At 41.3% G+C, this 69,060-nt stretch overlaps 1 protein-coding gene, 1 long non-coding RNA gene and 1 other non-coding gene across 6 annotated transcripts; 1 reads left to right on the top strand and 2 right to left on the bottom strand.

Moving 5' to 3' along the window:
* Positions 1–12,616: 12,616 nt before the first annotated feature.
* On the bottom strand, positions 12,617–56,954 carry Akap11 (A-kinase anchoring protein 11). Of its 4 annotated transcripts, none has more exons than XM_005370874.2 (12): positions 56,827–56,954; positions 42,992–43,101; positions 39,913–40,029; positions 36,440–36,487; positions 34,624–34,758; positions 33,006–33,273; positions 28,011–32,430; positions 25,209–25,364; positions 23,305–23,391; positions 22,558–22,604; positions 19,173–19,333; positions 12,617–16,231 (listed from the first exon to the last, which is right to left on the bottom strand). In XM_005370874.2, the coding sequence occupies exons 2-12, from the start codon at positions 43,049–43,051 to the stop codon at positions 16,091–16,093; spliced, it is 5,640 nt and encodes a 1,879-aa protein (XP_005370931.1). In that variant the 5' UTR covers positions 43,052–43,101; positions 56,827–56,954; the 3' UTR covers positions 12,617–16,090. The 4 variants fall into 4 exon arrangements, with proteins under 4 accessions (XP_005370931.1, XP_005370932.1, XP_013210514.1 ...); XM_005370875.3 differs by having other exon boundaries at positions 15,724–16,231; positions 23,305–23,388; XM_013355060.2 differs by lacking the exon at positions 56,827–56,954 and adding an exon at positions 56,538–56,627 and having other exon boundaries at positions 15,724–16,231.
* A 303-nt stretch (positions 56,955–57,257) lies between these two features.
* LOC113455697 lies at positions 57,258–62,403 on the top strand. The gene is made up of 3 exons (XR_003376684.1): positions 57,258–57,538; positions 58,676–58,954; positions 61,428–62,403. It is a non-coding gene; the product is annotated as an uncharacterized LOC113455697 (long non-coding RNA).
* Positions 62,404–68,089: 5,686 nt separating this feature from the next.
* On the bottom strand, positions 68,090–68,197 carry LOC113455699. Its single transcript, XR_003376685.1, has one exon. It is a non-coding gene; the product is annotated as a U6 spliceosomal RNA (small nuclear RNA).
* Between the last annotated feature and the right edge of the window lie 863 nt (positions 68,198–69,060).

The raw sequence follows: 69,060 nt of genomic DNA, 5'->3' as shown, positions 1-69,060 counted from the left end.
CTGTTGGTGTGAGCAGCCTGGCCAGGCTTGGACTGTTGGTGATCATTGCTCATGCCAGGGTATGAGACAGAAGCACACAATCCTCACACATGAAGTTGTTAGCTACCAAAGGATGTGTTTTTTTATGAAAATAAGAGGTGATGGAGGTGGAGGTATGTATTTCTGTCATGGTGAGATCTATGTGATGCTGGATGGACCAGGCATCCTCAGGCTCCCTAGAAAACTGCTAATAGCAAAGGGTGCATTTGTCCACAGCCTCATCCTTTATATACCTGCTGTGTGTGTTTACAGTGGGAAGAGGCCTCCAGCATCTGCATCTAAATTCTGTAATTAGCAAGAGTGGGGTTGAGTTCTGAAATATTTTGCGAGGGCCCGGGGTGGGGGCCCAGTATCAGGACTGATCTTGGGGGTCGTGTATTTGAAGCATGTTAAGGCTCTTGAGTCAACGGAGCTTGTCCCTATTTATTTGGACCAGAATTGTTCTTGTTGGATGGGATGGAACCCAGAAGGACAGAGGGAGAAAGGAAAGGTACGAGAAGGGTCAGGAGGAAAAGGGATTCTAAACTCAGGCAAGGGTAATCTTGTCTCATCCAAATGGAATCCTTAAGGGGCCTAGAAGGAGTCCCTGCCCCATCCTGCGGCCCTGGGTGTTTCCAACTAACCTTCAAGGAAGAGGGTCCTATCTGCTAATGGCTAGTCGACCCTTGGGTGCCACTGCAAGGAAAGCCCCTACAGCCTGGTCACGTGTGAAAGTGGGAGCCAGACTTGAATGGAACCTGCCTGCCATGAAGGCCTCTGTGAATTGGGGAAGAAAAACTGGGTGATGAGTTAGGGTTCAGTCACACTGAGCCTCCCATAGGAAGGGAATAAAGGTAATGGCAGGGTCAGAGCTGATTGGCCAGGAGCCAAAGTTCTTGGGAAAGGGACAGGAAAGTACCTCCTCAGTGGAGGCCTGAAAAGGGATCGGCAAGGGAAAAGGCAGGTCAAGCAGTGAGGCCACAGAGGACACCCTGGAGAGACAGGAGTTCTGGAGCTCTGGGGCCTGCACTAGTCCCGGCGGCTGGACTGCTGGTTCTGCCCAGTGCTTTGTTCAGACACAAAGGTGCGCAAGGACCTGCCCTCTTTCAATTCTCCAGCCACTTCAACGCTGCTCCCTTAAGGTTTGGCTGCTTTGTTTTATTGACCCAGCAAGGCTTCCAGCCCAATTCTCGTTCTCCGCCTTTAGAAGCTTTATGAATATGGAGGGAGAAATCACTTGCACGGAAACCACAGCCTTCTCGTGACGGTCCCGGTCCCACACAGACAGATAATCTCACGAGCTGCCGGAACAGCTCTCCGAGAGTCTCGGGAATTGCTCGGTGTAGATTTGTATTAGATTATGTCAAATGCTTCTCTTCCCCCCCCCCTTTAGGAACAAAATGACAAATTCTTCCCAGGTGGCAGCAAGAAAATTAAAAGCACAGCCCATCTGTACTCTTGCCTGAAATGGGGGGAAAAAGGAGAAAAGACAAAATTCACATTTTATATGAACCTCTGCCATAAATTTAAGCCCGTCAGCATTGGTGGAAAAGCCCAGTGAGTCACTTCGGCACCGGGTCCCCTGGGGGAAAAAACAATAATTCCAGCCACATGCTAAGAGGATCCATGCTTCCGGAGCAGCACAAAGTGTGGCAGGAAGCACACCTGGAGGCCAGGTGCTGTTGGTATGTAGAAAGTTCTTACATTTCCTCTGCAGGAGTGGGAGAGAGTATACGAAGACGGAGAAATGGCACTGGGCAAGAAGGGAAAGATAAATCGAACTGGTGACTGGGAATCTCCATTGCAAGGACCGACGGCTGAGACTCAGCCACAAGAGCAGATGTCCAGGGCTTTAAGAACGTCTGAAGAGCTAAGACGCCCTCTGAGTGGTTGTGCCACTGGTAGCAGCACTGCCAGATGCATTCTGAAAGGCGAACAGCTATTGGGCTATGGCAGAGAAGCCAAGGCAAACCTGGGACCCAGGAGGAGCCATGATGAGCTGATAAGCAACACCCTTCATGCTGCAGGGTATGACGGACATGTTCAACACCACATAAGGTGATCAATAAAGAGTTCAAAAATGGGTTCCAAATGTACCTTCGCCATTCACCGTCAATCACAATCTGTCGATCTAATTTGGCCGTTTCCAGGGTAGACAGAAGTATTCATCTATGTATAAGTCTCCATGAACACACACACTCAACATCCTATGCAAACATGGAGTCCCATCTTGTTGAAATAAGAGCGGCGGGGCTGCGTCCCCGGCACCCGGCCGCCCACATGGCTAGCTTAGCTTATGACCCGAAATAATTACACGGAAACTGTATTCTTTTAATCACTGCCTGGCCCCAATAGTTCCAGCCTCTTATTGGCTAGCTCTTACATATTAATCTAACCCATTTCTATTAATCTTTGTAGCACACAAGCTGGCTTACCAGGAATGATCTTAACCTGCGTCTGTCTGGAGTGGGACACATGGCGACTCACTGACTCAGCTTCTTTCTCCCAGCATCCTGTTCTGTTTTCTCCGCCTACCTAAGGGTTGGCCTATGAAATGGGCCTAGGCAGTTTCTTTATTAATAAGAAATCACTCCCACATCACCATCTTATGACCTAGGTACTCCTACAACCTGGCCTTCCCCCTTATCTAGTCCTTGCTGAGTGCTCTCCAGTCCCAATCCACAGCTAATCACCTTCTTACACCTGTACCAGCCTTGCTTTTGGGCCACCAACCAGCTCCCAAATCATGACACAGAGACTCAATATTAGTTTTGATTGTCCAGCTTTATCTTATGCTTGTCCCACTAGCTCTTGTAACTTAAATTAACCTGTTTCAACTGTTTTGTCTCGGGGCTGTTTACCTTTCTTCGTTCTGAATGTCCTGGTCTGTGTCTAGCTGGCTGGCCCTGAATGTCTCCCTCTCTTTCTCCCTTCTTCCCCTCTCTCTCTCCTCCTCCCAATCCTAGATTCCTCATCCTACTTATTCTCTCTGTCCACCAGCCAGCCCTGCCCATTCCTCATCTGCCTAGCTATTGGTCATTCAGCTATTTATAGACCAATCAGGTGCCTTAGGCAGGCAAGGTGAAACGGCCACACATCTTTACATCATTAAACAAAAGCAGCATAAACAAATGTAACACATCTTTATATAATTTAACAAATATCCCACAACACAGACCTACGTCTTTTCTTTGTAGATCTGAGAGAAGTCTCTAGAAAGTCCTGGGGAGCCGCTGTTATGATTCAGCGTCTGCTTTGAAAGAGGCTGGATTAGTGCAAAGAAACCAACTAAGAGGATCCATGCTTCTGGAGCACCACAAAAATAGTAATAGGTCAACCTGCTCCCACTTCAGTGGTGCGTCTGTGACCCCAAACCCCAAGATGCCTAGAAACCCCTTCACTGGTGATTATTTTGAGTCCTTATTCTCTCTGTTCTTTAAAAATAAAGATATTTTAAAAAAGATATTTTGGGTCTTAAAGGTCATTCATCTGGTAAAGTTCTTGCTACACCAGATTAAACCCGAGTTTAACCTCCAGAATCCACAGAAAGGTAGGAGGGGAGAATCCACCCCAAAGGGTTGTCCTCTGATCTCTGTGCTCCATGGTAAACATACACATGTGGGACATGCACACACACAATAACAATTTCATTTTTTAATTGATAAAAATCATATATCTATGGTATAAAACATGACGCTTTAAAATATGTATACATATGGAATGACTAAGTCAGCTAACTAGCGTGTGCTTTGCCTAACATTTTTTTCTGGTCATCATGTTGTAAAACAGTCCTATTGAACTTCATAAGGACCTGATTAGATTTGAGCAGCTGCCTCTTAGTATATATGACCAAGTGTCTCGGAGAGTTTTAACTGTCAACTACACACAGTCCAGAGTCACCTGAGAGGAAACTGCCTCCATCAGATTGGTCTGTAGCCTGTCTGTCTGGGATTGTCTTGATTATCAATTGGTATTGAATGGCCCAGGTCACTGTGGGTGACACTAGCCCTGTACCGTAGTCATGGGGTGGATAAAGCCAGAAGTCGAGCCAGAGAGTGAGTGAGTAGTGTCCTCCCATCGCTCCTGCCTCCAGCTTCCTTCCTTGAGTTCCCTCGAGGATGAATTGTAACCTGGAAATATAAGTCAAATAAAGGTGGCACACACCTTTAGCCCAGCACTCAGGATGCAGAGCAGGTGAGTCTCTAAGTTCGAGTCTAGCCTGGTCTATAAAGAAAGTCCAAAGACAGCCAAGGCTACCCAGAAAAACCCTGTCTTGAAAAAAAAAACCAAAATAAAAATAGTAATAGGTCAAATAAACCCTTTCCACCCAAAGTCGCTTTTGGTCTGTGTTTTGTCATGGCAACAGAAAAGGAACTAGAATACTAAGTAAACTGGGAATTTCAAGATACATACAAATTCTTTGACGGCATTTCAAGAAATGTATTTAATTCCTGTCTCTGACAATGCGCAGCACATTTGGAAAATTCCAGGCTGAACTGATTGAACATGACAAACCTTGAACTTTAGCTTGTGATGAAGCCTGCTTAAATGTTTGTTCCTAGAGTCTCTAGTGGCAGCAGAATGATCCAGAAATGCTCCCAGAACCCTAAGAAGGGGGTGACAGAGAAACAGCAGGAGAGGGAACCTGGAAGTGACAGCAGTCACGGTCAGCCCACAGACCTTCAACCCCGGTGCTGAGAACACACTGTCCAGAAAAGCAAAGCTTCCCAATAAAGGGCGCTATCAGAGAGACACACAAAAGAATGTCACCACACACACTAGGTACAAAAACCAACTCGAAGCAGATTAAAGATGTACATGTAAGACCTAAAGTCACGGAACTGTCAGAAGAACACGTGAAAAATGTTCCAACACTGGACCACAAGTGGGGTCCTAGACAAGACCCCTTAAAGCGTAGAAAGTAGATGCCGCAGAACACGAATCTGCCACACTAAAAAGCTGCTCACAGAGGGGAGCGAGCAGCAGGGCGGAGAGACAGCCTACACAATGAGCAAATGTGTTTTTCTTTTTACAAACTTCAGCTGATATATCAAGGATCCATAAGGAACTTGAAAAGCTCTATTACAAAAATAACTAAGCTGGTTTTTAAGTGGGTAAGTCTTTTTGTTTGTTTGTTTGTTTGTTTGTTTTTATTATTTCTTTTATTTTCGATATTATAATATTTTTTCCCTTTTATTTATTTTTATTTTTTAAATTTATTTATTTATTAAAGATTTCTGTCTCTTCCCCGCCACCGCCTCCCATTTCCCTCTCCTTCCCCCAATTAAGTCCCCCCCTCCTCAGCCGGAAGAGCAATCAGGGTTCCCTGCCCTGTGGGAAGTCCAAGGACCCCCCACCTCCGTCCAGGTTTAGTAAGGTGAGCATCCAAACTGCCTAGGCTCCCACAAATGTACTCACTCTTATTTGGTTTCTAGCCATAAATAAAGGACATTGAGCTTATAATTCGCGATCCTAGAGAAGCTAAATAAGAAGGTGAATCCAAAGTGGGTAAGTCTTAAGTAGACATTTTTCAAAAAGAAAAAAAAAAACAACACACAAAACGGTGATGAAACATGTTGAGTATCACAAACCTCACGGCTGAAGCTGGACGGAAAAGGAAACCCTGCCTCGCTGCTGGTGGGAACTGAGTTCACTGTGGCATTGCTGTAAACAGCATGGAAATTCCTCAGAAAAATTAAAACAAGAGCTAGCATATGATTCAGGAATCCCTCTCTTGCGTGTATACCCAAAGCGCATGAAATCTGTATGCTGAAGACACATCTACTCGCCTGAGTCCACGCGGCACCACCGAGGGCCGAGAAATGGCAACAGCCCAAGTGACCTTCAAATGATGAATGAAGAAAGTGAAGTTTATACAGCAAACAACAGCCTAGACCAAGAAAGAAGGAAATCCTGTCATTTCTCACAACAGGCATGGAACTATGGGACCCCGTTCTAAAAGAAATATGCCGGAGACAGAAAGACAAGCGCCACGTGATCTCACTCATGTGTGCAATCTAAAATAAGTTCTCAGAGTCGAAAGCCAAAGGGTGGCTGGCAGGGTCTGAGGTAAGCGTGACCGAGTAAGTGGGAGCGAGGAGCTGTGGTGTGCTATGACATGATACAGTGACTCCAGACAACACGTGTGCGCCGTGTCTCAGAAAGCTAGAAGAAAGGACTTTGAGTGTTCTAACCATAAAAATGATAGATGTTTGGGGAGGCAGAAAGAGATAACCTGACTGAAATACTCTACAATGCGCACGTGTATCGAAATATCATATGATGCCTTGTAAGTGTATACAGCGTGTTTCTGTGTCTAGATTAAGAACGAAGTTGCGTGTCAGTGAGAAAGTTGAGCTGGTAAAGGCGCTCTCTCAGCCAATGGACTAAAATCTCCTGAAGTCACAAACAAATAAATCTTTCCTCTCTAAATGTGTCCCATAGCCATACAGAGGTGACGGAGCGCCACACATCCCTCACATGCAGACAGCCGCCTGGAGGCACATGGAAATGCTCTGTGTCTTTTATTTTATCTCGTTATTTTCTTTGAGTTAACCACTGTGGGTTGTAAGAGGTGAGGTCTTTAAAAAGGTTACAATCCAACCTGTGGTGTGGGTGAGGTGTGGATGTGGTATGGCGTGTGTGTGTGTGTGTGTGTGTGTGTGTGGTGTGTGCATGCGTGTGAGTGTGTGTGTGAGCATGTGGGGGGTGGGGGTGTAGTGTGTGGGTATGGGGTGGGTGTGTGGTGTGTGGGGGGTGTGGTATGTGTGTGTGTTTGTGGTGTATGTGGTATGTGTGTGTGTTTGTGGTGTGTGTGGTATGTGTGTGTGTGATGTGTGTGGGGGGGAGGTGATGTGTGGTGTGTGTTTGTATACTGTCTCCATTGGCAATGCTTTCATTCCCAAGTCTCTTTCTTGCTTCTGGGTTTACACTGTAACACTCTGCTTTTGACCAAAAGCAATGACTGTACAGCTTAACCAACACCAGGGAGCATTTACTGTAATGTCTAGGTTAGCAACCTTTTAGAGGGGTCGTGAGCAGGTTTGGTGATTGGAGAGCAGCCTGTGTTTGGAGATTTTTGTTCTGAGGTGAAGAAACACAGAAAAAAAATATTGAAGAAATTCAGCCAAAATCCATATTGCCAACCTCAAATGATTAGTTTCCATACCGAAAACAAAATAAAGATGAAGACAAGATAAAGCTGGGTTCCAGGCTGTTCCACTCCGTGAATCATCCCAACCCAGTAACCAGGATATTTCCGTCCACAATACCTCAAAGCAGACTCAAATGGCAATGAAATAAACTGTACTTCCCCGTTTTTAATGGCACAAAGTTCATTTGAGTTAAGCAGTGACCTCATACAGGAACGGGGGAGCAACATTTAGCTGTCTATTACTATGGCGGACACATTTCAAACGGTATATTTTGGACCTAGGATGCATATGGAATCCCCCACAGATACACACATCAGTGTTGGGGCTGTAGTAAATCAACTGGCAATCTTCTCAAACTCTGTTCAAGGACAACTCATTACTGGAGCAAATTATTTCTGATATTTTAAAATCTTTCTAAGCAGATCCATGAACTAACTGCCACAGCCTCAATGAACGTAAACATTAGCAGCTGTGATAATAGGATTAAGGGATGCTAAACTGATCATGAAGCAGATCAGAGGAGAATCAAAATTTCAAAGGCAAAGTTGGTCCCTTGATTTTGAGCTTGGGGCATTTTTCTCTGCACCTGCCGGGAAGCGGTCACAGACATAAGTCGGAGGCTGTGCGTGGCTATGGCTTGGTATTTGGGCTGCAAGGCAGCCTTCTGGTTTCTCTGCTTGACATTTCTGCTGAAAATGGTAAATGACCCCAGCCTGGAAGGGAAAGACAGAACAATAAACGCTGGTCACAACGGGAAAAACCCTGTTTGCTGCATCCCCTTAGACCACGGCTCCCAGCTCCTCCAGGGCGACTGTGTCTGAATGAACTTGCCAGCTTTTGTCACATCAGGACTTCGAGAGTTTGCTAACACTGATACCTCATGCTCTTTGCATTTCTGCGCATGTGCTAGACATTCTTTGGGGTGCTGAGGACGTAGAGACCCATATAGCATTCCACCTGTGATCCAGTCCCAGAGGACACGGGAAGCCTGGCTTTCTCTAAGAACCCAGCCTGGATCTGAACACTATCACTACTCCGCACTAAGAGAACAGCCAGTCATCAGGACGACTGCTTCTTACCTCTCAGGGATCCGGCACTGCTGCTCTGCCCAGGAGAAGTATCCTGCGGGCCAGGAATGCAAGCCATAGCTGCGCTTTCAATTTTTATCAGTTGCATCTTTAAATGCATTTTTAATGAAAAAAATAATGTGTTTCATTTCAGCTAAAAAAAACCAATTCAAGATAGTGCCGTTTTGACATATAATCAATAGGAATAAAATATTAGAGACTTTTTTTTGTTGTTTTTACTTTTTCCCACTAAAGCTTTGAAATTGATCTGCATGTGACACAGTACAGTTTGAATTAGTCACAATTCAGGCAGTCACCTGCACATGGCTAGTGGCTACCACACTGGATCAGCTGTTCTAACACATTGCACAAACATGGAGCCTTAATATGTAGCTCCGGCCATTTCAAAGTTTCGGAGATCAGACATCTAACACGGGTGTTCTTGGGGCGCCCTCTGTCTCCACAGGCTCCCAGAATCCATTTTCACCCTTGCTCCGGTTAACAACGACAGCCTGCACTTGTTGGCTCGGGGCCTTTCTCGGCCTTCACAGCAAGGATAGCACATCTGTCTCAGCCCCTCGCTCTGCAGCCACACTCTCTCCCAATGGAGACTCATGGAACCCTCATAGATAGTTACGGTTAATCTCCCCATCTCAGGGTCATGTCGTTTGGAGGCAGAACAATCGGGAGCTCAAAACCATTGTCATCTCCAGAGTCAGCTGGAGGCCAACCTGGGCAGTACAGAACTCTGTCTCAAGAGAAATAAATAAATGAAAGTGGGCCGTGATAGTGCACCCCGACACTTTTAATCCCCAGCACTCAGGATGCAGCGGCTGTGAGTTCAAGGCCAGCCTGATCTACAAAGCAAGTTCCAGGTTAGCCAGGGCTACACAGAGAAACCCTGTCTTGGGAAAAGGGATAAATAAATGAGTACTAAGTGAAGAAATAAATCTCTCTTTACCATGTAAGGTAACAGATTCAAGGATTCCAGGGTTCTATATCTGGACGTATTAGGGGCAGGCATTATTTTTGCCAACTAAAAGTAATGTTCTGTCTTGATTTATTTGAAGACTAAAGAGAGATGACTGGGGAGCGGGCTCAGTGTGGGTGAAGATGTTTGTCACCAAACCTGATGACCTGAACCCAATCCCCAGGTCCCACATGGGAGAAAAAGAGAACAGTTACTGGAACTTGTCCTCTGACTTCCATGGGCATGTCGTGGTATGCAGGTACACACACACACACACACAAATAATAAAAATGCAGTAAAATGATAATAAAAACCCATAAGAGATAAAATCAAGAACTTGAAGTTGGGGAGCCCTTGGAGCTACATGGATAGGTAGTCTCTTCAGCTTGGCTGTCAGCAACAGCCACTTCCAGGAAGTTTTAACTATATCCCAGCAGACAATTTTCCCCTCCTGCATGCTTCTGACCAGTCAGTCAAACAATACATTAGTATGTTCTAGATTCCAGTGTGAATCGATCCTATAGTAAGGGGATCCTTTCGCTACAAGTTTATTTTGAATCCTTTATCATACTTGGGAGTGAGAGTGTGTCTATCATCTTTCAGGAAATAATGGCGCTGACTCAAAGAAATAACACAAGAGCCAAAATGAAGCGTATTTTTTAAAAAAAATCTTTGTCAGAAAAAAAAATAAGATCAGTGTTATCTGGGTCAGAGAGTAACTCATAAAATCATTTAAAAGTCGTGAAGCGATATAATTATAGGTCTGTTCACCCACACGGACGTACCTCTCGGGGCTCGGTCCTTGTGCAGCTGTCAAGAATGAGGACTGCCACCTGGATTACGGCTCTGGCGCCTTCAAACGTGAAGTCAGAAAACCAAAACTTACTAGAAAAGGAACTTTAGGCCGTGAAGTCCAGTATGCTCCCTTCAGAGAGGACAGGTGCTCGGGTGCAGCGTACAAGGTGCCCTGTGTCTGAGCTCACCTGACCGTCTGCCAGGCGGTTCCGACTTCCGCTCTGCCTTAGGCAAGCCTGGCCCACACCAGGTGCCCACAGGAGCAGCTCCGCCCTGAAATTGAGGCTGAATTTAGGTAGAGAGGGGTTTCCTTTTTAGTAACTTAAGAAAACGCCCCAGTTCTGACTGGGGATGGAAACAAGCCAGCAAGAAAAGACCTGAAAATACAGGCTAAATTAAGATCCAGCCTGTTTGAAACAAGAAATACGGGAGACTAAGAAAGTCTTGGATCAGGCTCACCGGAATAAGAAGGCTTTACTGTGTTGTAAGCCATAGATTGTGCTGCTGTACCACCCTGAGGCACACAGCGGCACTGCAGCTCTGGCCTCGCAGTTAGCATCCAGACTTGGGCAGTTTGTCCCATTCCAAAGGCTCCCTCTTACTGCCCCGGAACATAGGTGCTTCTAAATCGGTCCCAAATACTATCTCGAGTGACCCATGAAGAACAGGCTGCAGGGCATTTGTGGGAAGGTAGCGTGTCCCCACAGCAGCCATCCAGCCCTGTAGTTCTGTGACCAGTCCACGCTGGCTGGAGGCAGATGGGAACCGCTGTTGAGAGCAGACTGCCAAAATACCACTGTGGCTGGCTAGCCGGAGCTCCAACCTCTCAGTTCCTGAGTCTCACAAGTTAGACCCTGGCCTGTCAGCACTGGTGCTCATGCCCCAGGATCACCGCGGTCAGGGTGCAGCTTTGCCTTTCACATTCCCAGCCAACAATAGCTTTCCTTCCTTGGCATTGCTCCTGCTCTAGCTGAAGGCCTGCTCCGTCCTACCTGTGCTGGATACTTCTGTGTCAACATGACACAAGCCAAAGTCATCTGAGAGGAGGGAATCTCAATTTAAAAAAGATTTCCCTAAGATCGCTCTGAAGGCAAACCTGCAGGGGTTTTTCTTAAGAAGGGATTGATGTGGGAGGGCTCAGACCATGGTGGGTGGTGCCATCCCTGGGCTGGTGGTTCTGGGCCCTATAAGGAAGCAGACTGAGCAAGTCATGGGGAGCAAGCCAGTAAGCAGCACCCCTGTATGGCTTCTGCAGCAGCTCCTGCCTCCAGGCTCCTGCCCTGTTGGAGTTTTCTGCTCTGACTTCCTTCAGTGATGAGCAGTGATGTGGAGGTGTTAAGACAAATAAACCCTTTCCTCCCCAGGTTGCTTTTGGTCACCAGTGTCTCGTCACAGCAATGATAGCCCTAATTAGGACACTCCCCAGTCCCTACCACCTCTTCCTCCAGCCTCTTTACAGGACTGTGGTCTTTTGTTCCCTCAGGCCTCACCTCTGGCCCCGGTTTGGAGTTCCAATCTCTAAATCAGGTAGATGCGGGAATCCAAAATAAGAGCAGGACATGGGCACTGCAGACAGAGGAAGCCCCTTCTCTGTCTGCAGGACATGGGCATTGCAGACAGAGGAAGCCTCTTCTCTGCCTGCAGCAGGGAAGCAGCAGCCTTTCCCCCTCCCCCACCCTATTTTAATGAGCTGCAGAGAAAACCCTGAAATGTGTGCTTTCATGAGGGAGCAATTCAGAAGGGACAGAGATAACGATTTTAGTGTTTTAATTTTAATAATTTTCAGTTGTGGTCAAACCTTCAGCTTTCTTTTTTACAAAAATTTCAGGAGCCATCTAACACACCCATTAATTCTTTATACAAATCTTATTAAGTAACATCTTTTAAACTAATTTCCAGGTTAGTGCCATGCGTGTGATGCTTCACCTTGAGTTATGGGTCAGGATGACCTGGAGACCCCTAACATAACACAAGCAACTGTCATTTGTTCTTGCTTGCCCACCAGAACTTGATGGTCAGACACTTTTGCTGAAACCACCTGTGGTTGCAGAACAAACTGTTACTGAGCCAGAGGCTGCCTCCCTGCCTTTCTAGCTTTAATAGTACAGTAGGTGCTATTCAGGCTGCTACGGGAGAGAAGTCATGAGCAGGTGAAAAGAATCTTATAATCGTGCTCATGTTTGAGGCAGCATCCTTTTTACCCTTGCATTAAATCCAAAATGAACAGCCTGTTTCAAAGTCCCTACAGTACCCTTATGGCATCTCTGAAATCAACAGAATCTAATGTTCAACTAAAATATTCCTAACCTTCACCCGCCCTCAAAAACCATGACATAAGGTGGGCATGGTGGCACACGCTTTTAATCCCAGCCCTTGGGAGGCAGAGGCAGAGGCAGGCAGATCTCTGAGTTTGAAGCCAACCTGGTCTACAGAGAGTTCTAAGACAGCCAGGGCTACACAGAGAAACCCTGACTCAAAATACAACACAAAACAAAGCCATGACATAAGCACTTGGCTCCTTTTGTGTCTTCTAACATAGCATTATTGAGTGCCTTGGTTTTAGTTCAACACAGAATGAACACGATGCTACAGAAGGAAAACCACAGCTTGACATTTTTTAAATTTATTGGATAATTCTTAGCTGGAAGAGGAAAGATCACAGGCTTGAACAAGAGTAAAGTGAAAAGAACAATTAATTGCAAATTATTACAAAAGTAATTTCTGAAACATTTTCTGAGCCACTGCTAAAACAAAACTCAAATGCATCTCGAAGTTCCTATTTTGGTAAATGAACATTAAATTACTCAAGAGCAAAAAGAAGAGTTACTACTACACATTATAAGACCTTAATGCACTAACTGAGCAAACCCAAACAAATAGCCACAATTATTCAAAGTCGCTTCTACTTAATATTCAGTAACTGAACAAGAATGCGGATTACTTTGAACACGGCACAAGTAACCACAGGCAGCAAGAATTCAGCAACATATAAGCCTGGCATTAAATAGTGTTCAAACCGTACGACAAACTGAAACAAGAACTTGAAGAATAACAGCTCTAACTACATGGAAGGAATGTACAGATGGTCAAAATAAATAAATAAAGTGGCAGGAGTGACCAGCACCGCGTCCGCCTGTGCAGAGCAGGCGCACAGGAAACAAGGGACACCTACAGGGCTGTGCTGACAACGAGAAAGGCGCACTTCGCTTGAGTACGGCCCTTCTGATTCTCAGACACTCTCTACTTCTCGAGTGCTGATGACAGGCAGACAGGGTTTTACATGGAAAGCATTTTCCCTACTCATGTGTGGACTCAGCATATTTAAACTCTATGTAAAGATTTCTCTGAAAAATTACAAAATAATACACTGACTAGAAACTGGTGATAGTAGTTGTGGAGAAATAGCAGGCAGTCGCACGGCTCCGGACTCAATGATGGAGAACATGTACCAGCACTGTCGAAGCTGCCGGCTGTCAAGTGGGTCAAGTATCTGTACTCTACACAGTGCATTTAATACACAAACCTCCCTCCCAGCAACAGAAACCCTTTGCTAAGCAGAATCATAGTAGTATGAACTGAACTAATTCACATTAAACATCTTCAGGGATAAATTAAGCATTTCTCAAAGTACAAAGACACTATATGTGGTCACTGAAGGCTGCTGTAAAGTCAGCTTTACATCACAAGGAGCCAGCCCATCTCTATTGCCATTTCTTCGGTGACATTTCTCTTGAATCAGGAGATACTTTCCAAAGTCAACATTAATAACATATAAAATACAAACGTCATTTAAGGTTAACTTAGGCAAAGATGGACACAAACAAATGCGCTTGCTATTTCAGTGTGAGATCGGTCCAGAAGTTCCTCAGCAGGGGTCTCTCACTTTCTGTCCATCACAGCACACCTTTAAAATTGGCAAACCAAGAATCCGCTCACTGCACATCATAAGTTTAACATTGTCCAGTAAAATGTATTTCATTGGGAGCCAAGTGTACATGATGGCAGTATACAATGTCCATTACAAATATGTTAGGAGATCTGTGAGACGGAGCTACCTCAACAGCAGTGCTCCGAAGACTGAACGCGCAAACGGATGGAGCAAGTCTGGGGAAAGCACAGAAGGATTCACAACAGCTTGCCTTACACTGCACCTGGTCCATGGCACTGCTCGACACGCAAACACTTTCTGTAGGAAAACGACCCACACGTCTGCTCGTCCTGCCAGTACTTCTAACGTTCTCCGTGTTCCAGCACAGAACTGACACAATGTGAGTCCTACTATTATTGTTACAACTCAGGCCAGCGCCTCTGACTGTTGTCAGTAGGTAGCATTTAAATAAAGAACATTGAGCATAGAGCAGCTTCACCAAAATGCCAAAGAAACAAGAACATAAGGGGTAAGCTTGCCTCAAGTGATTATACCATTAACATAAATAAGCCTAAAGCAGTTTCCGTTTTATAAAACCATATATATAGCCAATTACACTTCAAAGAAATTTAGAACTCAGTTTTGCTGTTAATCTAACCAATACATACTCGCAAATTACATAAGTGTAGTGTGATATTTCCTTGTACAAGTACAGTATAAGCCCACAGCTGCACAAAAGCACACCTGGATATATTTCCCTGCATTTCCCAAAACTGAAAAATATTTGAGAAAACATAGAAAAATATATGTTTAAGGCTGGCCTTGTTTCTATGTTACACTGAGAAAAACTAGAGTTTACAATGTGGTTCTGGAGTAAAACCAAGGTGAGGCTTTCTCATACAATACACTTCTCCACCGTAATTGCTAACGCAGGTCCATCTGAGCGCCTGGTACGTGCTGTCTCCTACTCATCGCAGCTTCTAGCAAAGTCAGAGCTTGGGGAGGGCAGCAATAAAAGAGAAAAACCAACAGCCCCACAAAACTGATTTACCCTTGATTCCAGACTCTTAGTGGAGGAAATGTGTGCAGCATCTGCACATCACAGACACACCTGACACAGAGCCTGGGTCATTTCACTCACATCAACTTGCTTTTCCTCAGACCACAGCAGGGAATGTGGAGGCCAAAGACGATGTATGGGAACATAACAAAACAGTCAGGTCCGCTCTGCAGGGAGGGTGCCTACTGTGCTAAAAGAAAATTATTCTTGGGGAAGTGGGCATTTTTTCTTCTTCTTCAAAAACCCAAAGCTGAAGCTCATTATTAGGCTTCTCTGAGTATATTTCCACATTAATTATTAAAATTTCAATGTGTTTTACAACCTGAATTTTCATTTGTGGAATAAATCAAAAAGACAAAATTCTTACTGCACAATATTTGGACATTTTATTTAATGTTAACAGTGGGTTTCTAACTGAGAAAACACTAAAGTGAAAGAAAATAAACTAGTGGGGAGGTTAAAGTTTATTCTTGCACACGCTCTCAACACCTCTCCCCCTCCCTTCTCATTCCAGGATGATAGGCCGCAGTAGCAATTAACGTCACTTGATGGAAGGCTAAGGAAACTCACTCACGGTGTTCACAGAATCCTAAATCACTATGTGTATGCTAACGAATTAAATGTCTGGGGAAATCTACAAGTACCAACAGCAGAACTATGGAAATAAACTGTTCTAAAAGAACAGTACATAAAAATTACAAACTTATCAGAAATAAACACACAACAAAATATCAGCCTCTGATTTCTTCCTTGATGTCAGATGAATTATCATCAGATACCACTTACTTCCAAAGGAACAAAATCATCACTTGGGCCAGGCCAGCCGCCTCAGCCCTGTTTGCAGCAGCACTAAGTAGATCCAAACAAAGGCTGTTGGGAAACACCCCCAGCCTCAGCATTAGATCCTCCTTCACAGACATTTCTCAGCATCACAACACAAAGACATGTACAGAAGAATAAGAGAATATTCTGACAAAGATTACAAAAGTATGAACTATATACAGTGTGATGACAGAAAGCATTTAAAGGCTTCTTACTTTCCTCTCAATTCAATTAAAATGTTAATATTCTGCATTTTAATTTTATTCTAAATATTCTAAACATCAGTTTCTTTACTTCCAAAAACAAACAATAAAATATACTGGTCTGGAGTTTGACCTAGGCATTTTCCAAAAGCCAATCGAACAGCGACTTGCATCTTTCCTCACTTGAAGTTCTTTCCAGCACTTCGTAGTATTTAAACACGGCCTGCAGGACATCTCCCACTCTCCATCCTTTCTCTTTCAATTGTTTCGAAAGCTAAGAAAGAAGGATTACAGACATTAACACACATCAACAGAAAATGTTTTAACAATGATTTTTCATTTTTATCTTCAGACAAAACTGGGAACCTTGCTGTTGACAGTGAAATATTCTTTCCCAGTTATAATATGTCCCCTCAACCACCACCCCTTTACCCAAACTGAGCATTTTCCTTTCTTGCCCTTTATTAGCATGTCTCCACAGAATGGCACCTCAGGATGGCCAGAAACAGGACCACAAACCCTGGAGTGGAGAGTCTGTGTGGGAGTGCAGTCAAAGCGTCTGCAGGAAATTCTGCACCTAACTAAATACACCTGCCACACCCTCAATTAGGAACAGAATAGTAACAACAATGTCAAGCTTAATAAAAGGATGTGGATTTTCTTTCCACAACGTATAGTGTGGTTTGTATTCCGGAAAACATTCCAGCCTCAACGGAACCACAGCTTCCTAAGTTAAGAAATGTAATGCTTCAACAAAAAAAAAAAAAAAGCAAAAGAGTAAATAGGTTTAAAGAAACTACCACAGCAAACAGAACATGGCCTTATTTACTTTTCTGTCTACTCAACTCTGTAAGAATTCTTAGGTTTAAAAAGATCTGCAAAATAAATTCTGAAAAACTATTTTACTAATGTTCTTTTTCTAAAAACAGCTTTGTGATATAATTCATAAGCATGGGTTTTTGGTATATGAATGAATTGAAGACAACTACCACACAGCCAATACTGGAATGCTCTCTCTTCACACAGAAGGAGCCCTCTCCATCAGAAGCCCCTCTCTTCATCTTCCCCAGCACCTTCAGACAGAGCACTCATCTACTTTGTGCCTGCTCGGGGGCATCTCACAGAAATGGAGCTGTGCACTCTGTATGGTCTTCTGCTTAGCAGAGTTACCTTGAGGGTTTACCACGGCGTAGCACTTTTTACCACTTTATACTAGCCAACAAAGCTCCTTCTCCATTCATTAGCTGATGAACAGGTGGAGAATTCTCTTTGTTTTGTTCTGATTTGTTTGTTTGAGAGAGGGTCTTTCTATGTATCCCTAACTTTGCCAGAACTCCCCCTATTTAACCCAAGGTAGCCTCAAACACACAGTAATCCTCCTGCCTCTACTTACAGAGTTCTGGGATTAGAGGCCTATAATACATTCTTACTTCGTACCTACTATGAATTATGTTGCCATGGACATTTCTGTACATTTCTGTATTGTTTTTTATGTCCCTCAGGTGCACCCACCAATCAGTGGAATGCTGGGTAAAACGGCAATATTGTACTTGGCCTTTTGGGGATCTGTCAGATGTTCTCCATAACAGCTTCCCCACTGTAGATTCTAAGAACTGTAGGAAGGATGCAGTATTTCCCCAACCTGTGTTTGGTCATGGTGCTTCATCACAGCAACAGAAACCCTAACTAAGAAATGCAGTAATAGCTCTTAGTCCATTTTTCAGATAGATGGGTGCCCTTCTATTTTTAAGATGAAGGAGTTTTTATATGTGTTAGGACTAAGAACATTACCAGATACACAACTGCAAGTGTTTCCTTCCACACACACTGTCTTCTCACTCTGACGACAGTGTGTCAGGATAAATTTTTACTCTAGCTTCTCTTTTGTCATTTATATAAATATGTTTATATCTTCTTGACACAATTGTATGTCATCTTCCATTTATCCTCAAGGTAGCACTGTTTGTTCTATTTAATAGTGAAAATAAAATTAAATATATGACCCAGAAAGACATACAGTATTTCTATTATTCTCATACCACTAAACATGACCTGAACTTGCTTCTTAACTGTTTCATATACCCCCAGTAGCCCTGTGAAGATATATAGTTATATGTAGTTATATACCTATTTAGTTATATAATATCTACATATATAAAACAGTAGCCCTGTCCTAGCAAGATATGGTGTCTGAAAGTCATTATTTAAAATCAGCCATATGGTTAAAATAAGCCACAAGCATAATAAATGTGTGTGTGCCATCACAACTGAGCACTGGAGTTGACTCAGTCAGGCAAAGATCCCTGGGTTAGGTCATACAAAGGCGAGGCCTCCTCTGACAACCACATGTCAACCTCAGGCCTCAGTTCTAACAGCCCCATGACCCACACTTCCACTTGACAATTCATGTCTTGAGCATCTCTTCCAGACTATCTTCTCCTTCTCCAGCAGAAGCCTCACACTAATAAACCCCAGTCTAAGGAAAAGTCAGTGTCAGACTGTTTACATCTTTCAGATATCTTCCAACAATACTGTCAGATTCTGAACCAGAAACTAAGAGTAACTTGGGTTTTCCTTTTCTGTCTTTATTGATAGATTTATATTGGTTATTCCCTGAACTGTTTTATAGTCTATGGTAAGATTAATATAAATTTTCATAAGGAGAACCAGGGGAGAAACACTCGTAAAACTACAAACTGAAAATCCCTATTAACACAATGCTTGGTACATATTAAAAATACTCAAGAAAAGTATCTTATCTACTCTGTTACTGGTTTTTCATTATACCAGCCTTCCATTTGCATGGGATAAGAAAGACCTAATTAATTAGGTATGATTATGAATCAGTAAAGTAGAATAGCTGGATCTTTTATAAAGAATACATTAGCTGCTTATTACTGACATTTAAATTTTAGGGTTAGGGTTAACACTTCTTTTTAGAGTATTATAATTAATCCTCATAAACCTGCAAGGTAAGTCTGTATACTCTAATCCCACAATGCAACTAAGAAAACTGAGGCATTCACTGACTCCCCTCTCCACGGTTACACCTACTGGAAAGCGGCAGGGCTGACTTCTGAATCCCAACTGTGAGATTCCCTGGCCTATGTGTTAATATTGTGCAAACAGCAAGCATTTTGCTAACCAACAATGTAGTAAGATTATTATATAGTGTTACCATTTCCTCACAGCCACTCTAGAAGGGAGGTACTTACTAATATAAATTCCTTCTTTGAAGAGTCATGAAAATAAAGTTCTTCAACTTCAGCCTCAGAGGCAACAAGCCACTGAAGAATAATCCTTAGTTGCGGATCTACTGCTCCTGGTTCCATGTCAATGTTCATGATTAGCATAGTCTTTCCATTCTGTTGCAAATCTAACAATAAATTTAAACAATATGAAGTGAAATTCATCAACTCAACTTTCAAAACTCTGGTTTCAATTTAAAGATTCGAGTGAATGCTTTCCTTAGCTATACCATAATGTCAAATAAAGCATGTCTTAAGGACAAAATAATGCTTAAAATAAAGGAATAACATTGATTATTTACTTGGAACAAATTACAAATTATTACATGGAACAAATGTAAAATATTGTTTGAAGTGAATTTAAATATAATACAAAAGACAGGGCCCTCAAGTTTATTTTCTTGTTAATGAGAATGATGCTTTCAATCCAGAGGAGATAGCCTTGCTGGCTGATGGAAGCAACAGCATGTTGGATACTCCTGCTTCAGGATGACTGAGTACAAGAAGTATCAAGGGCATGCTGACAGTCCGCACACAGTATGTACTAATGCTGGAGATGTTGATGTTGATGGACATTTTTCTGTTATATGGAACTCTAACCACTACTAATCACTTTTATAATTTGTGTCAACCCTTTATTTTTAATTCACAGTATTCTCAGAAATTTATCTTTTCTTCCTTTGTGCCAGTTAGTCTCAATCAAGAGTATGTCTAGTGTATGTTTCCTTTCCTATACAGAATCAACATTTAAAATACGTACATGTATACATACATGCACATGTGTATATCTGTATGAGTCATGAAGGTAGAAGGAAGACTCCTGAGAGGCAAAGAAAAATAATCTTAAGGGGGAGGGAAGCAAGGGTAATGGGAGTCGTGTGACATGAGCATAGGGAAGATCACATGTTAGGGAGAAGGACCACAAGAGGACCACAGGGAAGGAGGGACAATGAGAGATGGGGATGAGTAAGAGGAAAGTATGATATATTCAGAAAACACATAAAATCCATCATTTTACATGCTAAACATCAAGAACTAATTTAGGAAACGGTTTGTCTGTTTTAAAGGAGGTCTGGTATACTATAAAACAAGACACAGTGTCTAAGGCCCTTAGTAAAGCCTGAAGTGTTTCTGGGATTGGTAGCTAGTCACTTAGTGGTTCTCTACACTGCTAGGGTTTCCTTGGTTAGGGCCTGCTGGCTGCCCACCTGATGGGAAACTTCAACAGAGGTTAGGGCTGATGCCTCCTAACCAAAATAAATTAACAAGAAGGAAGGGAGGGAGGTTTAAAAAGCAGGTATCTGTTGTTGTAGGAATCCCCTAATTTTGAAGCTGTAAATCTAAACCAATCTATCTTCTAATGGAACAAATTTAGAAGCTGGATGTAGCTTCGTATATGAGAGATGCCTATGATGTCAAGAGCTGAGGAATAACACAACTGCATATAATTAACCTCCTGCTTTCTACTTATAAACATAAAAAATTCTCAGGCCTACTGATAAATTCTTTTAATGAATTATTTTATTCTTATTAACTTGCACCTCTTTATCATTCCTCAGCAAAGTTAGTTAAATAAAAACTAGGTAATAACTAATAATAACAGTAATAACATGGCATGCATATGTTCATGAATAGTCTTTGAAATAATTATATCCATGAGAGAGTTATTAGGGAGAAGTATATGACTTTTAAAGGCCAACATATTAATGAGCAAAAGTGAAGTAAATGTTACCTAGATTATTACTAATTCTAAAAATTATAATAAGGGCTTGAATGATGACTTAGTAGCTAAGAGCACTGGCTGCTCTTGCAGAGGAGCCAGATTTGACACCCAGCACCCGCATGGTAGCTCTTAACTGTTTGAATTCCAGTTTCAGGGGAATCTGATGCTCTCTTCTGGCCTTCTTGAGTACTACACAGGCAGATGTAGGCAAAACATCCGTTTGCATAAAATAAAGATAAAGCTTTATTAATAATCTGGGTTAGTTGGATGGCTCAGCTGGTAAAGGCACTTCTGGCAAGTTTGACGGCCTGAGTTTGAATCCTAAGTCCCACGTGGTAGGAGAGAACTGACTCCACATGAGAAGCATGAACAGAGTCAGTCAAGTGTTCACAGCTATGTGCACATGCATGTGCATCATACAAAACAAATGTCATTTAAAAATTTTTAAATAGCAGTAATCTTAAATCTGAGAATTTCAGCTTAACAACTATTATGCAACTTCCCTGAACAAGAGCACTGTGGACAAACTGGCTGGAAACTCAGGGGTTACACCCTCTACTCAAGAAATCCTCTGGAGCATTTGTCAGTGTCTCAGTGTGCCTACATTTGTGGCATGAGGGTATAGGGTTGTATTCCCAATACAGAACACACAAAGCCATCCTGAGCCTTCAGTTTTCTTGTTTCTAAAGAAACAACAAAATTTCACTAGTTCAAAATATTAATAGTTATATTAAATAATATTTTTAATTCAGATGTGCTGTTTTACAGAAGCTATTAACATGTTTATACTTTAAGAAAGTAAGATATGAGGAGGTCAATCCAAAAACTATCTGAACACAATGAAAACAGGTTTGATGTGAGTGAAGTCTCTAGGCTCACTTGGATATTTTAGTATATGAATTAAGATCACAAATCATGTTCAAAATTCTACAGTCAATGATACCTAATGTTGGCATAGTAAGAACTCTATTCACTAAAGAAAGGATTACTTCCTTCAAATATGTGTATATGTGAGTACAGAATTAGAAGAGAGAGAAGGGAGGGAACATTTAAAGTGCCTTTCCATGTTTACTTTTCAGCTCACGGAAATTTGAGAAAAATACCAATTCTAAGTTACCAATTTGAAGGAAAACATAAAAGATATAGTTTGAATGAACTTCTGGTCCCCAGGTAAGTGGCACTGTTTTGGGACATTGTGAAATCATTATTATTTGGGGCCTGACAGAGGCAGGTCCGTAGGGGTGGGCCTTTGAGTAGTACAGCCCCTCTGCCCCTGCTAGCTTCCTATCTGCCCTTCCTCCAGCCACCAGCTCCCACTGCCACGCACCCTGCCAGAAACTCCTTCCCTTTCTGAAAGCACTTTGTCACAGCCACAAGAAAAGCAACTAAAACACAGTAATAAATAAAATGCTGTAATTACAATAAATTAATTTTGTAACATAAGGATTTTTAGACTTAAATTTTGGAAAGAAAAATATATCCTAAGCTTCTTCCTCAAACTTTTTATTTCTGAGACGGGGTGATTTGTGTGTTTCATACCAACAATCCAAAACCAATCTGTAAGTGGCATAAATACAAACCATGAAGACTTACACAAACAAAGGCTTAGAGAAGCAAATTGTGACTAACCTTCCACACCATCCTCCTGATCGTCATCTCTATCATCTGGTCCATCACTTTTCAAAGAAAACAACAGAAGCAGTTAAAAAAAAAAGGCTTAATTAGTAATGGATTAAACCACTTCTCAGAAAAGTAGTAAGGAATGAAAATGTTACAATATGACGTATGACATTTAGAAAGAAGGAAATGACAATCAGAATGAAGCTTTGCTTCTCACATTATTTCATGTTAAAATACAGGTTGCACATAGTGCCTATAGAAGCCTCTCTTTATCATGACATTTAAAGCCAAGCAACTTCAAATGAAGGTGAAATATTCTAATTTGGTTTTAAGCAATATACTATTTGAATATCACAGAATGTCATGAATAATGAAGTATTACTGCTTCTACTAATGCCACTGAATATGTTTTAAAACAATTTTTCTACTAATTATATATGAAATTAAACTACATAGGAAAACAAAACAAAACAAAAAAACAACAGAAATCCTGTAGGAAGCAAGCTCTTTTTAATGAAATCATTGGTAGAATGAAAAATAGCAAGCAGAGCAACCCATGCAAACAGTCACACATTTTGCAATTAGATGTCAGTCATATTTTAGCTAGTTGAAATTTTCATTAGATGTAAATTTATCGAGCAGAATTATGTCAAAATTTAGGAGAAAAGCAGGTTGATACATATTCTCTTAAGAACATGACATCATGCATTAGTGGTGAAAGACTCATCAGTTTTTAAGTTTCTAAACTGGACCAACCTGTCTGATGTTGGAAAGGATAAATTGTCCTCATACAAATCTCCTTCTAAACCAAGACTGCTCCAGCTACTGCTGTTACCATTACTGCTGGAGGGAGAAAAGAACAGAGCTGAACTAGAAAACGAATAGCGAAGACCACCTGTGCTTCCTTGAGACAGCGCCTGTGGAGTGGAGCACCCACAGAGGGGACAAGACACTGTCACTGCTATTCCACAGAGGGTAACTGGCAGGGCTGCAGACTAGGGAGGTTTTTTTTTTTTCCTAGACAGCGTTTCTCAGTGTAGCCTTTCCTGTGTAGGCTGTTCTGGAATTTGGTCTTTAGACCAGGCTGGCCTTGAATGCAAAGAAATTCACCTGCCTCTGCTTCCAAGCTCTGGGATTAAAGGTGTGCTCCACCATTGCGGCTTAGGGATTCTTTTCATTCTCAAAACATCATGGAAGCATTCTAAAAGTACATTTGTTTTGTAGATAAAGACAACAGAATTTTTAGAATGACAAATGATAAAATTAATATATCTCACAGCAAATCTTGGAATTTACAAAAAACAAGAACAAAATTGCAATACACTTTCCTACTTCTCAGTTTGGATAAAATTTTAAAAAGTAGAGACCTAAATTGAGGTCTTCTGGTATTTCTGAATAGTACACAAAAACAATGATAAGGTGTAGGGGTTGCTATGCCAATTATCTCTATTTCTTACATTACACACAGGGAGCAGGTGGTAACAGCACATACTTTCTTCAGAAGAAAGCTAGAGTAAGCAGGGCTTATTTAAGCAGTACACTTGTCTGGCTGGCCAGTCAAAGCCACACACAGCTCTACCTTCTTCTATCACCTAGCCAAAAGAACAAAGAGGCAACTCTATCTACAACTGCAGCAAAGCGTTGTTTGCAAAGGGAAAAAAGCAACCATATTCAAAAACAAAATTACAGTATATTTTTAGATTAAAATTTTCAAGATGCAACTTAAAAATTCTAATCATTCCTAATTATTAAAATAATTAGTAAGCACATTAGTTTGCAGTGACAAGCAGCTTTACTTCCTACTCTTGGCTGGACATCATCTATACAAACTTGAACTTTGTTCTCTAACATCAACTCACTTCTTGTGCATCAGTGTTGTCAAGGTAATCAAAGTCATGATTACCTAAAATAAGTAGTTTCTAAGCATTTTCAAGTAATTTACTTACCCATTTTCACTTTAACAGTATCAAACTTTCATAAATTACAATGCATTAAAGAATAAAAATAAAACTAAGCCATCTTTTCAACATATCCTCAAATAGAGTTCCATTATAAAACCATAAAGACAACCAAAGTTTTACCATTAGTCTGTCATTAGGCAAACAAAAATATAGAAAATATAGAAGCACAGAACACACAACTATAAACAAAAGAGAGAACGACCTCAAGTCCTATCTTTTACTTTAAAAAATGATTCTCTAAACAAAGAAAAACACAAAAGTAAAATTTTTGCCCATATTCTATTAACAATGATTTTTCAATCTAGTCAGTAATAAAAATCCATCATTTAAGTATTAGATAAACATGGAAAGTAACATCTGTGTAACAGAAAGAATAAAATGCTCTCTCCCTACTGTATGTCACACGACCATTTAGAAGCCAGGCAGAACAGTATAATCCACAGCCTATAATATAATCCAGTCCAAGAGGCTGAGGGAGAAACTTCACTTTAAGACCAGTCTGAGCTACACCACAAAAGCCATCCCCTCAAAAAGAATTAAAATAAAACCAAACCAAAAAGGCACACTTGGAATAATAAATGTTAGAAATATAAACATACTGCCAAATTGAGAATTTCTAAATAATAATGTAAACCCATTGTTCACTCTGCTGAAGTCTGAAGACCTTTATCACACAATTAGCTATTAAATGAGAGTTACCTTTCACTGAGATGGTGAAAACTGCTGCTTTCATCTTGATGGTCATCCTCAAAACTTAAGTTGGACCAGCTACCAGTACTGTCCTCACCAACACTGAGATTCAGTTGTTGGCTGCCAAATGACTCAGTTGATGGAAAATCTTCCATTTCTTTTGAACTAAGAAAAGAGCACATGGTAATAATTTTAAAAATAACAGAAGCATCATAGATTCTGACGAGGAGGCAAAATGATAGAGATGACTCTATGAAATTATATTCCGAGTCACACCGACATCCCCTGAACACTTCACTGCACCCACAAACAATGAGACTGAAGAACAACACAGCAAGAGCCACACTGCTAGGCGGGGACATCCTGAGTATCATTCTCTACATTCTGTCTACAGCAGTTCACACTTCTCAGAAGTGCACCTTACTACAAGGTCTAAGCGCATCATCTGCCCTGTTAAAAATAGTACCTCCATTTGCATCCTAAGGAGACGCCTTCTGGTTTTTAGAACAAGAAAAATTTGAAATTCTAGTTGTGTCAACCTGGCCTATATTCAAACTAGACAAATCTCTTCAGAACATGAATCATAAACATCTCTCTTAGCAGGGAGTGATGGCACAGGCCTTTAATCACACCACTTGGGAGGCAGAGACAATAGATCTCTATGAGTTCAAATCCAACCTGGTCTACATAGTTTTATGTCAGCCAAGGTACGTAGTAAGACCCTATCTTTAAAAAATATATTTTTTTAAAAGAAGGGACATTCATATTTTTATGACATGATAAAAAAGCCCATTTAGAGCAACTATGATAATTATCCCATCTGTATGTATGTACGTGTACATATATGTATGTATGTATGTATGTATGTATGTATGTATGTATGTATGTGTGTGTGTATTCAACACAGTTCTCAACAGTGATGCTTTATGTATGCAGAGAAAAACTATCAGTTTTCTCGTCAAACCTTCCTTTGGCTTCAGAGCAATCATGATGTCTACTTTCTCACCTACAGTCCCCAAGTCACTCCACACAAGGTCTCCACTGCCTCACACACATGTACTCCAACCCTTCGCACGGATTCCAGCACCCCCAGATTCCCAATCAGTTTTTCTATCTTCACTTCTGGTTCTTGGCTTAAGTGTTACTCCATTAGTTTTGAACTGCTACCCAATTCAAAAATGCAAGCCAGCCCCAACAGTTCTTGCTCATCTCTGCTAACAACACTCCCTTTCTTAATGAACTTGCAATATGTATTTTTTAAATATTTCTTTTAAATTATAATTACAACATTCCCCCTTCCCCTTATCTTCCTCTAACCCCTCTCATATCCCCCTCCTTATAATCTTTCAAATTCATGACTTTTTTCATTTATTGTTGTTACATACATGTATGTATATGGACAAACATACACATTTCTAAATACAGAAATTCAAGCTGCTTGTCTGTATAGTATTCCTTGTATGTTTCAGGGCTAACCACTGGGTGTTGGATAACCAATTGATATGCTCCTACCTGGGGAAGACTCTATCTCCCACTCTCAGCATTCCTGTAGGTCTCCATATATGGCTGAGGCCTCCTGGCCATCTGCCTGTCCACATTAGCATGCCTACTGTTGTCTTTGTTCAACTCATTATTCTGTTTGTCTTATTCTTCTATAATTAAAGCTTATTTATTTTTCTATCCCTAAAACCTAAAATAAGCCCTGAACTGCCCCTGCCCTCTCCGCTTTTGTGGCAATTCTCACTTTGTATTTAATATATAACAACTCAGTTAAGTTCGGTATTCCAAACATAGCCATCCTGCTCCACAACTTTATTTTATTTAACAAATTTTTCTCTTACCTACCACTTTTTATTTTTTTCTAAAAGAAAATGACCCACAGGAGGAGGCTAAAAAGGGGGTTTGTAATGACTTAGGTAAATGGGCTCATAGTAATTGAAAATAAAGTCTATATTATTGTTCTAAAATTCCTCTATAGTATGCTTTCCCATTTGATATTCATATAGCACCCTGGTGAGCTAATATTATGGGTTTGTGACATTCGATATATAGTCTATTATGATTACCTTCATTAATCAAACATTTATGAGAAAAGGAACATTAGTGAAACCATTCAGTTAATATCCTAGCAAATAATCTATTTGAATCAATCATTCTTCAACATTAAATCATTGTGACTTTATAAAACTGTGATACAGAACTCCATACAACCACATGGACTTTGAAAAGTGCTTCAAGAAGCCTGGTACAAGTGCTAGAAAAGAAACAGGAGCAGAAATACAAAGAAAGTCTGCGAGGATCAGCCTGGATAAAAACAAGCTCACAGAAAGAACTCAAGGCATAGCATTAACCACATCTAAAGAAGAAAATGAATATTCTGAAGAAAGAATAGCAAAGTTATTTGCCAGGTCCTGGAGTGAGCACTTAGGAACTTCCACTTAGCTTCCTCTTATGAAACTGCTCTGATGGGGAGGAAGAATAAAAACAGTCCAACGTCACATGTAGAGAGCCTCTTCTGCCACAGAACAGACGTTAATCTCAGAGTAGTGAATATACGAGTCTAAATTTGTGACTAAAATTCACCTGCTTCTTTATTTTTACCTGCTTCTTAGCTCCGTAAATTTGAGGTCATTGTTCTCTCACTCATCTTCCAGCGCTGTAAATGGATGATACTGTCCCTCAAAAAGGATTGGGAAACAAATACTTCACATGACAACCATGCACAGGATATGAAGCCATACACATATGGACAGAGAGGAAAAGTTAGCTTTTCATTTTATCTCAAGGCCCCAACGAAGATTTGAAACCTACCTGCTAACAACATGCTCCGCATCTGTCACAGCTGATGTCATGATTTCTGTGGTAAGGCTCTCAGCAAAGCTTATGCCATCTTGTCCAATGCCACTATCAGCTGCCAGGCTGGTATTGCTCAGCTCTCTCTCTGCTTTTTCAATAGCTTCAGCAACTATCTTCTCTGCAAGCACTGCCCTTTTATCAAGATTAACATGAATCTGCGGCACATCAAGATGAAAGACTCTCGATTTCAGATGGATGCTACTGAGTTTCGAATGGGAGCCTGGCTTAGCAGTTGCACACACACTCTGCTTTAAAGGGGGCTGAGAGGGACTTCTGGCACAACCATGGCGTTCCTTAAGGTCACAGTATCTACAAGCTCCATTCAGGAGTGGTGACAATTTTTCTGCATAAGTGATTCTATCTGCTGATGTAGTGGTCTCTGGAATGTGGGAAACTGTAGGTCCTAAACTTAGCTCTAAAGTGTCATCCACTACTTTTCTAGCATACTGCTCTACAGCTTGAATAGTCTCCCCATGACTATGTCCACTTAAACTGCCTGTATTCTGGCAGGATTCATGGTTTTGCAATGGTTGATGAGACTTCAAAAATTCTGGTTCAACAATACTCTCGCCATTGTCAATACATCCAGATTTTTCAAAAAGACAAGATTCTGTTAAGGATTGTGGTAAGTCAACTGTAGGGGCTGTAAGCTGTTTCTTCACATCTCTTGTTATGATGCTAGCAAGAGAAGCTGAAAAACTGTGTAGTTCAGAAAGTTCATTTCTACATGGATCCTGTGTCCGTTCACACAGTTGGTATTTGCAAAGATGGCTGCCATTTCTTTTTCTTTGTCTCTTTTTATCTGCTTCCTGATGATGTTCCTTGTTTATTTTCACATGAGAATTGTGCAGTGAAAACATTTTTGAACTGCACTTCATTTTTACTGTCTTAGCTGCTTCTTGCACTCCTGACTTGACAGATCGATAAGCCAGTCTACTGGCATACTGGTCCATGATTAGCTCATCATTGCCACCTTCCTGTTTAAGCACTTGGATAACATGACCTGCATATTCATCAGTCACACTTTCACAACTGGGGTACCTGTATGTCAGACCTGGTGTACAACTTGGTAAGGAAAGAACAAACTGATCTACTTCTCCCGAGTGTGCAACATTCTCCACATTCAGCTTCTCTCCTTTACCTTGGTCAACATCAACATGACAACTGTTCCTCTCCTGCCTGAAAAGAGTACAACTTCTAGTTTTTGCAATTTTCGTGGCTTCTGCAATGACATCAGCTACCATATCACTTGCAAAACTGCATGCCGGTATGTTTTCATCCAAATGATTTAGAGAAGTACATAGCACACGTCTTTGACTCTGAACCCTGGATTCATGATGGCTTTCATGATCTAAATGGGAGGCTGCCATCTCAGTTGCAAGAGAAATGATGTGTGTAGCTAATGCTTCTGCAAACTGAACTTTCTTCCCTGAGTACTCTGACTTCACATCCATTTCTGGGTGCTCTTCACCTTCACTGCTCTCAACTTCTTCTGAAAGAGATCGCATGAGTTTCAACATAAACTCTTCCTTTTCTATAGTATTCTGTTCATTCTCAGACAAACTACCAACAGAGGAGTTGTGAGGGGTAGAAGGTGGTGTTGCAGGTGCAAATTCTTTGGCTAACTCCCCCTTGAGCTTTTTGGTTAACTTTTTGATGTCCCATTCAGAACTAGTCTGAGAGGGTACTAAAGGAGTTGATGGAGGGGTATCAGGTATTCCGTTTCTGTCTCTGATTTTCTGTTTATCTTCTACATGCAAACCATCCACGCAAGTAAGCACTGCAGATGATAAAGCATGTGAGTGACGGAAGGGGTTTTCCTGTCCAAAAGACAAGGGCTCAAGTGCAGTATTGTTTACATTATGCCTGTCCACTGGCTTATCCTTCACAAGTTCCTTCAAGTCAGATTTCTGACCTGTCATCAATGGACAAGGTGGCAGTGTCTCTAAAGAAAATCCCAAACCCACAGAATCTTTACATTCTGGAACACAATGGTTTCCGACCAAGAGTGAACCATGAGGTAAGTGATCTGGAAAGTCATTGGGAGATTCCTCCAAGATTAACTGTGATTCTTCCCCAAGAACAGGCATGCGTTCCTTACTAACTGTTTTGTTATCTATATTTGGAAGCATTGATTTGCTTTTATCCAGGGAATGTTTAATAATAGACTTCGATAACTGCTCAGCAAACATGTCCTTATTGCTAGCTTTGCTCTGTTGTGGTGCTGCTTGGTCACAAAGGGAAAGAGGACAGGCTTTTCCTTTTGCTTTAGTTAAATAATCTGCATGTGCATCAACAGGTTTTGTAGCTTTGAAGGTTGTCATGGACTCTAAGGACTCATTGACTATTGCATGTACCATTCCCGCAGAAAAGTTGCTAATAACCACAGGACCACTAGTTAATTCTGAAGGACTCTGTATGTCAGTATCACCGTTGGTTGGCTTGAAGTCTTTCTGGTTACATGGGTTGAGTTCTGAAGGTAGAAGGGAATTTCTGAGACAGTCCACTTCATCTTCACTGTTTTCTGTGGTGATGTGCTCTTGGGTAAAATCACCATTCGCCTTACTATCCTCTGATGAGAGATGAGATCTGGATTGATACAAAGTAGATGAAATGTGATATGGGAGAAGGGCACTACCTGCCAAGGGTACGGGTATAGAAGTGACAATTCCCGAAGTACAAAACAAGGCCTGCTGCACCGTGTATTCCTTCTTATGTTCCTGTACTGGTTTTGTCATCATAACTGCTTGACTGCTAAGGGATGAGGAAAATGTGCAGGTCTGTGTAGACGGCACTACACTTTCTGCACTCACATGCTTGACATTACCCATAGAAACATTAACTGCTGCCTTCGTTGTAAAGGTCACGTCTGTCTGTGACAGTTCTATGAAGGCTTCTTGTATTACAGATTCAGACAAATCTTTGGCATAAGACTTCACGGCTTTGTCTTCAAAGTCAAATGACGGACACTGTTGAAATGCAGGTGTCGGAGGACATGAAAACTGACACACCTCCATAATACCTTCAAAAACAAGCTCTTCTGCAAGGTCCGCGGCAAACCTAGCAACTGTGTTTGTAAACATCTGCTTTTTCACGTACTGTAAATCTTTCAAGGCATTTGATAAGGCTTCACTCACCAAAAAACTAGCCAGGCTACCAATGGCTCGTTCTTTTAGTGAAAATGCACACTGTCTTCTAAGTTCATTAAATGCCATCTGAAAAACAGATGATGTCAATTTGACAGCCAAGTGGCACAATGCATTGGTACATGAGGAAACTCCTTTCTGTAAGTCTTTAAATGCACTGCCAAAGCTTTTTCCTACGAGATCTGCTGCAAACTTCTGAACGCTGTCTGTAATCATTGAAGATTTATTTTTACATTTACTTTTTTGATCAGAATTCCCAGGCTTAAAAGCAACAGTATAATTTTCTTCCCTTTTAATACTATTAATATCTGACATTGTATTTGCACATTGAGTATGAAGAACTGAGCCTAGTACTTCACATGAAAGATTATTTGCATAATCTTCGTAAGTACAATAAAAAAGATCCTGATTTTCATGAATCCTATCTCTACCAGTATCCGTTTGGCAAAAACATTCAGCAGGAGTACAGCTTCCAGGAGGACTAAAAGCAGAGGCTCGAATAGGGCTAAACAAGCCACTGTCTTCTGACGCCATCACTGGACGAGGGGAATCTGGAGCATCACACAGGTGACCAAATGGAGACTCAGGTTTTCGTGGAGTTGGCTTTCTAACATTAGCTGGAAGAGCTGGACACTCAAACTTGAACTTCTGAGGATTCATACAAGATTTCTCATGTCTATGCCCTATCTTCTGTGATGGCTTCTCCATGCCAGGATCTTTCATAAATGGACAAGAAGTCTCTAAAGTTTGCTCTAGTTCATCAAACTGATCAAAGCTATCAAAAAATTCGCTCACTTCTGAGTCTGAATCCTCTACATCATCTTTTGTCACAGGAATTTCAGGCAGCTCAAGTTTTGCTTTTAAACTTTTTTGGTATCCCTCTTCATCCAAAAAAATTACAGGACTTGGGCTGGAGCACTCAGACTCTGAGGAGTTGGCAGGCGAAGGAGGAAGGAGTATCTGCTGTGTGTCCCTGCCTTTATCTGAAGCGCTGGGTGACCTGTAGAGACTTCTTTGTGTCCAGGGCTCTGAAATTGATGTTGTAACCGATGTTTTCACAGAAGATGCTTCTTTGCATCCCAGAACATGTGCTGAAGCTGAAGGCTTAGCCAATGACCTCTGTGGTCCATAACTGACCAGCACTTTAAAATCCTGGGTTTCTAAATGGTGACCAGATGTAGTTTGAGAGGCAGCATCACAGCGGCTCCTTAGTGTAGCAATATTTATTTCTAACAGGAAAAAAATAAAGTTCTTATGTTACTCTTAAAAACTTGTTTTAAGAAACTGACATAAAATACAAAATATTTACATCATAAATGTTTCGTATAGTATAGTATAGTATAGTATTAGTATTAGTATTAGTATTAGTATTAGTATTAGTATAGTAAATTTCATTCTCCCTAACACCCAGGAAGAAATGTACCTTTTAATAAAACAATCCCATTTCACCCTATGCCTTCAAGTATATGACCTATGGAATGCTCAGCACATTGTCATTTATGTTAGAAAAATTACTTGTAACTGCCAGCTGTTTTGACATTTGAGCAAATGTTTCAAAGAGTAAAGTCTGAGATAAACAAGGCTTGAACAATACTATCTAAGAAGAGAAACAGCAAATTAAAAAGTAGCTAATAATGAACTTAAATATCACAGAAAAATTAATTCTTCTGTAATAAGTAAAACTATTAAAATGCTTAAACTGGATCAAATTTCAAAGTAAATTTCAACTGTTAAGTCTTTTTTAAAACTTCAAAACCAAACTTTCAATCTATTTCTAGGAAAAAGTCCAGCAAAAGACACACACCATCATTACACAGCTTTGCGCTCTCCTCCTCCTCTAGCTGCTCAAAGGCAGTGACAAAGTCATCCTCTATGGAGGACACAGACTGGTTCGTATCATCATCATCATCTTCATCAGCGGTCTCAAGGTGGTGCTTCTGATGCAAGTATGTGTCCAGGGTGTGTCTTATACCAGCAGCATATTTACTTAGGAGACTAAAGATAAAATCAATTCTGAGTCCTGGTAATGTAGGTGACACTCTCATGACACAAAGCATTCCAGAATGATGACTCTTGGGAGAGATGAAAGATGATAAAAATCAGTTTTAAGTTTAAATATAAAATATTACCTGGAAGTGAAGCCTAGAAATAAGCCAGAGGGAGAGGGAGCAAGAAATGCATGCATCCTGAAAGGTACCTTAACTCTGCAATGTTTAATGATTTTAAGTATTTAATTTTTCTAAAGTTTATCTAAAGAAGTATATTTACTTTTCCATTTAAATCTCACTTTAATTTTTCCTTAACAATCTTTTTTTTTCTCCCACGTATTCAGATTTTTCCCTTTCTATCTCCTTAGACATCAAAGAACCTACTGTCAATCTAGTCTCTTTGGAAATTATTTTTTTCTACATTAAGTCTATGTCTGTAATGTGTCTTACTTAATCATTTACCAAACTCACCCACTACACTGTGAATGCTTGAGAGCTATAGGAAATATGGAATATGGACCTATCTAAAAATAGATCCAGGATCTATTTTACTTGTTATCCCATTTTCCTATAGCTCCCAACATGTCAGCTTCCCTCCTACCAAAAAAGAACTACTCTTATCTTTGACTTTATACTTCTCTAGTATTAAGACTTACAATTATGCTTATAGCTTTGATTAAGAACACAAGCCATTAGTTTTCCCTATGCACACTGATTTTTAAATGCAAACATTGATAAGGAATTTATTTTTAAAAAGGAGAAACCAAATATAACAGATAATCACTCTTTATATCCCAGCAAATAAAGCCAATATATATGAGTGAACAACATGATCCAGGAAACAAGGGAGAATTCTAATCATCCAACCTCAAGATTAGCAAAGCAGCATTTTAAAGCTAGAATAAGTTCTCCAAATTGTAAAGTATTCATACAATTTTAAATATCATACTTCCTAATATGCAAAGCATTTTTCTTTCATACATTATCAAAAATTCTTATGAACTAAAGACTGTCTTAGGAAAATAACATCATTGTCCATTTTACATGGAGAAATCTTTAACCAGAAAGTTAACTGAAAGTCCATTTGCTAGAACATGCAGCATGGAACACATGTAAATATGGGGTAGCCATGAAATAGGAGCAGTCACTCACATTATACAAAGAAATCTGAAGGGTAACATTTCACCAGAAAATTAGTATGTGCTTGCATACTGCTGAGAACTTCACAGGGGGGAATTTAGTTTATAAGCCACGATCAAAATTATTCTATCCTTCAACGCTAGCAATGCTTTGTTAGATTTTTATCAATACCATTTTCTTGAGACTAAATTAAAATAACAAGAAAAGCTCCAACCACTTAAAAGTTCACTATTAATGAGCAAATATAGTAAAAACCTGCCCTGAAAAACCTGATTAGAAATGATCCATCATTACCTGATTTAGAGGACTACTGCTTACAGCTGACGATTTACTGACATCCTTCATACAAATGATTTCATTCTCACTTAGACTGCAGAAATGGAGTGAATTCAGAAGGTCTGGAAGTTCCAGTGAAACTGCAGCTAGATCCTAGTTTTAAATAATAATAGTGACAGCAATGAGTGACACTACAGAATAACACTGTCAAGGTGTCCACACTGTCCATATCAAAAAACCATAAAACTGGTCAATAAAGTGTCTGCTTCATAACAGAGCACATATACAGTTAATCTACAGAGAACCATTTTTCAAACTCAAAAATAAAGCAAACTAAGGCTATTTAGTACTGATTTATAGTTATCAAGCACATTGCTGCTGCTCTACCTAATCAATTTTAACAGGGCTCCTCATCCATCTATGACATTAACATCTAATTGTTTTCTAGCAACGGTCATCCAGAAATCCTTTGGTGTGACTAGTTTTTCATGCAGAAAGCTACTGAACACCCTTCTCCAGAGCTTGAGTTTTAACTCTGTAAAAAATACAAGTGCATTTTTTCTGAAGGTCTTGTAGTAAGCCTTCAAAGATTTATGAAGGCTAAAGGGAAGCTAGCTTTCTTTTTCACTTCCTCTCCTTTTTTTAGTAACTGTTTTTTTTTCCAGCTCAAGACTCATTCAAGTCTTCGATCCACAGAGAGTAGAGGCTTTGTAAATATAATCTTGTCTGCAGCTCCTGAGGACCAATAGAACACTTTAGAAGTGTTTTTGTGTTTTGATTTTGAGACAGCCGCACTCTAGCTCAGGCTGGTCTGAAACTATGCAGCCCTGGCTGGACTCACAGCGTAACCCTGCATCAGCCTTCCACATCCAGTTATATATCTGTATGTTGTCTGCAGAGAGACTGTGACCTGTCGTAGGAAGGCTGCTTGCTCGTTCCAGCCACCAGAAAGAACTAATATAAAATCGCCATGTCTAACTGCAGCACAAGAAAGAACTGTATTTACAGTAACTTGTACAATTGTCAAGCTTTCCTTTACTAGCCTCAAATGTCCATCCCTCTATAAATGCCTAAATGAAACAGGCTAGAAACATGTGTACTAATTTATAAAAGTGTAAAAACTGAGACTTTTACAAATTTGATCTCTTATATTTAATTCTACTTTAATAAAAATACAAGAATTTTTACTGCAAAGTAAAATTATGAAACTTATTAGAATATACAAATGTCACATACAATATAATGGAAAGAATCAAGAAAATGACCTGTGGTTTAAAGCTTTCATCTAAATGATTTTGATAGTCAAACCTAAAGCTCCTTTCCATAGCAGAATTATCTGTAAAAAGCCAGGCATGATAGCACACAGTTGTTATCCCAACCTCTGGGAGGCTGAAGCAGGGTTTCTACATGTTCAAGGCCAGATCACGGATATATAACAAGACTTTGTCTCAAAAATAACAACAGAAGAATCCTTAATAAAAATGTTGAAAGTGAAAATGTACATAACACACTCAAAATATTGATCTCAAATGCCATTTTTGTTCTGGGGGAGACAGGGTACGGAGTGAAGGGAAGGGACTCATTGTGCAGCAATGGAACACATTATACAGAACAGCCTGAGGCTAGGCTGGCCCTGAACTCAAAGACTAGGCTGCCTTTGCTTTCTGAGTTCTGGAAATAAAGGCATGCACCACTATGTCTAGCTTCAGCCTTATCTTTTAACTTTAGAAGACACCTTAAAATTGTAAATTTTGAGCATTAAAGTAAAATTTTCAAATCTCCAAAAATTTTAAGTAGTCTCCCAGTCTTTGCCAATTCAATAAATTGACCACACCTGTATATGAGCAGCATCTGTTTCTTCATTAAATCCCAGAAATGTGACCTGAATCAAAAAAAGAAAGAAAAAGAACTCTCCATTACTTTACCTTTTCAAGTCTTGTCTCAGAGTGTTGATTAAGCACGGAGAGCATGCAGAGTACATGGGACAGGTAGTACTTCCAAAGATCATGGTTCCATCACACTGTAGCTCTCAAAACTTCTACCCTCATCCACCTTTCCCTCTAGCAAACTCACCCACCTGCACCCTCAAAGCATAGCTCAACATCCCCACTCGCGCCCATCCCACTGCCATGTCCTCTTTCCTCCACTATCGCTGTCCTTGTCCACTGTCATGCCACTTGTCCATGCTTCCAAGTGTTGCTAGTGGATGCCTTCAAGCTGCCCCCATTTTCATTCAAACCCATGGACCCCTTTTCTAGGTCTAACACATGTCCTGTATATGACTGCTTAAGGCCCTGGCTGTTGTATCCCCTTGATATGTTCTCTTCCTCAGGCACTTGTAGGCCTGGCTCCTCTTCCTCCTACAAGTTCTTCCTCCAGGAGCCTTCTCAGAGAGACCTTCCTTGTGTAGATCAGGGACTAGATCCCCCAGGCTCCTTCATCATTGGGTGTGATTCTCCCTTCAGCACCCTCCAGCTACTCCCAACACAAGGTCACAGACATCAGATTTCTATGCATTTTCTAATGGTACAAGGAAATATATTAAGTAAAAAGAACAAATTACAAAAAAATACATAATATGCACATAACTTGTTCCTTATTCTTAAAAAAAAACATAAACATGAAAAATAATACTGAAAGGCAATGTACCAAACTAATTAGCAGTGATTAACTGGGAAGTTTCCTATGACCTTATTTTCCTCACTGCTGTCCTCTGTTCTCTTCTTCCTAACTCACAGGACAAACAACATTCACTTTTTTTTTTTTAATTCTCAGTACTCCAATTTAGACTGAAAAAGAATATAGGCTGAAAAGCAATTTTTTAAATGTATATTTATGTCCTTGTCATCATACTAGCACCTTTCCTTTTGGAAAAAAATTGTGAATTATCTACCAAATAAGTGCTGTTTCTAGAAATATTTAAATAATAGCAATTAACACACTGGGGAGAAGTGGGATGGTTAAGATGCAAAACTACACTGAATACCCTGACTCCTTTCGGAAGACTCAGAAGATAATCAGAAACTAAAATTACCCTGACACTTTACTCTCACGAACTATGGCTACTAATTCAGTGGAGTGTTAGGTACCCTCTGGGCATCTCTCTCGGCACCTGGCAAACTGTTAACCTATAGAAGCCTGTTTCTCATAACATTTCCAGGCAATAGCAATATAGTTTCTCTCCCTAAAACATAAGCACTTATTTCTTTCCTTTTTTCAAGCAGATATTTATGTTCCTAGATTTTATACAATCACATAAAAATATGCATTTATGTATTAAATGAAAGAAGTAAAATTGTCTAGAGAGTCACGGATTAACAGAAGAGAAGAGATGTAGAAAGGGAAGGTATGGGAAACAGATGTGACATATAATATATACCTGTAGGAAAACTTAAAAGACAACAACAAAATTTTAAGTCAGCCACTGCCAAGTTGCAACAGTACTTGGTATTCAGAAATACTTGGCTTAACATGAACCAGTACACTGGAGGAAACAGGGGGGAAAAAAAGAAAAAGAAAACAAAACTCAGGTGTTTGAGATATCCATACCCTAAAGTGGGACAGAAATCTATTCTTTCAAGTTTTCTTGCTGAACACAAAAGAAAAAAAAAAAAGCTGTCACTGGGTCCTGGAGATACCAAGGGAGTCTGCTACCTCTGGATGACAGGGAAGACCTCATGAAGGAACAGGCTGGAAACATGGGCATGTGAACAAGCAGGGAATATGGGCTCCAAAACTGAGTGGGAGGGCACAGGAGACTTATCACACATGGCAACAACTTTGTGAATTAAGAATGGCTCAGCCCTACTAAGATAAAGTGAAAGAGGGAGGCAAAGAAGATAAATCAGGTGACATAATTAGCTAGTTGACAGTGGGGAGATTCAGGTGGTAGAACTCTCTTCACCTAACAGGTTTACTCTTCTTTCTAGGGAACATCAGGTAAAGAATCCCTCAGGAATAGGAACCTCCCACCACCAAGCAAGAAAACAAAGTTTATTAGAAACCTCATTTCAGCCAGGCAGGGTTGGTCAGGTCTACAAAATGAGTTCCAGGACTGTTACACAGAGAAACTCTATCTTGAAAATCCCCCTCCAAAAAAGAAAACTCATTTCAAAAAGGACAGTTCTAAGTCTGAGTACTAATTTTTTAGCTGTGAAGACCGAATATCGCTTTTTTTGATCATAATACTAAACCTAGCCTCTGCACATGCTAGAAAAATGATCTATCCTCAAGCTATAGTCTTAACTCCCAATACCATATTTCTTAATTTGTAGTATGGATGTGATGATGGTATACAGATGCTTTAAAGAATATCACTCTTACGCTGGGTGGTGGTGGCGCACGCCAATAATCCCAGCACTTGGGAGGCAGAGACAGGCAGATCTCTGCGAGTTCGAGGCCAGCCTGGTCTACAGAGCAAGTGCCAGGATAGGTTTCAAAACTACACAGAGAAACCATGTCTCAAAAATCAAAAGAAAAAATAACAATAAATTCAAACAAAGATGAAAACATGGGCTACTGCAGATAAACAGATGAGAAAGATAAAATATATAAACAATATATTCATCCCATTCCCAAGTGGTAAGTATCTTAATTCCTACTTTATACTTTAAATCAAAGCTCTGAAACAGTCAAGAAAAGAACTAAAAAAGTGACTACATGAAATGTGTATTTTTTATATTTCAGGATAAAAAAAATAACTTAGTATAAAAGTTGCAGCCACTGAATTAGCTCTACCTGCCCAAGGAGAGGCTAGTAACACCTCTGCACTTACAAACAGGCTGATAACAGCCAATGATGTTAGCTATGATTTAAAATATACACTTATTTTTAAATCACACTTTTATCAATTATTTAAGAATTTTCACCCAGTGTATTTTGATCATATTCACCCTTCAACTTATTCCAGGTTAGCCGCTACCCCCCTTCCCACCCAACTTTGTGTTCTCTTGGCCGGGCGGTGGTGGCGCACGCCTTTAATCCCAGCCCTCGGGATGCAGAGACAGGCGGATCTCTGTGAGTTCGAGACCAGCCTGGTCTACAAGAGCTAGTTCCAGGACAGGCTCCAGGTCCAATTTGTGTTGCCCAAATACTCTTACATATGAGGCCTGCATTGGAGCATGGTCAACATACCAGGTCACACCCTCAAAGAAACCAACAGTCTCCCAATACCTATGTTAGGATTATGTACTTTTTTAAAAAAAAAAAAAAAAAAAAAAAAAAAAAAAAACACCCTGCAGTCCTGCAAAGGTGCATGAAAACATACTGTGCTTGACTGGGAAAGGGTTCAAAGAGTCATGTGCAAACCTCAGTGAAGTGGGCGTGTTCATCCTGGTTTAAACACTCTCCTCCAGATACACTGCACAGCTCCTTCTCACTCTGTAATAAAGACTTCACAGACGGGAACACATCTTCACTGAAGCTCTGGGGAATAAATAAACAAGACAACTTAATTCTAAAATATGGAAGAGAGCTAAGTTACTGAGTTTTACAGAGTTACTCATTCTTCAATTAAGTCATTTGACATTTTTTGATATTATTTGAGAAACTCAGTTCAGCTAAGAAAAAAAGTCAAGTTACTCGAAGACCATACAGGTCTTACGCTCCAGATTTACTTACACTTTCTTTACACTAAAATTAACAAATCACGTATTTTATTTCCAAGTCACTAGCATAACAGAAACAATTCATATAATGTGTGAGATAAAGGAACTAGAATGGCACATCAATACCAACGATTCTTCCCTTTAGAGACAAAGGAAACCATAGTAGCTAAAAATAAGATTTTCCAGGTCTTAAGGCAGCTGGATGATGAAAATAAGGCAAGAGACTCATGTCTGGGAAAGGAAGTTGTCACAAATGAGGAGCCGAGGAAGGAAGAGGACACTGAGTCAGACCGAAAGGCAGCAGCCACTTCCCTCTGCCTCCAGGTAATACTGCTCTTCTAGCCTAATTTTCTCCTATACTGTTTTCAGATTAAAACCACTTGATCTATATCATAACATATTATGATTATAATACTCATATGTTTATTTTTTCTACCCATTGAGCCAAATCATGGAAACTATATTCCATTCTCTTTTTCTCCTCACATTTTACATGAAGTCAACAAATAGCTGCTATGAAAAATTTATTAAATACAAATCTGTAATTTAAGAGATAATACTATTCAAGAAAAACATAACATTAAATTTCAATCTCACTTATTAACATTAGCCCGTATTTCTTTATATATAAATAACCAGAGCTCCTCAAAAAATGTCTGGTTCCAGATCATAGACAGAGAACATACAAAAAAGCTACACCATCTAACTGTGCCAGACAACAGGGAAGTGATCATAGACTAATAGGGCAATTTCAAAAGAACACAGAAGTCAGTGTATTAGCCAGGAATCCCTGCTGGCTAAATCTGGAATAATCAAAACATCAAAAAGAACACAAATGATAATGCATCACAACTCCTGCATTCAGTTATACAGCATGCTTCTTTACCTATGATCACTGGTTGACAAATATAGACAAACTGATACCATAGAAAATCTTCTTTGTAACTCTCAATGTAATTAACTGATTTGGAAAGAGTTATCAATGTATCCTAAATCTACTGGGTTAAAAGCTTTGGGGAGACACATGACATAGTTTCCTTTCTAAACACTTAGTTATTCTACATTTATACTAGAGACAGCAGATGGTTACAATCCTGACCGCTTCCTCAAAAACATCAATGATATGCTTCTCCTAACCTGATAGCAAAGAAGAAAACAAAGCCTTTGCAGTATTCCAGATGAGAATTACACTGAAAACTAACTTGGGGTGCTTTACTGGCTATTTTTCTCATGTGATATCATGAGAAAAAAACCGACACCACTGGAATGGCCTAGAATGGTGGTAATAAAACTACTCAAATGCAGTATGTGAGAAACCTAGGAGGGCATCTGAGATGACTGGGGGTCCCTCAGACTAAATGTCAGATACAGTTTCAGACAAACAGTTTTCTTAGGAGTATAGATAAAACACATAAAGCAAGGTCCAAAGGGCATTTTCCACACAACTACTAAGAGAAACATAAGGTATGCACACGGAAGAGAGTGGATATGGCAAGATGCTAACAGAAGGTGAATCCAAGTAGAAAATACATGAGTTGCTTATGGTTCTGAGTTTTTTTTTTTCCAACTAGTCAGTAGACCTTAAAACTGCCAATATGTACAGTTTCGCTTTCATTAATGGAGGTTTTCACCCTAATCTGTGTACATAAACAAGAAAAAATATAAATATGAGCTTGAAGCATCAATATAAATTCATGACATTCTTAGAGCAAACGGCATTTCTAGGCAGAAGTCACTACACATAAAGCCGCAAGGTACAAGCCTGAGTTCCGGGAAACACAGACGAATAGCAAATGTGAGAGGGCGCACAATGGACCTGCTACCGCAGAGCATGACAAGCCGACCCCCCCTCACCCACCTTAGGTGAATAAGCATTCTCCAAAGAGAGAAGAACCATCAAAATATAATCAGAACAGCAAGGAAAACACCTTAATGAACTCAAAGATCTTGTTCACGGGCAAGGTCAACAGGGTCATAAGAAGAGGCTGAAGTCCAGGAACTGACTCTCACCAGACAGCACCCTCTAATCTCCTTTCTTCTCTTCCTCCTCTAGTTACAGCAAACACAAAACCCAAAGTCGGAATGCAGACTAAGTAAACTGGTTTAGGAGGAGTAAGCGATGATGAGAACTAATGGCCAAGCCTGTTGCAGGCTTGCACTCCTCGCTACCTGGGAGGACAGGCAGGAGCAGTGGCGAGCTCGAGGCCTGTCTGGCACACAAAGCTACTTCAAAGTCAGCCTAGCTAATGCACTAAGACCGTACAACAAGATAAAAAGGGAAAGGGTGGGAAGAGGATGTGAAGGGGGCTAGGAACACCGCTCACTGGGAGAGCAACTTATTTGCACATTCAAGGCCTTGGGTTCAACCCATAGCACCATACACACAAGAAAAGTAATTTTTCACTACCTCATGAATTACTCAACATCTAGCATAGTCCTGACATGCAACAGGCACTCAAGTGCATTTTGCTGAATAAATGAGTGGTTAATATTTCTTATACACTTTTAAGGTAGTGATGAATATATATAAGATAGTTAACTCAAAAAAAAAATCCAGATGGAAAATGTCTGTGCAGAAATGAGAGACACTGTGTTCTGAGCAGTAAGATTCTAGAGACTAACATCATTACAACCATGACTTCACACCACTGTTTTCATACACGTTTGCGTTTGCAGTATTTGAATGTTAGAAGTTAAGTATTGAGCTTCATTTAAAAACTAGAAAAGAACCGACATATTTTTTACCCTTCACTGAAAGGAACCTAATACCCTGGACTTACTTTCCGGACAGATGCTTTATTCTTTATGTGACTGCTCCTGAAAGGCTGGAAAGCCGCCATAATTGTACGACTGCAGTATGCGATGGCTGAAGAGTAAATTCACGAAACACCTAAAGGAGACATATGAAAAGAAAACAACTTATTTACTCATTTTTGTGATTCAGGCAAGCATTTTATACTAAAGAATTTCTTCAAATGCATGCATTTAAAGAAAAATAGGAACAAAAGTACTGAGACCTAAAAGCTCATTTAGCAACCATATATGTTATATGGGGAAAACATTTATAAACGTGTACACTGTCACAAGAAGGAATCCATTTCTGTAGCCCAGAGACACTCATCTACCCCTGAAACAACACTAAACACTGAAAGTATTACTACCCATGCAACTGAAGGTTTTAACACTACACAGGTGAGAATGTGAAATTTGTACATGTATGGAGAATTACAGGTGAACAAAACCAAAATCCTCATCTGGAAGTTTGAGCTTATACCAATGCCTAGAGTTCAAAAAGGAATTGGTAGAATGACATACCTCACACACAAAGCTCTCAAACTAATACTAAACTTTTTAATGATGCTTTCATACAAAAAACTTTTGGGGACTTCAACCGACTAAGAGCATTATGCAGCCATCCAGCTGCTCTATCTGTGCAGAGTGCTGTCCATTCATTTAAGGTCTACTCGTACCACACACTAAGGACAGTGAGAAAACAATGGTCTTATTGGACCCAAAGCCTCATGGGGAAACGTGGGATTATAGTAAAGGGCAGAAGCTGAGAACTGAATTCTAAATAATAAAAACAAAAAAAATTAAAGCAATAAATATATAAGAAAAGTTGTTTCAGTATCTCAGTTAGTTAAGCGAGTCTCTTTAAGGCATGCCTATTTGAGGTTTCTAAGCCAGTCACTTCAGCACAACTTCATTGTAGTCCCCTCCCCAGATTTTAAAAAGTCTAGAGTTTAGTAAAGTGCTAATTTCATATTCTTTTTCTATACTTTCACTACAGAGATAAAACTGAGGTGTGAGTGTATATCACACATCATCATCTCTCCTTAGTCACTGTTCTATTGCTGCGAAGAGACACCATGACCGTGCCAACTCTTAGAAAAGAAAGCATTTAATTGAGCGCTTGCTTACAGTTCCAGAGATTTAGCCCATGATCATCATGTCAAGGAGCACAGAGACATGCTGCTTTGTATTTAACTTAAGTCAAATACCTACCAAAAGAATATCTGTGCAATGTAAAAGAGAATCCGTATGGAATGACATGGCACTCTTCTGGGGGAAATAAACAAAACAAAAACTTTGGAACTGCAAAGACAGGTGGAAGACAAAGAAAAACAGCAAGGGAGGATTATTCTAGTTTATAACTGCCCAAGCAAACATGTAACATCTTCCCATAAAATACTGTTATAACAAGCTGCACACTTAACACCTGCTCATGCCCTATTCTGGATGAGTAAAGAATTCTAATCAAGGAATCACAATACGGTAAAGAAATAAGAGGGAATTTAGTTGAAAAGATAGTGCTGAGAGACAAGCCTAGCAGCATGCAACAGCTAGAAGTGGAATAGCTAGAGCTCAGGGAAGAAACAGGAAATAAAAACACTGCTAACAAATCTCTTAAGGAACAACGCAAAAGCAATGTGCATCAACAAACAACCGCACACACATATCTAGAAGAAAAAAATCACAAAATTCATAAAGAGACATAGAAACGATTAGAGAAACAACTATAAAGAACTCAGAACAGAGATGCAGGGTGCTGAACAAATATCTACACCTCCGATCCTGCAACTTCACATCTCAAACCTCCCAGCACACATTCTTCCACAAAATTCACAAAAAAAATAGTGCAAGACTGGTCAGTGAACCAGAAATAAAAAGTAAAAATAATCTATAAGTTCCTTGATTTAAATAAATTCACTTATTATCCAGATGTGGAAAATGATGAGGAAGCAGATTTGCAGAATGCTGCAAATGATTTGCACAACCTAGGAAAGGAAACATCTTGAAAACAGTTCCAGAAACTGATAACAAGAACTTTTTTTAATGTTACAAAATACCATCTACCTGATTTTATGAGAAGATAAAAAAATTATCAAATGGGGCTGGAGAGATGGCTCAGCAGTTAAGAGCACTGGCTGCTCTTCCAGAGGTCCTGAGTTCAATTCCCAGCAACCACATGGTGGCTCACAGCCATCTATGATGAGATCTGGTGCCCTCTTCTGGCCTGCAGGCACACATGGAAGGAATGTTGTATACATAATAAATAAATAAATCTTTTAAAAAATTATCAAATAAGGCCAGTTCCAGCATGCATGCATTATCCCACCCAGTGTAAAATCTGTAACTGAGTGTGAGTAAACGTAAACACACACACACACACACACACACACACATGCATATAGTAGGCAGGCTACAGATAGGGGTTTTATCATGGATAATTATCTTATATTTTTCTAGATGTACATAAATTCTTTAATGATTAAAAAACCTACAACTTCTCAAGCCTTCCTACTTCATCTCCAGTTTAAGAACTGTTCAACTCAAATCCACCTGTAACTTGACCTTTTTATAATCAGAGGACTCAGGCATAAAACACCTTCCCACCAGAAATTACAACTACAACCCACGATCTTCACAAGCTCTCAAATCAAGACCTATCAATCAGATTGTTTCTAAAGCCACACACTTAGAAGATCCAGTTTTGTCAATAGTCGTTTTTTTTCCTTTAATCCTTGCCCTCATTGGTTTGCTTCCTTTTAGTTTTCCAAAGATACTTTATCTGTGGTTTAAACTACACAATTAAGTTTCTAATTTAGAGTTTCAGTTCCATCCTATGCTTCAGTTTCAAATCCTCTTATCTAAATGTTCTACTAGACATTTACAAGTAAGCATCTCTGCTAGGGTTTGGACATGGCCTGACCCTAGAGGATCACGTCCTAGAGTTGGTCATGAGAATGGTAAAGATAGTGAAACATTAAAGAGTTGAGGCTCTGGGGATCTCTAGGCCCTGGAGGCACAGCCTTCACAAATAATTTACTGTTGCTCCATGGCAGTTCTGGCTCCCATGGGACTAGATTAAGCACCCATGAGCTGTAGACAGCAGCTCCTTCCAGCTGTCTGGCTTCCAGGCCCACCACTCATCTCTTCCTCCAGCACAAACTTGGGCCATAATATCATCTACTATGTTGTGATTTATCTAGAAAGCCTTGACTAGAGGCTGAAAAAGTAGAGCTACTCAATCTGGGGCTTTGAGTCTCTAAATCTGTGAGCTAAACAAATCTATTCTCTCCAGAAGTAACTTACCTTAAGTACACAAAACAGACTGAGTCAAGTATAGTTACTATAAAAAATAAGTATTGTTAAGCCAGTTATTGGGGGGAACCACACCTTTAATCCTAGCACTCCAATGCAGAGGCAGATGTGTCTGAGTTCAAGGCCACCCTAGTCTATAGAGGAAGTTTCAGAATAGTCAGGACTACACAGAGAAACTCTATCTCGGATAGGGGGAAAAAAAAGTATGCTTAAAACCCGAATAAAACTTCTTTAAACACTCTCCAATCTATTTCATTAAAAGTCAGCAAACCAAGACCATAGAGTCAACCACAACTTGCCCTCAATCCATACTGTTGATCACAACTAATAAATGACCAATCCCTGCTATGTCATGCTCCAAACCCACTCACTCAGCTAACCTGCACTCATTCTTCATGCATCTTCAAGGATCTCTCTCTGAGGAAAGCTTGACTCTTCTCTCATCTTTCCCTGCCCCTTTCCCAACATTCAACATCTCCTTTATTCTTCCAAGTGGTTTGTCCTTATTTTTAGGTGCCATTGTTTGCATACATCTATTTTGTGAGCTCAAATTTGTATCTGAACATGGCAGGATTCAAACAGTTGCTAAATAAAAAGTAATCTTGTGATTGCACACACATGTAATCTTAGGTTCAGGGCTGAGGCAGGACTAAGAGGTCAAGGCTGGTCTAGGCAAGACTCTCAAAAAATAAAATAAATCTCGTTTGAAATATGTAATAAATATACTTTAAACTTACCATCAAACTACAACAAAATAGTGTAACATACATACCAAACACTGGTTTTCAAACATCAGACAACAGCAATGCAGGGTGTGACTGATACCGCAGAAAGGAAACACTGCTTGCCAGCTACTTCCAGGTCACAACACAGGATAGCAAAGTCTGGCAGTCACAGTGAGTTTTGTAAACAAACATTCATATTACGGGACAGAGTATTAAAGGGAGAATGCAAAGACAGTAAGAGCTCCAGAGGGCTGAAGGAGGGTTTCCCTAGAACTTTTAGCTAAAAACAGACTGTGCACCTGAGGCTGGAGAATTAACCAGACAGCAGTGTACCAAGCAGTATTTAAGGCCAAACAAGGTTTGGAATAGTTCACACTCTCACTGAGCAGAGTAGGGAAAACAAAACGTCCTTGTTGTGGCTCATCAGGCAAGAGCCAGCTCTCTGGAAAAGTGCACATCAAGTAATAAAGAAAAACTCAACTGTGGGCAGACAATTAAAGATGAACATGCAAAGGAGGAAAATCTGACACTAACTGGGAGAAAAAGGACAAGTGTAGACCTAGAAGCAATACACTGAAAAAAATAACAATGAGAATCGGAGCAGAAAGACTGTGAAGTCACAGTGTAATGGTGTGTGATGGTTGATCTTGGTTGTCAAGTTGACTACATCTAGAATCAGTGAAGACCCAAGCAGCTGGGCCACTTGTGAGGGATTTTGTTGTTTGGGTCATTTGAAGTGAGAAGACAGTGGGAGCCCACAGATGTTGAGTCCTGCTCTAATGTGGAGGTCCTTCTGTCTATGTGCTGCTTTTATTGGTTAATGAATAAAGAAACTGGCTTGGCCTATAGCAAGGTAGAACTTAGTTAGGCGGGAAAAGCTAGGCTGAATGCTGGGAGAAAGAGGGCAGAGTCAGAGAGAAGCCATGGAGCTGCTGCTAGAGATAGACGCTGTAACTTTGCTGGTAGGCCACCTCATGGTGATGCACAGATTAATGGATATGGGTTAAATTAAGATGTAAGAGTTAGCAAATAAGAAGCTAGAGCTAATGAGCCAAGCAGTGATTTAAATAATATAGTTTCTGTGTGATTATTTCGGGTCTGAGCAGCCAGGCGGCCAGGAAACCAACAAGAGGCCCCTCTTACAACACTGTTCCACCTTGACTGCAGGTCAGTTTGACTTTATTTTTACTCTTTCAAATAAGTTGACAACAGGTGTGGCTACAACCAAGATATCCTGACTGAGGGTGTGTTTACTTGGTGTTTTAAACATTAAGACGGCCCAAAGAGGTGGATCTGCTCCACCCTGACCAAAGGTCAAAGAATTCAAGCCTATTCCTGCTCCTTCTTTAAAATAGAAGGTTTGACATAGGGAGTGGCTGCCTACAGGATACTTGGTCTAAGCTGTATTCACTGCATATACTTCCCAAAAAACCAGAATGCTTAACTCGGGAAATAGTGGCTTGATATCTCAAGTACTGAAGCAATGAACTGTTCTGGTTGTCTTTGTGTCATGTTAAAGTGGTCTTTTGCCTTCTCTCACTTTGAATTGGGGTATATAAACATATAAAAATAAACACAGGCAGATTCAGTATTCATTGAGTTGTCCTCCGGGTACTATCCTATGTCTCTGTATTTCTTTGTAGCTCTGTCTATTCTGCCTAACATTTCTAATGCACGCATCCCTACCCTAGAACGTATGAACCCATTGTGTCTGGACTGCAACAAATGTAACCCCAATAAATGGTCTACGACAGAAGACCCATCTTAAGTCCAGATCATGTAAGGACAGGAGACCCGCCCTAAATCTGGGCTACACCTTCTTATGGTAGCCTACATCAAAGGACATGGAAGAAAGCTTTTGCTTTTAAACTGCTTGCCGTCACTCTTGCTGACAAGTTCATTGATCCTGCTGCTGAGGCATTCCTCACTGGAATTAAGAACCTAACTCTACAGGATTCCAGCACAGACTGAAGACCAGCCAAGACACTGAACATCATGGATTGAACAACTACCAGATTTTGAGCCTTTTGTTATGGTTTTGGTCCCTTTAAGAGACAAGCCACACCCATTCCCCTCCCCATCCACTGAGGCAGGCTGATCTTCAGCTTCTAGCCTGAGCTCGTTCTCTCTCTTTTCCATCTTCCTCTTGGAGAGGCAGCTTCGTTTCTACCTCCCCACTTCTCTGCTTCCCCCCTTCTCTGTCTCTGTCTCTGTCTCTCTCTCTCTCCCCCCTTCACCCTTCCTCCTCCTCCATAACCCCCTGAATAAACATTCAACCTCACCCTGCATGTCGTGTCTATCCATGTTTCTGTCTTCTGCCCGCCCGCCATGTGTCTCCCTGCCTAGAACCAGTCATTGCTCAGGGACCAGCAGCTGTCTCTGCTTGGGGCCCACTGTCTGCTACCACATGGCCCGCCACCACTGCTCTGGGACCAGCAGCCATCTCTGCCTGGGACTGGCTGCTCCCAGGGCCCGCTGTCTGCCGCCACATGGCCCGCTGCCACCATTTGGGACCTATAGCATTTCTGCTGTCTACTGCTACGGGGATCTGGCAGCATTTTTAAAAAAGAACAACACTTTTCCATTAGGAGACAGCCACTGTTGGACAAGCTAGCCTACAGCATGGAAGCCACTCTAATAAATCCCCTTTTAATATACATTCCTCCACAGAATCCTGACACTGTGTTCCACACATACAAGGGTGAGGAAAACACGATCATGATAAAAGAAGAAACACTAGACACCAAAGACTAAAAGAGAACTTTAAGAAGGCAAGAAGGGGAACCCTGCAGGTGGGTAGATTAAGCAAATAGGAGTGGGTGGGGAAATGGAAGAGAGGAAGAGGTGAGGAGTCAACCAAAACCAAGGATTATGAAAAGCCATACATATGCATCATACTTGGTGAGCTATCTTAAAAACAAAAACAAGCCTAAGTATGAAAAGGTAGCCTGAACAGGTTATTAAAAGTCCAGGGCTGGGGGTGGGGAGTATCTCCTTATGGGCTGTTAGTCAGGGAGGTCCCTAAGGCCCCCAAAACAATAGATGTTATTACTGAAGACACCACATAGTCTGATCACAGGAACTGACATAGAGGCTTCCTCCCTGCTGGGCAGCCCTCAGAGTGATGGAAAGCACAATGCAAGTATCTGGGGTTAGACTGTCATCAACAGGTTTACTCATCTGGACTACATTACTAACCTGCCAGGCAAGATGTGCCCACTGATGCAATAGGAACAAATTACAGGAATAACCAATAACTTTCTAATTAGAACAAAAGGAAATTCACTCTGGTACTATAAACTGGTAAAAGGCTCCCATGGCTGGGAGGTCACAGGCCCTAGTGAAGTAACTACAGCTGTAGACTTATGGAATGAGATGCCCACCAAATTATCTTCTAAATTACTATGTTTAGTTCCACAGATCAATGCTGCTGTCAACTTTGATTAGACGAGTTCTTTTTTGCAATGGGCAGTGGTAAAATGCAGACTAAAACACGAACAGTGATGAGAATAACTAACTGGCTACTGAAGGCTTGAGAGACCTGTATTATCCCTCTAATTCAGGGACCATCAACAGAGGGGATAGGGTGGGATGCTGTGTTCTCTGCATGGCTTGGCATGACACTCCTGAACTCAAAGCAGCTGTAATCACCTATATGAGACCCATAGAAGACTGGGCTCATTAACATCTGTCTGTATTCATAGGCAGTTAAAAGTAGCTATGGAGTAGGGCTCCATGAGACCTCCCCACCACCAAAATCCATAAACAGTTAATAGTTGCTGAGGGAGTAAAGGAGGCTTCCTTTGCTCTATGGCCCTGTAAATAACCCCTCACCTATATTGTCTAAGCAACCCTGAGATTCACTGGGTCACCAAAAAAACAAAACAACTCATCAAAGTAGAAAGAGATGAATTGGAAAGTGGAAGGGAGTCACCAGAGTAGGAGGAGAACACACATAATAAGGTAATGGGGTGAATATGGTTAATACATTATATTCGTGTACAAAATTGTTGGGACACTATGTATAATTCCTGTATTAATAAAAACATTAAAGATGAGGGAAGCATTTCTAAAATGAAAAACATGCTAGATGTAGTAAGAGCAGATTGAAACCAAAGTGAAATTGTAAATATTAGAATATAAACTATCAAAGCAAAACAGAGGAATTAAAGAACAAGCAATCCCACAGTATCAGAATTTATTAAGCATACTGTGTGTGTGTGCAAGCGCGCATGCACAGGTAGCATAATTAATAAAACCTCAGGGTGATAAAGTGGGGTTCAACCTGAAGATCCAAAAAGCAAAATAGCCAGTCACTGGCTCTTACCTTTTCCTCACTCTGAAAAGGCAATCCTTCCTCCAAGAATCTCAGAATAATACTGTGTCTGAGAGCTTTTCCTCCCTGCCTCCCCTCATCTTATATTCCTCTGTAGGGCTGGGATTAAAGGCATGCACCACCCGACTTCTATGGCAACTAGGTGGCTACTGGGATTAAAGGTGTGTGACATTATGGCTACTGGGATTTAAGGTGTGTTTTATTGTGGTTACTAGGATTAAAGGTGTGTATCATTGTGGCTACTGGGATTAAAGGTGTGTGTTACCATAATCTGGTCTGTAAGGCTGACCAGTGGGACAGCTTTACTTATTAAAATACAATTAAAATGCCACTGTGTGTGTGTGTGTGTGTGAATGTGCGCGCGCGCACACGCGTACGTGTACACATGGAGCTCAAAAGTCAGCTGGGGTACAGAACCAAAAAAAGGAAGGCAAATAGTCCAGAACTGGTCCAGAATGTACCAAATCTGATGAAAACAGTGACAGCTCCAAGAAAATCCAATAAATATTAAGAAGAAAAACATTTTTAAAAACCACTAAAGCGAAACACAACCAGATTATTTGAAACAAAATGCAGGCAATCAGGAAGGGGTGAGTCCCTAATGCAGAGAGAGGAAGCCAGAACTCCCAACAGCTAGGCAGCCTGAAGCCAGCCATCAGTGCTAACAAGTCAAAGACAGAAAAGCATTAACAGCCACACATGCTAAAAAATATCTTTCAAAAATTAACACAAAATAAATTTCTTTTCACTAATCAGAGCTGAGGGTTCATCACAAGCTGATCATATAACTACGAAAAGAATTTCTTCAGGCAAACAAAAACAGTAACAGATGGAACCTGGACCTACCAAAGTAACAATGAATGCCTGAAATGGTAACACAACGCTGATATAAGAATATTTCTTCAGAGTCGCTTTTCAGAAAGAACTTTAAAGAAGCAATTGATTAGACTCTGAAGTGAAATGCATGACAGAGAGAACAAAGATGTGGTGGGTTAGCAGTTAAAGCCAATCATCAGATGTCTACATTGTGTATGGAAACATTCTGTGTGAAGCCTGTGCTGAGCTAAAGCTACAAACCCTACAGTGGCCACTAGGAAGCAAAACAGAATCAACACTAATAATGAGCAGTGGGATACAGGCAGGTGTCATCCTCTCAGGGCAAAGACGGAGGCTAAGGCTCACCCTCACAGTGAAGGGTGACAATAGTATGGCAAACAGGACACAAATGCTGGCTCCTCCCTTCAGTGCAGACCTGCTGCTTGACTTACTAAGTCTAAAAATACCACAGCTATCCTAACTGCTCTCCAAAACAATAGCCAGTTATATTAAGAAGAATGAGCATTCCTAACAATGACTAAGATACTTGTTTTCTGATAGTTTCTGGCTTTTTACACTCAACTCCTAAGTCAACCCATTCTTCCATGTACAAGATACAGTGTGTTCTTGCCTTCATAAAATTCTCTTCCCAGCGCTACTAGCCAGTCTTTGTGTATGGTGGATCTGCTGTCCACTGGATGCCAGCAGCACCTACCCAGTTGTGAAAATCAACTCTCCAAAAGTCATCACACTTACCTGGTGGAGCAAAGCTAACTTTAGCACTTGAGACTGTGGTGCTTTGCATTACAATTAAAAGCACACAAGTTTATGGCCTGGGTTAACTCTAAGTACTAGCAACATTCAACTGCCACTCCCGAAGTGTCTAAGTAACAGTAGTTAAGACCCCTGTGCCCAAGTGTCTTGATCTTGCACTCACTCAAGAGTTCACGAACAATCCAAGGCCAGGCCTCAGTTATCTCTCAACATTCCTCAAAGGCCGTATCAAAACCAAAACCTTTATTTACTGAGCTGAACAAACTGTAAGGTGAAGGGAAATTTCAAGCACATGAAATTGAGGGGCATGTGCTAACAAGTGACATCATCCAATGAAGAGCAGGGTCACCTAAGCAGGAGCTGTTTGAAGTTAACCCATATCTGTTTTCTTGAACAGCCATAAAAAAATGTCACTGGTCTTTCTACCACATTCCAGGTTTGGTCTCTCTTCTGAAGTATGTCTGAATCCAGCCAGTCACTGGTATTTCAAGTATCAGCATGGGCTCCAATGACAGACACTAAATATGAACTCTTTGTTACCATCTTCAAACTCCCCCTACAGCAACTGCAAATACAACTTCAAAAAGAAAATACACAAACTAAAATCATACTGTCAGGACCATAAAGTCAGGTTCTTAATATTACGCATAACCCTCTACAAGACAGTTTCTAAATAAAAGCGCATTAGAATTTTAGCCCAGAGAACAAACTTCTCTTTATTACAGGCACCTGCAACTCCTGGACGCTAGCAGTACATTACTGAAAAGCAATGACGTAGTAAGACTCTGCCCCGGGCTGCCTGGAGCAAAAGTACATGAATGGATCTGTTCTGTAAAAGGTGTGGTGCTTGGCTCACACAAGAAACCCCATCAGCCTACACAGAGGCTATTCAATCACAAGATATAATTAAAGAAATTATTAAAAATAACAAATGCGAAATACAAAGATTTCCAATTTAGAAAATCAGAAAAAAAAGGTGGAGCCTTCACCAATTATGCAATAACTGGAAGATAGTGCTGTACATCAGTATGGTACTATCCAAAAAGCAACTAATAAGACAGGTTTAGTTAATATCAAACCTGGAAATGTTACACTCAGTCATCCATATATTTGGAGTTTAAAGCTGACCAATAGAGTAGGAGAGAATCTAAGATTAACCAAGAACCTAAAGGAATAATCACCATTAATGGTTTGGGACAAATAAAAAGAAATAAAAAGTGGGGAACCACAACTACATGGAATCTAAAACACAGACAGTAGACATTTTTAAGAAACAACTCTACATATGCTCTAAGACTGAGGAGAAAAATGCTAGAAAGAATTAAATTGCTTCACACATGTAAATTCACAATTCTCACGCTATCACTACACCTGTCAGACAAAGTATTTAAAGTAACCTGTCCAACCTTACAAACTTGGAGAACCTGTCCTGAAAAGGGACCACTGAATCCAGTTACATCCCTACCTAGCTGAGACAGGTGCAATGCAGTGCTTAGGGGAAGAACTCAAAACCCTGAGATAGTACAGTACACCAAAAGGTACCAGCGTCCACTTTCTCCTGGCCTAAGGCCTTCCCTGTCTGAAAAGCTGAAGTCCTAATAGCTACCAGACATGCCTATATCCCCACCATCCATCTCCTCTTCCCATCTTCCTACCCCGCCCACAAACAACGAGGAAAGCCGACGACGACACTCTCTCTACACAAAGACGTTTAGAACTGAGACTTGAAGAGATCTGCTCGGAACCAGGATGCAAAGTCGAGGTGGGTCAGATGGGGGCTCTGGCAAACCAGAAACACAAAAGCCAAGCAGTTTCAAGAGAAGGACAGTGTTTAACAATCTGAATAGGGCAGGCAACCAGTGGTAGAGAACGAAGAGAAAATCCGATGAGTGTCAACCTGAAGACTTTCTGGTCCCCAGGCCACTGCGCTGGAATGACAACTGGGCCTTAGAGGCAATGCTCCAACAGTATGACCAATGCCTTTTTCAAGTAAGCTAATTCAAATGGCTTCTTGATTCTTGCAGCCAAATAATCCTCAAGCCATTAAGGAAGGTCAAAGAAAAAACACCAAGTAAGCAGTGGCTAATACAAAATTGCTAAATTTCTCCTTTTGGCAGTCCTGTTAATAATCCATATATTCCAAATGCTGAGCTTCAGGGAGTTCATTTCTTTCTGGAAGGATGAGCAAAAAAAAGGGAAGGGGGAATATATGGATCTGCCCCACTTGCTTTTAAAATTGTAAAGCACTTTTCCCTTGTGCTAACAGTGCCAGTCTGGATACCCTCAGCTAACACTCAAGCTAGGCCCCTAAGAGTTTCCTACCCTGCCTCAAACAGAGTGGCTGCATTTTTTTTTTTAACCACTTGGTCCACTTCACAAAAAGAAAAACAAACAAAAAAGTCTCCATAAGTAATTAATAAGTTAAATTAAATAAGTAATAAATAATAAGTTAAATAAGTTACTCCAATTGCTTTTCAAGCATGAGACAGAGCAACCATTGCCCTCCAAGTTGGAAAGCCTGGCCGCATAGACTAGCGACAAAATAGCCTTTCTCTGTGCCAAGACGAATGGGAGGCAACTTCTGTTATCTTCCTTTACCCCTTCACCTAAGTTTTTCACATCTTCGTGTGTGGCTAAGACGTCCCTACTTAGGATGGAAATTCCCCTTTAAACAACCTGCTACATTACGATTTACATTGGTAGGGTTCCTTCCCCAGATACTCAATCTTTGGAATTAAAGTAAAAAGTACCATCCTTCCTCCCAGAGGATTTCTTCTGCTGCTAGACTTAGCCCCGGAATGCAGAGGCTAGAAAAGGCTAGAAAAATCTCTCACTGTAGTTCTGGGGCCTTGACTGCAGTATGTATAGTCAACAACTGAGAAAAACCACTGGCCACAGGGTATACTGCAAATTCCTTTTCCGATCCATTGAGCAGAGCAGTTGAGCATCAATTGCAGCTCAGCCTGTGAACCCGCTTCTTCCCCAATTCCCTAGGATCCCTTTATGTCTCATAAGTCAGTTACTGACAGCAGAACTAATTGTTCAATTCACTGTCAACCCGTGGCTCACAGTTCTTCCTGAAGAACACATCAAGTATGAATAACCAGAATATTCCTTGAAAAGTGCTCAAGTATTTTGAAAGATTAAGTGGCACTATCTGAAATGACATCAGTCATAGCAGGCATTAGGCTGCCATTTACAAAATAATAAAAAGAAGCTCAGACATTAAAACAAAATCATCTTTGCATAAAAAAAATACTCCATCTTCCCTGAATACTCTATGTTCGAAGTATTTTCATACATAAGAAATTTGAGTCTCAACATAAATAACAACGCTAACAAGGTGGGAAGAAGCAAAGGAAACAGGCGTTTTAGAAGCAACTGAGAAATTACAAAGCTAAAAAGAACTGCGAATATTAATTCCAGGATGCGTCAAGGCCATTAGCGACGTGTCTCAGCGGTATTGCTCACCACCCAATAAATGCCTTAATGCCTGAAGCTAAGCCACCTCCAACTGATAGGGTTTTTTAAGAGGGTAAGCAAAGTGAACGGACTGTCACCAAGCCATACCAGGGCTTTAGATTGTACTGTCACTGTGGTTTTAGCCAGACCATTTTCTATCTGATAGCGCAGTCCGGTTGCTTGGCCAGCCTGGGGGCGACGTGACAGCGATGCAAACAGCCGCACCTGAGGTTCGGGCAGCGCCGGGACCCGGGCTCAGGCGCTGACAGGGAAGGATGCTGCTGCGGACAAAGTGCACCGTCCTCCTCCCGCCCGCGCCCCCAACGCAGGGAGGCCACAGAGCCCGGCCGCAGTCTGGACCCGGCCCGCTGGCTCCCCGCTCCCCCACCCCGCTCACCCGGAGGCGCAGCCTCTCAGCTCCCGGGCATGTCACCCGCCCGTCACGGCCCGCAACGCCCGGTGGCGCGAGCCGCAGCGCAGCGGCGCCTCCCTCGCCCGCCCCGGCCTGAGACGCCACCGCCGCCGCCTCCCCACGCCGCCCACTCACTCTCGCGAGAGCAATCGCACCTCTCGCGAGAACGACCCCGTGGCCGAGCCCGCGCAAAAGGAACAAGGGGGGGTTAAAAAAAAAAAACTTCCCACGTGCTCTTGAGGGCAAAGCTGCGGGCTGCCTGTCACGTGACACCGAGACGCCCTTTCTATTGGCCAGGTGCCCCGTGGCCCGTGGGAGCTTTTAACGCGAAGCTGACCTACGAACTCTCCGCTGACGTCTTGCGCGCTTCCTGGTCCGTTGCCTTGGGAACGGCTTAACCCTTTCCACCTGCAAAACACCCTAGCCTAGCTCCCTTGCCTTAGACTGTCTGCCTTGGGCCGCCCCGCCTCCCAGGGGCTGGTTCCCCACATCGACTGCCCACTAGATGGGGGTCCAAGACACCATCCATCCTTCAGAATGGCTCTGCTCGGTTCCCAGCACCTTCAGGGAAAACCACGCGTCACGCGCCAGGCCTCGGGCCCTATCTGAACCTCCAGTCGGTCCAAGGGGAGCGCTCCCCCCATGTGGCATCGAAATTGGGAAATAAGACCCCGATCACCAAGAAGCCAAGCCTCAGGTGACAAGCTGTGTGACTCCCGTTTAAATCAGAAGGACCCGTGCAGTCAAGTTGCATGGTCCCCTCAAGGACATCCGTTCCTCAGATTGGCTGATTGATGAGAAAGACATACTGGACTGTACCCTTTCTCCTTTTGGTTCTTCCTCTTCAGGAGAGAGGGATTAGTCAGGAAGAATGCATTCTGTTTTCCTACACGTGTTAGGCATTATTACCAGTTGTCTACTGAACTATGATGAAGACAAATAGTCTAAGTTGTTGAGATCTGTAGGGAGAGGGGGAATGTCTGTAGGTGTTAAACAATTGAGCCACACCTTGGGAGTGGTGCTCTTGGTGGGGAAGGGAGGTTCAGGCAGTGCTTTGGGTAACAGCCCTGCAAGAAATGGAAGAGAAGAGCATTTCTAGCAAAAATAAGGCTACTTCACAGATCGAAGACTGGAATCAAATCTAGCGTATTTGAATGACAGGAAATAAACCTGCAAAGATACTAGAGGCTAGATTCCCTACAGCCTTTTTAACCAAGAAAGGAATTGGAAAGCTAGTCTACAGTGGAAAGCGTTGAAGACTTACAAAAAGGGGGAAATACCCATAATTAACTTAAAAAAATAGTAAGGGCTTCCCCGTAGCTAACGAATTTTACAGAAGTCAAAGGAGAAGCAAGGGATCTTATACTGAGAAACTCAGTTTCAAGTGACCTTGACATTCTCCAAAATCTAAGTAAGCACCTGTGCTGCCTCCTCCCTTCTGTTAAAATATTTCTCCTACCTAATAGGAATAAATGGAAGGTTTTGCTTTTGTTGTTTTGTATTTTTCTGTTTTAACTACTTGAGAAAACAAATGGCCAGAAAGGGTTCTCACCTTTGGTTTTCTTCCCTACATTTTCACTACACAGGTACCTGCATCTTTAAGTTAGTTCCAAGCAAAATGGAATATAAAATAATGTTTCTTGTAGATATTTATTAGAGTGAGATTTGAAAAAATAGAAGTTGGAGGCTGGAAAATAAAGAGTTTAATAAAACAAAACCAGGAAGTCTTCCATTGTGAAACCCTCCCACTAACTATGGACTAAATCAAGGCTCTTTATGGTCCTGAGTTTCAACTTCCTGGTACATAAAACAGTGCAATTCGCTCTCCACACAGGGTGGTGAAGACAGAATTCCATTTTGTCATGCGGGCACTGGCAGAGGAGGTCGGGAAGGGAAATGAACTTTTATGAAAGACAGAAGAGTCAACAAGCAGCACAAGCCAACTTGAGAACCTGTAACTGATGGAGGCAGATACCAGGAATGCTTTCCTAAGAAGTGCTGGCCCCGGGGTGTGAAAACGGAAGCACCACCACCTGCTTGGCCTCATAGTCCCTTTCTCTGGAGCCACTGTGAGTCTGTGTAGCATCCAAAACATCAAGTGTGCCTGGTCAGAGTAAGAACAAAACTGCAAGTGGTCCTCTTGGTTTTAATACAAAGAGTTAAGTTACTTTTTAAGAAGAGGAAAACGTGTCAGAAATATTATTTTAACCAGACAGTTAGTTAAAATACCCAATAAGGCCAGTTTAAAGGCTGGTTTGGAGTGCGTTTCGAAATGTCTGCAGCTCTCAGGATGATTAATTGAAGCAGCTGCTTGGTGTTGCTAATTTAGATGAGCAGAGGGCTCAACTCTACCATCCTAACATATTAACAGGATCATAAATCATCCCGACTTACTCTAGTAGGGAAGTGGTTGTGGTCCCTTTTGCTTGCTGTTTGGAGTAAAATGTAAGATCTCCTACAGTGGTCCTAGTTCTTAGATTCTTTTAAAACATCTCACACACACACACACACACACACACACACAGTTTTACTCTAATATAATTTACATGCCATGCAGGTGCATGTTTTCTGTATAGTCACAGAGCTGTGCAGCTATCACTGTAATCTAATTCTCAAAATAACTTAGTTCTCCTATTTAAAAAAACTGCCTATTAGCAACCAATAATCCTCTATTTCACCCTCAGCCCTAAGCAACTGATAATCATCTTTGTTTCTATAAACTTACCTAACCTGGGTACTTAATATTAATGAAATTAAATTGTAATATGGTCTTTTATGTCTCAATTTATCCACTTAGCACATTATTTTTCAAGGGTCACCCATAGCATGACATCAGTTTTTCATTCATTTTTATTGACAGATGATGATTCAATTCTGTGCGTCTAGAACATTTTATTGATCACTGTATTAGTCGATAGACATGTGGATTACTTCTACTATTGTGGACAATGTGTGTTGAACATTTCACCACATATTATGTGATATTGTTTCCCATTCTGGTGGCGCACGCCTTTAATCCCAGCACATGGGAGGCAGAAGCAGGCAGATCTCTGTGAGTTCAGGGCCAGCCTGGTCTACAAGAGCTAGTTCCAGGACAGGCTCCAAAACTATAGAGAAACCCTGTCTCAAAAATACAAGACAAAACAAAAACTATGTAACACATTATAGGGCTGACGAGATGGCTCAGCAGTTCGAGCCCTGGCTGCTCTTCCAAGGGACCTAGATTAGGTTCCCAGGACTCACATGACAGCTAACACTGCCCACCACTCCAGTTCCAGCAGACCCCATGCCCACTTCTGACCTCTGTGGGCACTGCATGCACCTGGTGCACTTATGTGGATGCAGCGAAGACACATGCATAACAAATAAATCTTTCTAGAATTAAAAACACATAAATTTCTCTAGCATACAAAGTTGTTACTTGAGTCCAAGCATGCTTTCTCTGTTCCTACAGCTTTTCATTTTTAGCCTGTTCTGCTGAGCATGTGTAGTACATTCACAGGAATATCTGTGCTCAGACCATTTACATGTGACCCTGTCATTCACCTGCTTAAAATCCTCTGGCTCTCCCCATGGCCTGCCTTGACTTCTTGGCTCTCATGTCATTCTCCCTTTCAGCTTCTCAGACCAGGAGCAGGCTCTGCCTCAGCCCCTCCCCTCAGACAGTGCCTTCAGTAGCTTTGCCTGTATACACCCTTCATCTAGGACCACCCAGAACCCGGGGACTTTCAGCTCTGCTGTCACTTCTTCAGGAACCCCTGTCCTAAGTCCCTGCATGAAGTGCATTCCCCTTTATGGAGGACTCTGCATTCTCTCTGAAGCATCTGTCAACACAGAACGGTTTTCGTTTGTGTGGTTATATTTAACCAGGGCCTGTCTCTTCCACCAGACCAAAGGATCAGAGCAGGAATCACATCTATATTTCTTAGCAGTGACTGGCACATAATAGGTACTCTGTAACTACTCATAGGATGGAGGAGGAAAGAAGGTGGAGAGAAAAAACAGAGGTCTTCTCCATGACTATTATGTTTTTCTTGACTTAAAAGGAACCATCATTAAGATCTGGGTAAAATTATAATCTAAACTTGTGCTGGGCTAAGGGCAACTGATGCGAAGGGCTGCTGTAGGCTTGTTCCAAATCAAAGAAGAATCCGAGTGTGCCAACCCCCAGAAAAGGAGTGAGAAGGAGGTCAGTGTACAAAAGACCGAAAACAGCCTGCTGCCAAGTTAGAGAACACAGTCTGAGTCTAAGGACACCTATGAAAGCATCAGAGAAGCCCTCTCCTTGCCCTGGAAAATGTTTGGTTTTTGCTTTTGTTTATTATAGGCCAGAGAATTGAACTGAGGGCCTCAGGAACTCTGGGCTATGGCCATCCCCAGCCCTGTTTTTACTTTCTGTTCTGAGACAGAGTCCCACTAAATTAACCCAAGCTTGGGCTCCTCAGGCCTTACCCTCCTGACAGCTGGAATTACAGGCCAGGCCTGGCTCCACAGGGATATTATAGCGGACTAAGTTTTTAATGGTCAAATCAGTACTGTCCTCTCCGTTGTCTTGTAATTAGTGGAAATGATGCTTTCACTTGTAGACGTGGTCCAGTGGAGCCAAGATACTTGGGCGATAGGCACATAAAAGAATTATGGCCCAGCAACATTGAATGATCACATCCGGCACTAAATGTTATAGTTTATGCTACAATCAAGTAATGAAGTCTGGCCCTGCCTTCCAGTGAAACTGAGCATACTACACAAAACTGACTCCTGACTTAATCCCCCGATGCCATCCTGACTACAAAGGAAGGCATCATCTTTCCCCAGAAGCTTTGGAGCTTTACACCAGCAACCTTGGATAGCCAAAGCAGATTCCAGGTCGCTTCCTGTTTGAAAACTTGACTCTCCCCTTGGCTGAGTGGCTGGATTCCTCCCTGAGCCATGCTGCATGAGTGATGGACCCAGCTGTCAGTTCACTTGTAAGAGCCATGTCAAGTCCTTGTACACATCCTTCAGTTCTTATATTTGTTTTTTGTTTTGCTTTGTTTTATGGGCGTAAGTTAATACATACTCATTGTGGTGAAAATTCAAGAAAGGAAAGTGAAACCCTCTTGTATTGTGGCTGCTTTGCATGCATTATTACTTGATAATAAGCCGATGTAAGGATTCGGTAAGTAGAAAGATAAAAATTATATAGACCATTTCAATATATTAAGGGCTTTCTAAATTGAAGTGATGAAGTTTTACAGTATTTTTGTTTGTTCATTTCTACTTTGTTTGAAGTTGTGGGGTCTTGTATTCTACCACTGAGATATCCCCTTAGTCTCTATGGCTTTGTTCTAAGACTGTACTATAAGTGTTAGTGTTCCATTGTTGTAATAAAATATCATTCATGACCAAAAACAATTTAAAAACAAAACATTATTTTAGTTTCCAGAGGGCTAGAGCCAATTAATGGCCTGGTGGCAAGAGCAGGAAGTAGATCACATTTTGTTCGCACACAGGAAACAGAGCAAAAGACAGCAAGAAGTGGTGGAGTGAGGTATAAACCATCAAAACTTGTGTGTGTGTGTGTGTGTGTGTGTGTGTACATTTTGTGTGTGTACATACATACATGTATCCATACGAATAACATACTTCTCCCAGCAGGACTCCACTTCCTTAACTTCTCCCAAACAAGAGTCACCGACTGAGCCCATGGCGGGAGGGACGTTTCTCACTCAGACCACTGCAAAGGGCCTATATATCATATTCCAACCTATTAGAACGTTTATAACTTATACAGCTAATTATTTTGTAGTAAGTCTCAGGACCTCAGCAACACAACTGCACCAGTATTAGAATATAACACTTATTAATGTTTTAATATATAGACGGTGGTCATTAAATACTCAAATGATTCTAAAACCATGCCTCTTCTTTCCATTTGTGTGTGTGTGTGTATATATACTGCATATATGTATTCGTGCATGCATGTGAAGTCTACAGAGGCTAGTAAAAAGTACCAGATTGCTGGGAGCCCCGATACATGAGTTGAGAACCAAACTCTGGTTCTCTTCAAGAAAAGCAAGTACTCTTAAGTGCTGAGCCATCTTTCCCACCCACCATGGTTGTATTAATAAATAGCACAGGGGCTAATACAGAAACACTGCTCCAAGTTAAAGCCTTCTTGACTAGAAAAAATTGAAGTGTTATTACATATCACACGCAAATATAATTCTCCTGATTAAATCATCAGAGTGTTAGCTAATCAGTAACTTGCGATGTATAAAAGTCAGGTGTATCTTCTTTGTAATGTGTAATTACCTAAAATCCAAAAGTAAGCATACTTGAAAGGATGTAGTCAATGCAGTCGCCTTTAACTTTCATTGCCCTGCTTACTTTAAATGGCCAGTATATACTGTAGCTAATTGTAGAACAGAAGCACAAAGCCGTGTAAAGAGATACTTTGAGACATCACAAGTTCAAAAAATTATGAAAGTTACCAAGAATTCCAAGAATACTTGGGGCTATCTAAATGGAAAAATAATGGCCAATTTTTCATTCAGTTTTTCAAGTATAGCTTTCTCAAAAGGTGAAATAAACATCGTTATCATGTGACTGCATGAGTTGTTTATTCTAAAAGATTCTAGATAACTCCCCTTAGACTATAGGTTCATGTGTCAAGGGCAGTTGTTTATTCTAAAAGATTCTAGATAACTCCCCTTAGACTACAGGTTCATATGTCAAGGGCAGTTGGTTTTTTGTTTGTTTGTTTGTTTTTGGCATGCCCTCGTAACCACCCTGTGAGACAGACAGAAGAACAGATCTTAGAGCAGGATGTTCCTGTGGCCACCATTCCCAGTCTTTGGTTGTTTCTTCTTTTCATGCTAGGAAGAGTGTCTTCATTCATTGGTTAACATGAAATGCCCACATGAGATGAGAGCTTTCCTGAGGGCCCATGAATGTGGAAGAGGAATGTTGTTTGTGCACTTCAGTCACTGGATGCTGTAAGTAAGTCTAGGGCAGAAGTAGCAGAGCTTGAAAGACACTCTGACTTTAGGAATTCTCTTAAGCCATTTATTTATGCTAGATAGGTTTAGTCCTGCTTGCCACCGTGTTTTGGTCCCTGTTTGTTTTAGATTCTTTGGGGACATCTTAAATAGACCTGGCTGCTTCCCACAATGGAGCTTATGAAAGCCAGTTCTATAGTCTGTCTCTTTGAACATGAAAGTAACCACCATCACTGGCCTGCCTCCTTCCCAGGTGAGTCTAGGCTCCTTGTCTGATGGCTGTGTCTATGGGAGAAGGAGTTGCATGAGCGTTAGTATAGTATAGTTAGTATAGTGTAGAACAAAAGAGGCACAGACTCTGCTAGTCTGAGCTAGTCATTCCTCACATTAACCAAGTGAGCTAATATCAGAGGGGAGGTGACTGGGAAACACATTAGATACAAATTGCAACCTGATTTTGTTCGACCTGAACCGATCATATAAACTGAGGTTGAAGGGCCAGCATGCAAGAAATGCCCCAAGCCTCTTTTCCTCTTCCAGGGGAACAAAAGACATTTTTGACTCAAATAAAAGGTGAAAAATAATAATTAGAACTGTCTTAAAATGAGTAAAAAAAAAAAACAAAAAACAAAAACAGACTGGCCCTGAACTCAAAGAGATCTGCCTCTACTTCCCACGGATGGGATCAAAGGTATGCACCACCAAGCCTGGGGAATGAGTTATTTTTTTTATGAAAAATAGCTATCAATTTTTTTTTCGGAGGCAGGGTTTCTCTGTGTAGCCCTAACTGTCCTAGAACTCACTCTGTAGACCAGGCTGACCTCAAACTCACAGAGATCTACCTGCTTCTGCCTCCTGAGTGCTGGGATCGAAGGCATGAACCACCACCACTCAGCCAAAATACTTCCTAGTATCTATAGTTTTTAAAAAATTATTCTTTGTAGAGCCCAAATGTATAAGCTCTTATCCTGTTATTTTATTGTATTCTGTTCATATTTTCACACTGATTTAAAGTTCTTCCTCTGTGTGTCTTTATACCACCTGCTCCGTTAGCGTAATGAGATCCCAGAGACCTTCTTATCTATGAACCTGTAGCCCAGTATAATGGATGCAACACGATTCCCCCAGACCTCTTGTTTAACAGTCAAAACCCTTGTAATTTTCTCTTTGCTGATGGCCAGCAGCTGACCCGAAGTCACCATGTAAGCTCCAGAGGGACCTGAAAGCTGTAGTAAACAAGGCCTCACTTGCATGTCTGGCAGGAAGACGCGACATTTTCAAATGGGAAAGGAAAGTCCCTGTTTTCAAGGTGTTGCTTGGGCTCCAGTGTTAAACTCTTCAAACTTTACTACGAGTTGACATGTTCTGTAGATTAAAAAACAAAACAAAACAAAACAAAAAAAACAAAATCCCACATTTCGTATTCATTTCACTCTGTGTGATTCTGAGACTTCCCCAGCAATTAAGTTCCCAGAATCCACTAATCTGCCGAGTTTCCTAGTAGCCTATTAAGTTTTTTCTTATTTTTCTTTCCATCCCGGCATCCTTGGAATCCTTGGAAGTACCTACAAGGCTAGCTCATCTCTAGCTGTTTGGTCACTGTTGTTTTTGATACAAAATCCTCCCATTTAGGTGCTACTAATGCCATTTTATAAGCGGGTTCCCCTCTCTGCAGAAACAAGTCCTATCCTTGAACACCACAAACACAGTCCAGACCCAGTCAGTTCTGTGCATGTGTTCTCCTCCTATCCATGATGATCCACATCCTCCCTTAGGCACAATGTTCTATGTCACTCCAGTTTCATGCTATGATGGAGCTAGTACTGGTCCTCTTGGGGTTTTGCCCAGTTTTGTTTTGAGACAGGATCTCACTAGGTAGTTCTGAACGTCCTGGAACTCACTGTGTAGACCAGGCTGGTCTCTGATTCAGAGATCCATCTGCCTCTGCCTCCCGAGTGCTGGGACTAATGGAGTGCACCACCACACCCAGCTGGTCCTCCAGTTTTCCACTCAAGAATGACAACAATCTATAGAGATAAAGCTAATTCTTTGCTTGCCCTGGGAAAGAAGTGCCTCCCAAATACTTGCTAGTCACAGGAGAAGATTCTGAACCCAGCCCCTCTCATCATTTGTCTACTTTGGCTAATTAATCTTTTATTTTCCCCCAATATTTGATAATTCCAGTTCTTAAAGTAATGAGATGTAAATATATACAAGACAGAAGTTGCCACTGAAAGTGGCAGGTTCTCAATGCTCTGTGCTATGCTTTGTGTCGCTGAGCTGCCTTTGTCATGGATCTGTCACTAAGCTCATTCCTAGAACTCTTACCGCACCTCTGGAGTGTTCCAGTAACACACGCTCACTTCTCTTTGAACCAGAGAAGCACAAAAGAATCTCCCGTGTAGTCAGGTGTCCTTTAATGCCACAAAATGTGGCTGCTATTATTCATTGCACTTCTCGGAGGACAACCCTTGGATTCATGTTCAAGGAGACTCTGTATTCTGTTTGGCTACTACAGTCACAGACATTGCCTGTTAGCCCTTCTTTTCAAGTCATTATGGGAAAGAGGTTATATAGATACTCTTAAAAGGAACCTGTTTTGGTGCTGTCTGTCTGTCAAAATGTCTCCGGATACCACAGCCAAGATGCTAGGCCACAGAAAAACAGCCAAACCCTAATATGTATCGTTGGTGCCGCCTTTCCCTCCACCAAGACAACCTTCCTCCATCCAACTTGCTTGTTCAAATGTCACTCCCTCTTATCTCAGGGCACACAATACCCATCAGCAACATTTCTAAATTAGTGGGCTTAATTATCCTTGCCAAACTTTGTAGCTATGGGATATACTTTGGGAAATTCTAAGGTAACAGGCATATTTTCTCAAAGAAGTGAAGAAGTTAAAATGCCATGATACCCAACTACAACCCTAAAGAATCCTTTGGATAACAACTTGGCAACGTCTTTCCCTGCAGTCCTTCACAAAGCTCTATGTGTGGCCCATCTTCTTGTCTTTATGAGAGCCTCACTGGGGATAGGTTTCTATAGCTCCTGATGTCCTCCGATTCCACAGTGGACTTCATTGGTTGTCTCTGCTTGATCCTTCCTGATTCAACTCTTCATACTCAGAAGGCATAGTTCATGTCATTCCAGAATCTCGACTCCATTAGAATCAGACATGCATCAGCAGGTAGAATCCACATGCGGGTGCGAAGAGGCCGACACTTTGTCTCTGCCTGCCATCTGGTGTCTTTGGGCACTCATAGAAAAGACTCAGTGTGGTGGTTTCCGTAACAAACATCTCCCTTAGGCTCAGGCATTTGAACACGCGGTCCCCAGCTAGAGGAACCATGTCACTGGGGGCAGGCTTTAAGACTACACAGCCACATTCTTCTTCCAGTTCAGTCTTTCTGCTTTGTGTGCACTGACAAAGATGTGTGTTCGGTTGGTACCTCGCCCCAGCATGATCTGGAAAGCCCCATTCCTGTCTCTCTTTCCAAACCCTGCCCACTCTGTCTCTAAACAAAGGCAACGAAAAGCCCAGTTCTGCATGCTTGGTGGCTATTGCAGCAGCTTCCTTCCCTGAAGCTGCCAGTCACGCAAGTACCCATCTAAAGCACTTCAGCTTTTGGCCATACATAGGCACAAAGCCAGCTCGTGTGGACACATCATCACCCCTTGTCTAGAACCTATATAATCTCCCTGCTTTAGTTCTGGGTGGGTGACTTCTCTGGCCTCCATCTTTGGGACTGGAGGATCTACCTGGGATTTGCTTTGCTCAAAGAACCCTGTTGTTACACTATTTTTAATTCAGATTGACCCAGCTTACTTCATTGGTGGAGAAACCTATTATGGGGTCAAGGACAGAAACCTTAGCAATGTGGTTCCTCAGCTTCCTGCTCCTGCTGCCTGCAGCCATGACTCCTGCATTGATGGGATCACTGTCTGGAAGAGTAAACCCAAATAAACTCCTCCTCCTAGGAGTTGCTTTGGTCTTGCTATTTCCTAACAGTAGCAGAAAAGAAACCTGCAATTTCCAGAGCCCTTTGTCCGCTGAGAGCTCTTTACTCATCAGCTTCGACAAATTTCTAAGAAATCATTTGTTAGGAGGTCTACATGAGCTAAATTCAGCCTGGGACACTGGTTCACCTATTTTACTCGCTTCTACCCAACCAATCTGATCCTGTGCCACTTATGCAGCCAGAAACTGAGCCTTGTTGATACCAGGCCTAACACAGAACTGGGAGACAGGCATTAACCGGAGTCCAAGCGTATCTCTGCTGACCCATAATATCTTCCAGCTCACTCTTTTCGCAGGGGCCATGCTAGTCTTCTCTGTAGCGTTCCAATTTTAGTATACGTGCAGCCGAAACGAGCACCTAATTCACTCCTTTTGTATGCTTTCTGGAGTCCTGACCTGTGAAATGGTGACCAAGCCAGGAGCAGACAAAGGAATACAATACTGGCAGCCTGGAGAAAAAAAGGGCTTCCAGGTATGATGTAGTCCAGTGGCTAAAGAAGCTAAGTTAGGTAGATATGAGCTGTGTGTGGTGGAATAAGTAGCGGTGGCTTAAAAAAGCAGAAGTCAATTTAGTGAACAACCAAAGAGAACTCTTCAGACAGCAGAAGGGCCAAGTTCATCAAAGGCAGAACTGCAGGCAGCAAGGTACCATGTCTCACAAGGCAAATAGCTTCCAGGTATGCCTTTTTGGGTACAACTTAAAGACCACATGTGCCTCTATCATTCAAAGCAAAGGGTTCCACTTCCGAAAAGACTTTAGATCTATGGCATTTAAGAGGCACAGAGGGACAGCTGTGTCCTAATAAATTTTCTATTTTGAGAGTCTGGCTCTCAAGAGGGCTTCATATGACCAGTCTGACACAGGCTAGGACGGAAGTTGGAAAGCTCAGCAAGTGTTGAGAGCTCCACATTTTCATCACTCTTATCTGGGACTCTCTGGCACTCTGCACCAAGCTGGGACAGGTTTCAGGTAACAGAGTGAAGTGAAAATCCAGGCTGGACCAGCTCAGCGTTCTGTATCCCAAAGATAGCACACAAATGCGTCAGGTGTCAAACAGTTCAACACCAAGTACGAGAGAACACCCCACATGCAGACCAGATGTAGCATCAGGGAATCCAGGCTCAAGACACTCAAAAATACAGGACAATATGACTTTTGACAAAGGTGCCAAAATTGCACATTAAGAAATGGACGCCAGGTGAGACTCTCTGTGAATTTGA

Source organism: Microtus ochrogaster, unplaced genomic scaffold (assembly GCF_000317375.1).
Source record: "Microtus ochrogaster isolate Prairie Vole_2 unplaced genomic scaffold, MicOch1.0 UNK88, whole genome shotgun sequence".
In the NCBI taxonomy this organism is placed as follows: domain Eukaryota; kingdom Metazoa; phylum Chordata; class Mammalia; order Rodentia; family Cricetidae; genus Microtus; species Microtus ochrogaster.
This window is presented reverse-complemented; position numbering and strand designations above follow the sequence as displayed.

What these genes read in the sequence shown, in the direction of transcription:
- Akap11 (XM_005370874.2), bottom strand. Translation starts at nt 43,051, where the DNA reads ATGGCGGCTTTCCAGCCTTTCAGGAGCAGTCACATAAAGAATAAAGCA. An exon ending in TTTCACCATCTCAGTGAAAG is followed by an intron (nt 23,392 to 25,208) that starts GTAACTCTCATT and finishes TTCTCCCTCCAG; the next exon opens with CAGTAATGGTAACAGCAGTA. An exon ending in CAAAGAAGGAATTTATATTA is followed by an intron (nt 16,232 to 19,172) that starts GTAAGTACCTCC and finishes CTTCTTTCTTAG; the next exon opens with CTTTCGAAACAATTGAAAGA.